Here is a 72,089-nt window from a genome sequence, read left to right as displayed (position 1 = left end):
AATGGTATATACTGTGTGTGAGACAGTGGAATACACCATGGTATATCATGTGTGTGGGACAGTAGAATACACCATGTTGTATCATGTGTGTGGGACAGTAGAATACACAATGGTATATACTTTGTGTGGGGCTGTAGAATACACCATGGTATATCATGTGTGCGGGACAGTGGAATATACCATGGTATATCATGTGTGTGGGACAGTAGAATACACAATGGTATATACTGTGTGTGGGGCTGTAGAATACACCATGGTATATCATGTGTGTGGGACAGTGGATACACCATGGTATATCATGTGTGTGGGACAGTGGAATACACCATGGTATATCATGTGTGTGGGACAGTGGAATACACAATGGTATATCATGTGTGTGGGACAGTGGAATACACAATGGTATATACTGTGTGTGGGGCTGTAGAATACACCATGGTATATCATGTGTGCGGGACAGTGGAAAATGCAATGGTATATATTGTGTGTGAGACCGTGGGAAATACAATGGTATATACTGTGTGTGAGACAGTGGGAAATACAATGGTATATACTGTGTGTGAGACAGTGGAATACACCATGGTATATCATGTGTGTGGGACAGTGGAATACACCATGGTATATCATGTGTGCGGGACAGTGGAATACACCATGGTATATCATGTGTGTGGGACAGTGGAATACACCATGGTATATCATGTGTGTGGGACAGTGGAATACACAATGGTATATCATGTGTGTGGGACAGTGGAATACGCAATGGTATATACTGTGTGTGGGGCTGTAGAATACACCATGGTATATCATGTGTGTGGGACAGTGGAATACACCATGGTATATCATGTGTGTGGGACAGTGGAATACACAATGGTATATACTGTATGTGGGGCTGTAGAATACACCATGGTATATCATGTGTGTGAGACAGTGGGAAATACAATGGTATATACTGTGTGTGAGACAGTGGGAAATACAATGGTATATACTGTGTGTGGGTCAGTACAATATACAATGGTATATACTGTGTATGGGACCGTAGAATACACCATCAATCAATACTGACCTGCATTTTGGGCAGTCGCCCAGGTGGCAGATTCCCTATCTGCTTTTCCCTAGCCTTTTCTTAAATGATTTCAAAGAAATTGGAAATGTTTGAAGATCTCCCTTGGTAAGTTATTCCAATCCCTAACTCCCCTTCCTATAAATGAATATTTGCCGCAATTTGTTCTCTTGAATTCCAACTTTATCTTCATATTGTGATCTTTCCTACTTTTGATGACGCCACTCAAACTTATTCTTCTACTAATGTCATTCCACGCCATCTCTCCGCTGACAGCCTCAAACATACCACTTAGTCGAGCATATCGTCTCCTTTCTCACAATTATTCCCAGCCAAAACTTTGCAACATTTTTGTAACGATACTAATTTTTTGGAAATCACCCAGATCAAATCAATCTGCTTTACTTTGGTATATTCTTTACCTGGGAAGGCAGAATACACCATGGTATATCCTTTGTGTGTGTCAGTAGAATACACCATGTCATATACTGTGTGAGAGGACAGTATATTAGATATCAACTTCTTCTTCTTCCTTTTCTTTCTTTTTCTTTCTCTCTTTGAGTGCCATTTTGTCCGGTCTCGTGCGTTGGCAGGTTTTAGGCCAATAATGTTTAGGTCACCATTGATTGTGTCTTGGCAACGCTGCTTCAGTTGTTATTTGTGGAATACACGTTACACGTCAAAATGGACGAAAGGTTTGGCAACAGTAGCAGGCATTGAACACAGAGTATGGAGATACCATCGGAGCCGGTGATTTTACTTCATTTCTTCTACTATTGGAGCGACACCCGTTTTATCCTGAATTGTGTCATTCGAGAGGTTACTACAGTTATATTTCTTGGAAGTACCAGCTCTCTTCAATATGACAGTTGATACCTGAAGGAGACTAATATATCCCTACACTTCTGTCACTGAGAGGAAGTTACGACAGTTATATCTCTTGAGAGTACCAACTCTCTTTAATGTGACAGTGGATACCTGAAGTTGGCTAAAATATCAATACATTTGTGTAACTCGAGAGGAAGTTACGACAGTTATATCATTTGAGAGTACCAGCTCTCTTTAATGTGACAGTGGATACCTGAAGTTGGCTAAAATATCCCTAAACTTGTATCACTCGAGAGGAAGTTACGACAGTTATATCATTTGAGAGTACCAGCTCTCTTTAATGTGACAGTGGATACCTGAAGTTGGCTAAAATATCAATACATTTGTGTAACTCGAGAGGAAGTTACGACAGTTATATCATTTGAGAGTACCAGCTCTCTTTAATGTGACAGTGGATACCTGAAGTTGGCTAAAATATCCCTAAACTTGTATCACTCGAGAGGAAGTTACGACAGTTATATCATTTGAGAGTACCAGCTCTCTTAAATATGACAATGGATACCTGAAGGAGGCTAATATATCAATACATTTGTGTAACTGGAGAGGAAGTTACTACAGTTATAACCCCTGAGAGTGCCAGCTCTCTTAAATATGACAGTGGATACCTGAAGTAGGCTAATATATCCCTACACTTGTGTCACTCGCGAGGAAGTTATTACAGTTATATCTCTTGAGAGTACCAGCCACTGGCGTAGCCAAAGGTGGGGGACCAGTGGGGCCGGCCCCCTCCAAAATGTTTCCTGAAACTAGAGTGAGGATCAATCGTTGTTTTACGTACGGTACGAACAACTTAAAAACCTACATCGAAATGTTGAATTGACGTAGCGACAAAGAATCTACTAGCAAGACTCAATAGAGCCATACATAATTCTCCATATTTGTACTGCTTGAATGAAAGGAAAACATTTAGGATTGTAGAGGCCTCAGTATTGGGAATTTAACCGCGTGTTGACAAATGTCAAGATATGAAGAAAGGGGCAATTAGCAAGGGATTACTCAGTAGGGGGTCGTAACGTGACCACCAAGATAATGGGAGCCACGGCCAGAAACAGTTGCATGCTTACAACATCGTGTCAGCTTTTGCACATCGGTTCCAGGAAACAACAATGTCCTAGGAATCCTCAGGTTGTACCGTGGTTGAGAGATGTGCTGTGTTTAAATTGCAGCGTTGGGAAGACTGTAACAGGATTGTGAGCTGTACGTTAGTTCCTCATTTTGTGCCATATAAGTAACTTCTTTGAAGAGGGAATATTTTGTCACTGCACAACTATGTGTATCCTCGGTAAGTTACGAAAAAGTTGTTTTTAAATTTTAACAGTAGCAAGACAATTGCGGATGCATGCCTAAGTTCTAAAGGTAGGACTATATATTTTGTCAAATGCCCGGGAACTGATTGGAACCACAAATGGCACCATCAAAACTATTTTTTTTAATTGGTGGGCGTGATAACTCAGTTCTAATGGTTATATCAGGATGGCCCAGTATTTATAGCATGAAACATTAAAAAAAAGGGGAAATCACGTTCTATTGATACGGATTCTACTTAAAACACTAGATCCCGTTCCTTACCTTTTTTTAGTACTTTTGAGCCATAAACGCATCATTTTTGGTGGTGTATTTTGAGTATCCAACCATTCTTCGGGCTTACCTTATACCTTAAATGGTGAGTGGATGCAGTGAGCACCTACAAAATAATTTCACGCTAAGTCCATGCCAGTAACGTGGATACAAATTTTCATTGGAAGGGGTTGTGAAAAAATATTTACATTTTTGTTTAGAATTTGCTTTACGTCGCACCGTAGGTCTTATGGCGACGATGAGAAAGGAAAGGGCTAAGAGTGGGAAGGAAGCGGCCGTGGCCTTAATTAAGGTACAACCCGAGTATTTGCCTGGTGTGAAAATGGGAAACAACGGAAAACCATCTTTAGGGCTGCCGACAGTGGGGTTTGAACCCACTATCTCCCGGATGCAAGCATACAGCTGTGTGCCCCTAAACGCACGGCCACTTCGCCCGGTGGCTATGAAAAGAAAGCCGGTCCTACTGAGTGCGGTGACGGATCTTTAGTAGATATTGATGGTTTTGATTGTTACCATGTACAATCATAGCTTCTCTACTCTTAACATGAACCGGCTGCTTTATTGAAACTGTTCGTAAAATTTGAAAATATCATTCTTCGTTTGTGAGAAAGTAGAATCTTCATTTAATTTGTCTTCTTAAAAAAAGGAAGCACTTTGGTACTACACCCCGTGAAGGTGACTACCTTTCAGGTCGTAGATATTTCGATTACGGGAGATTCAAGGCCAACTCTACTGCACCCAAAAACAAGGCTGTATCTTCCCCATCCCATGACTTTCTTAACTCTGTCAGTGCCGGGAATCGAATGCAGGATGCTTTAAGTCACATTCTAAAATAAGGAGAACTAAAAGTAACCACCCGGCCCCGCGGTGTAGGGGTAGCACGCCTGCCTCTTACAGGAGGCCCCGGGTTCGATTCCCGGCCAGGTCAGGGCTTTTTACCTGGATCTGAGAGCTGGTTCGAGGTACAGTCAGCCCACGTGTTTATAATTGAGGAACTATCTGATGGTGAGATGGCGGCCCCGGTCTAGAAACCAAGAACAACGGCGGAGAGGATTCGTCGTGCTGACTACACGACACCTCGTAATCTGCACGCCTCCGGACTGAACAGCAGTCGCTTGGTAGTCGATGGCCCTTCGGGGCAGTTACACCATGGAGTTTGGTTTGGAAGAGTGAACAGGGAAGGAAGCGACACCCCTGCAAGGCTCTTTATCTTCCAGCTAGTCCTTCTGACCGGCCTCGTGCATTTAGACCAGTTGGAAAACGTACGCCTTAATAAATGCTCCTCATAAAACATTTGTAAAAGTACTAACTGCATCTATTTATAACAATAATGACAAACGCCTCCTTTTCATGTGGTTCAGTTGGTTGAGTCGCTGTCCTGAGTCCGAGTTCGCAGGTTCATATCCCGGCTTGTGTCAGTGGCCCTTAAAACGGTGTTGAAATGGCAACAGCTCCGTGTCGTTGGTTTCTGGCACATTAATAAAAATCATACATACGAATATTAGTGTCACAAAACTGTAACTTTATACTACTATATTCTGTATCCCAGGCTTGCGAGCGGAAGGAATTAACAATTTGCTTTACGTCGCACCAACACAGATAGATCTTATGGCGATGGTGGGATAGGAAAGGCGTAGGAGTGGGAAGGAAGCGACCGTGGCCTTCATTAAGGTACAGTCCCAGCATTTGCTTGGTGTGAAAATGGGAAACCACGGGAAACCATTTTCAGGGCTGCCGACAGTGGGGTTTGAATCTACTATCTCCCGGATGCAAGCTCACAGCTGCGTGGCTCTAACCGTGAGGGAAACTAATAGGACAAGGTAAACCCTACCTAGCATATATGGTGGAGTGTTTTTTCTTTACCAACTAACAAAATATCTATACCCATACGCTTTACACTATATTTATTTATTTATTTATTTATTTATTTATTTATTTATTTATTTATTTATTTATTTATTTATTTTAGTGCCTTCTGTACATTGGCGAAGTTAGGGCTGCAGGCCCTCTCGGACACTTAACCACATAATAATCAGAATCTTAAATAAAATACTGAGATAATATAGTTAAAACTGCATAAATTAATAGAATTGAAAATAAATTTAAGCAAATTACTAACTAAATTAATATTTAAACACATTAATATTAAAAACCCTTAAAAATGACTAATCCTAAGGCACGCACACATTCATACTTCAACAATTCAGTCAGCTGACCTCAGCCGGTAGTCTTGGCAGGTGACCTTAAATCGTGACCTGAGCTGGCAGGAAATTCCATAATCTGGCGACAGTCACCACAAGTGATCTATTAATTTTATTTGTGCGGTGCAGTGGAATAGAAAGAATGAATCTAGAACGAGTATTTAAGTTGTGAAATGATGTTAAAAAGATTAAATTAGAAGAAATATACAGTGGCTGACTTTCAGCTACCACTCTAAACACCATCATTAAAGTGTGTATCTGCCGACGTTTATCAGACATTAGCCTTGAGACAGCCTGATAGTATGGAGTGATATGAACATCGTACCCGATATTGTAAATAAATCACAGGCAGGAATTCAGTGCTCATTGACGTTTAAATGTTTCTTCTCTCGTCATGTCTACTAAAACAACATCACAATAATCAAGAATAGGGAGAATGAGTGTCTGTATTAGTTTGCCCTGTAGCTCAAATGTAAATACATCCCTCTGCCGTAAGAGGGTGAAGTACTCCAAAAATCTTGTTACGTATTTCTTTCGTGTGATCAGACCAATCAAGTGCTTCATTCATCTTACGCCAAGATTTTAAACCGTTTTACTGTAGGGAATAATGTTACCATTCAGTAGGATAGGCGGGATTGCAACATTGTTTGTGCAGCTCAGTAATTTTCGTGTTCCAATTATGACTGCCTGGAATTTTGTGCAGTTTAGTATAAGAGAGTTTCGTTGTGCATATATATTGAGTCGTCTGAGGTCACTGTTAATATCCTGTCTTTCAGTGTCGATATATTTGAAGATCGTCAGCATAGAGGTGGTGCGTGTTATTTCCTGTCACAGATGGTATGTCATTGATATAGATACAGAAAATTAGGGGCCATGGAATACTGCCCTGTGGGGCAACACTAAGTTTCATTTTCCATTTGGAGGCCTTGTCGTTTACTGTTACATACTGTTGGCGGTTACCCAAATAAGAACTAAAAACCTTAAGCGCAGCCAGGTCAGAATTTATCAGTTCCATTTTCTTTATCATAGTCGGAATTACTATAGTGTCAAAGGCGCTACTCACGTCAAGAAGGAAAAGTATAGTGAGCAGAAGGGGCGGCCGTACCTTATGTGCTGAAGTGCTGCAGCACATTGTCTATTTGAAAAATGAATTGCTTTAATAATATTATCTACAATCAAATACAGTGAATTGAAAAAGACGTCAGCGAAAGAATAGGAAATCATTTAACTCTCCTCACAACCAGGCAACTATTTGCCGGGTGCTGTGCAGCTCACAGCTCAGCGAGATTTTCTAAGCTTTTTTCCAGAAAGCAGGAAGTCTGCCTTTCGCGCATGCGTGCCTAATTTTTCCGTTGTGCTGTTGAAACAACAGCCAAGACATCACTTCACAGCGATTCGTTCGACCAGAGAGAGAGTCCCACTTGCAGAACGTGGCAGGTAGCACCCTCTTGACTCAGCGGTAGTATTTAAGAGGGGATCGCTCAAAGCAAACGGGGGAACAGAATACTGTAGAGCTGTTCCCGCCAGGTCCTTTAATATTTCCCAACTTGCCTATTCCTATGTACATCGATGAACTATACAAATTGTACTTTTTACGTTTGTCAAAATAAGGACATGATTATAGTGATTTCCTTTAATTACAAAATGTCTAGTTTATAAATTCACACGTGATTTTTCATTAAGATGTTGCTGGTTTTATCTCAATGATTTTGGTAACATTGGGAAGTTCTATTTTTGCGCGCTCACACCAAATGTTTCTGAGTTCGTGAATGTTTTGTCATTGCAGGTGTTATTGTGTGTTTAATTAGTTTTGCATGAGAAATGTGTATATGTGTTGGGGTTGTTTGTGTGTTTGTTCAGCATGGAAAACTCAGTGGAGAGCCTCTTGAAAACCGCATATGATTCTAAATATTTTTATTATTTTGAGGGGGAATGGGTTACAGCACACAACTGATATTCTGCACTAGCCACTACTGGTGAGCAGTCGTTTGTCCATAGCGTTTCTAATGACTTCAGTAACCTTCAAAAGTGCTGTCGCGGTACTGTGACCCTTCTTAAATCCAGATTGCAAAGGGTCCAAACGAACATTTTGATTTAGGTATTTCAGAACTTGCCCGTATACTAAACGTTCAAATGTTTTAGAAACCGCATGGAGTATGGACACAGTACGATAGTCAGATGGTGGTTGTGGGTCTAAACTCTTACGTGCCGGTATAATAGTGGCTGTTTTCCAGACAGTAGGGAAAGTTCCGTTTAGTAAACAATAGTTCAGTATGTGCGTCAGTAAAGGCAGGGCAGCACCTATAATGTTATGTATAAAAGTAATAGGAATATCATCTATACATGCAGCCTTTGATTTAATCGAGTACAAAACCTTTTTAACCTGATTTCCTGTGACACTGTGAAATGTGAATGGTGAAATGGCTGGAGGGGAGGGCGGTGAGTCAGTGCAGTTAATTGGGGTAGGTTGAATATTTATTCTACTAAAGTAATCGTTCAGTTCGTCAAGTGGAATGTCGGGAGTTGTCTGTCTCTGTTGATGTTTTCCTATTCCCAGAGCTCTAAGTTGGTCCCATGCGCGATTAGAATTTAAGTTGTTAGCTGAATTCCAGAAATATATACATTTTTAACTTCTGATTAACTGCTTTGTGCGATTTCTTAAGATGCGGTAAGATTCGAAGTCTGTGTCATCTAGGGTTTGTTTATAATGTCGAAATAACGAGTCACGGTGGGCCATAATTCTCTTGTCTTCATCATGTAGCCATGGACAAGAAGGGTGAGAAACCTGTATTCGGCGCGCGCGTGTGTGTGCGCGGGTGTGTGTGTGCGTGTGTGTATTTCTTTGCACATTATTTCTATAAAATGTCACTTCTTTATAGCTTATCACATGACCATTTTATAATAACATTACCATATTTTTTCTAAACCACAATATTGCATCTTTACTCAAACTGTTTATTCTATTCCACTTGTACTCGGAATATATGGAATGCTGCAGTTATGTTGGGATGGGATTATCAGAGGTAGCCCGCGGGGGAGTGGGGGGTGGGGGGCGGGGGTGTGTTGTCGTCCATGGAGTCCAGACACCCCAGGAGTTTTAAAGAATGTACTTTTATTAAGCATTTTATATATGATGTATATTAATATTAGCTTCCGGAGTCCGATTCATTGGCTGAATGATCAGTGTTGAGGCCTTCGGTTCAGATGGTCCCGGGTTCCATTCCCGGCCGGGTCGGAGATTTTAATCGCGTCTGATTAATTCTTCTGGCCTGGCGACTGGGTGTTTGTCCCACCACCTTCCCCTTCATATTCAGACAACATACTACACTAGCAACCAACAAAGAAACATACAACAGTGATAATATCCTTCCATATAGGGTTGGCGTCGTGAAGGACATTACGGCCGTAAAACAGGGCCAAATCCACATATGTGTGACACAGTTTGTACCTGCAACCCCACAGATGTGGGGGAAGCGGGGAAGAAGAAGAAGATTGCTATTAGCTTCCGGAATCCGCACGAATCCACCACTCTTATCTGGATCCAAGGACACTCATTTCTTTTTTTAGGTATTCTACACCACCTAAACTCTGGGAGTTTGGACACCTATCAAAATAAAATTCTGGATGAATGGGCCCCCCAAACTGAAATCCTGGCTACGCTACTGGTATCAGCTCTCTTAAATATGACAGTGGATACCTGAAGGAGGCTAATATATCCCTACACTTGTGTCACTGGAGAGGAAGTTACTACAGTTATATCTCTCGAGAGTACCAGCTCTCTTAAATATGACAGTGGATACCTGAAGTAGGCTAATATATCCATACACTTGTGTCACTGGAGAGGAAGTTACTACAGTTATATCTCTCGAGAGTACCAGCTCTCTTAAATATGACAGTGGATACCTGAAGTAGGCTAATATATCCATACACTTGTGTCACTGGAGAGGAAGTTACTATAGTTATATCTCTCGAGAGTACCAGCTCTCTTAAATATGACAGTGGATACCTGAAGTAGGCTAATATATCCATACACTTGTGTCATTGGAGAGAAAGTTACTACAGTTATATCTCTCGAGAGTACCAGCTCTCTTAAATATGACAGTGGATACCTGAAGTAAGTTAAAATATCCCTAAACTTGTATCACTCGAGAGCAAGTTATTACAGTTATATATCTTGAGAGTACCAGCTCTCTTAAATATGACAGTGGAGACCTGAAGGAGGCTAAAATATCACTACACCAGTGTTACTCTCTGTTAAATATGAGACAATTACCCAATGACTGTGTGAAATCCATTTCAGCTGATTTACGTGATTGAATTTCGGTGGAAGATTTTTCCTTTTCCATGAAGCAGGTTATAACTTATATTTAGTTTCATCCTCCCCAGAATGTTATTATTGGGCATTGGCTGTCGTTGTTGGAGAATAGCTGGATTTATTCTCAAATCCCTACAAGTGCGGTGACCTGAAATTTAGCTCTGTAGAGCAGTTAATACAAATAAAACTCTGTTTAACACTAAGTCCATCTCATTTAGATATTGCACCTCTCTAATCTCCACATTCCAGCTGTTGCATCAAGAAGGGTGCACCTGACAGCCCTCCAGTAGGGGAAATGTGTAGAACAGAGTGACTAAGTGTTCAGTACGGTGGCACGGCGCATGTGCAAGTGATGACACTGATTTAAGTGAAGGTTTTAGAGATGCTGTGAGGCAGTGCTTTGTTTGTGCTTGCTGCGCTGTGGAACATGGTGCCAATACAAATAATATTCTACCCTTGACCATGAGAGAACCGTGGCCTGTTGGGATTGTGGACTGTCCTTCCATGAAATTGATTCTTGCATCGCAAGAAACGCAACCGCAGTGAATCGGATATTTTATCCATGCTCCAAAGAGCGACTGACTGAGCAACATCTGGTTCGTACAGGCCATACACCCACGTTGAAGATTTCAGTCATGTGGCAGCAGGACGTCCTGTCTACTGTGTGCTCACAACAGGCGCCTGCAGCAAGACTTCATCCCCTCCCACAAATCTCCTTTCTGCTGGCAGAACCGTCTGTCTGCACCATGGCACATTCCTGGCCAAGTCCAGCACTTGGGGTCATGCTTTTGGATGTATTGGAGGCATGACTGATGTGGAGCAGAAAGTCTGATGATTGCCATGTTAGGCTGCTCTCTTGAGGTGTGTGTTCGCTGGACTTTTAGCCCATTGTAATCATGTGGTCAGTCACTGGAACACTGGTCGGCTGCAGGACACCAGGCACTCTGGGTTCACAACGAAGAAGCATGCGCCAAGACACACAGTTGAATAATCAAATCCTCTTCTTGTCAGTTTCACATGCTCTGTACAATGTGCCGAGCTGCAAAACTAATCATACCACATGTGCATGATGGGCATTCGTTGCACTAAATCTTGTAGGGATACCTCATGTCCTTCTTGGACTTGCAATTCGTTAAAGGAGCAAGGTCTTTCTCATTCCGTACCTCTCCATGTTATACTGCCATTGTGCACGTCGTAGAATATGATGTTCACAATTCGCAAGGGACATAATACACCTTAGTGAGATCTTGTTCATTATCTTGCTTATGTCTTTGTCATTCAAATGATGAAGTGCTATGTTAGGTAATGAAGTAATGAAACCTTTGTTGAATTATGAAATCATTCTTGATTATTTTTATATGTTTGTTGCAGGGTATCATCAGGTCACATTGGGAAGACCCAGTGTGTAAGTACCTACCAATTTTCCTGAGTATAGTTGAGCTGTTCCTCTTCATCTGGGTATTCATTCTTCTTTCACAGTTTTTAAATTGTCTCATAGGAAATTTCTTGTAGATTTGAAATGTATCTGGTTTATGTATGTAGCATAAATACGTTATTTACTGCTTGGGGGTGTGACCATTCTGACTGACAGCTGTCTTCACAGAGGTGCAAGCTTTTCCAAAACATATGTGATGTATACTCAGTTTTAACTTGTATGAAAGTAATAAGTTCTGTTTCCACCAGATAGTGCCAACCTCTACAGAGTTTCAGAAAGCAAAACGAGTGTCATTTTTCACATGTGGTAGGCGTACTGAATAAATTTGTGTCCTTCCTGTGAAAACAAAAATGGGTTTCAGTTCTATAAACAATAAAAAAAGGAAAAGACTATTCCATGGAAATACGTTTTGAACGTATACACGGACAGCAATTCTAAATCCATAACCTAGGTGTGTCTTAAAGAAAATTAACAGGAAAGAAATTGGGAAAATAGTAGTGACAATAATAGTTATTATTTATTATTTTATGTTCACTGGCTCTTAGAGCTTGCCCTGAATGTATCGTGTGTGCAAAGTATGTGTTGTAGGTTTTCTGGATATCGAACAGCACATTCCAGTTTACGTTCTCGATATCAATGAACGCAATTCCAGTAGAATTCCATTAATTCGGCATCCAACAGTCCGGAACGCCCGATGGTCCGGCACCATTCCAGGATTTATTAATGTTATTATCTCTTGATAATGATCTCTCGTGAACAGTTTGATGCATTATTTGTCGAAACCATTGGAAGTGCAGTTTTTATTATAGTGCAAATGTATCTGATACATTGCATTGGTGTACTTAAATATCTCTATCTCTGGAAATATTCAATCTAGAAGGCTACACTGAATACTGGAGAGCCAACCATATGATAAAAAACAGATTTCAAAAATTGAATGTATGGGCCACGTTCAAAAAACGGATGGGAACATGCCTTAAAAAATTGAAGCGGACAGAAGAAAAAGAGAAGTTGTAGGTGGAAAGACTCTAAATGGTAAAGGAAGACTTACAGATAAACTCCGGCATTATTACGGAATGGCAATAAGAAACAACACGTTTGAAAAGAATAGTGTGTTATTAACCTAATGATTCTGCTGATCGACGTTTTACTGCAAAACGCCGTGTTACAGCTGTTTTCGCTGTACGCCTTATCCCATATCGTAGTAAGAGCTACCACCCGATAGTCCGGCATTTTCGGTAATCCGGCACCGGGCCGGTACCGAGCGTGCCGGACTATATCTGGTGGTAGATTATGAGTTAAGAGGCTCAACATTCTATGATCTTCACACATGCCCTCTATGGGGATAGGCATTTTTTGGTATTTCTTTTAACTCATATAGAATGTCTCCTAGGGCCTGTAGGATCTCTGCAGTGATTTCTTCTGATCCTGAAGCGCCGTATCAAATTCTTTTCCGAGTAACGGTTGTCCTACCACTTGGTCCAGGACATCTGCATCACTAATTCTTTGGTAGAGTTCTTCTGTACACTCTCTCCAACGTAGCGCTACTTTTTTTCTTCAGTTAGGTTTTCGCAATTCTTACTCCATATGATGATCGACACTTTCTTTCTTACAATATTTGAAATTGAGAGGGTTCCTCCTATTCAATACAAAGATGTTTATTAATGTGAAAGAATCACATAACGTTCACATGAGGTACTAGTTTCGGCACCAGATATGTGCCATCATCAGTCACAAAGTCAAATTGGGCAAACACAATAAAACCTAAAAACAACTTTAAACACACTATAACACCTGCATGGATGAATGTGAAATATGACTTTAAAAACACACTATAACATTTGCACAGATGAATATAAAATAAAATATGGTAGATGATGAAGTTGCATTCCATTTTAAAATCCGTTAAAATGATGAATCCGTTGTTATATACCCATGGCGGTTTGTCCAGTTTGCATACATCTTTAGTTTTCTAAAACTGTTAAATTATGCTGTGGGGTTTAATGTCATATGAAGTTGACACGATGTGTGTTCTGTAGTTTGGTTCCGGAAAATAAACGTAAAACTTGAACTTGGTTAGATCCAAATAATTAATTCCCACTTCAATATGGGTTGAGGAACCTGGGGAAGAAATTAGAAGTCGAATTAGGCAAAAGATCGGAAGGAAAGATCAAAAAGAAAAGTCTAGAAAAACCGAGAGGATAGTAGAAACGAACTCACCTTGAGCGCCCTGAGTGATCAGCGGACGGATGGATGCGATTGTAAGGTTAAGGAGCGTGGCGGAAGGGAGGGGTAGAGGTGGAGCAACTGTCACGGAGCTAAGGTGGAGCGGAAGGATGTGGTAGTGGGGGTAAATGATGTGGGTATGTGCTGCGTATGGTTTGAAAGATCGAATTGTTTTTAGGTGGTCTAATATTTCTTAGCCATTTAATTAAGAGATCATAAAGAATATTAGATTTCTCGGAAATTTCATTTAAATTATAGTTAGGGTTGAAATATTGATCGCAATGAATGGAACAATTTTCGACAATGTTCACAATTGGCCCTTTGTTTGCTATTTGAAGTATTTTAAAATCATGTTCTATATCAGTAAACTTATGATTAGAGTCGTGAATGTGTTAGCTTATAGCAGAAAACTTGTTATATCTTACCGCGTTGATGTGCTCTGAATATCTGGTTATGAAGTTGCGTCCTGTTTCTCCCACGTAGGAGGCGCTGCAGTCGATACACTTGAATCTATAGATTCCAGATTTGGAAAATCTGTTAGAGGTGTTGACTGATGTCGAATTATGTATAATTTCTGAGGTCCTATTATTAGTTCTAAAGAAGATTTTTACGTTATGTTTTCGAAAAACATTGGTAATTTGATGGATACCGTCGTTGAATGTAAAAGTAGATGAAACATTAGTTATAGGGTTTTCTTTTGTGAGAGTAGTCTTGGGCCGGTGTCTAAATTTATTGATTATCTGTTCTATAAGTGATCTGCTGTAACCGTTCAATTTGGCGATTGCTCTTATAGTGTTGAGTTCGCTATAGCCCCCTTCATGCCGGGCTCAGCTCGGCCGGTGAGCGAGAGTCTCAGTTGCAGACTGTTCGCTTACTGGCTGTGCAGAAAACTTTTAAGGGCAGGGATAGCTTAAGGACTAGCAGCAAATGAAGGAACGCTAAAATAGGTTTTTCATATTTATTATAACTAACACTCTCCAAAACAACATTTAAATTACAAAATCTAGGAAATTCTGTATTCTTTTCTTCTCTTCAGGCTACTACTGGTAAGAAATCTTCATCATTTTAAAGAACGACAGATGTTCGAATCTGCAATTATAATAATAAATATCAGTCTACATTTAACTTAGTAACAAAATCAAATTGATTTCCGATAACACTTTCTCAAATAATAATTAATTTATTTCGAAAATTAAAATATTTCCTCTGGATCTCATGTAATTTTAATGAAAAAGTGATCACTTTCTCCCTCTTATTAAAAAAATAAAATTATTCCTTCATGAAATTATTATTAACTTGTATTTCTTAGACTTTAACTTTACCAATCAAATTATTTTATAATTATTCTGTAAATAATTCTCTCATAATCAGTTTAAATCTGACGTCATGTCAATCCACATTTTACTCATTTACGTATAATTAATGGTTATATAATATCTATAAATTCGAGTTCGTGAATTCGATCCACTGACATGGCCTTTACTTATTCATTTTTCTTTAGTAGATAAGACCCTATTCTATCTTAAAATTCAATAAAATCTACTAAAGATTCATATCCAATCAAATTATGAGCACACGAAAATGACATAAAATCGACCCAAATTTACTCGCACAACGGAGAATATCACCACAAATATTGACAAGAAAAATCACAGTACACAAAATATGGGTAAATTACACACAACACATTCACACAAAGGCACACGGTAACATTATAAAACTATTTACACGAATACTAACCCTTGATTATTATTTTTGAGTTTAATCTATGTCAAGGAAAATATTCTTAAGATGACGATATCATGTAAAATTCCTTGCGTCGACTTGGGATGTGATAGAGTCAAGATTATCACTTCAGTGAAGAAATTAATCATACAACGATGAACAAGGGAATATTATGGATAGAAATCATCAGGAAATTATCGATTAAAAATACCTATAACACAGGTCAAAAATAAAAAATACGCGCTTACGGTTCATGAGTTGCGGTATTAATTTTATTCTCCTAATAACTGTGGCTCTCAATTAATCTGCGCTCAAACTGAAGAAATTATATTGAATAACATATTTTCTTCCCAAAATGACTCTATAATGGATGCACAAATTATCCCACAAATTACAGTGTCCATCTACAAGTCAAAAATAATATCGTAGCACAGTAAAATATACAAATGATCCGTCAGTATACTGCCATGTTCCAGGCCTACATTTACACAAAATGAGCACACATTAATCTCATTCAAGAATAAATAATATTATACTCATGACCTTATTCATGTTTTTAGCCCGTAATTAAGTTGATTTAATTTTTATTATTATTATTATTATTATTATTATTATTATTATTATTATTATTATTATTATTACTAACCGCGCATGATCACACTCGCAAAGGCTACTGTACGATAACATCTCAGATGACTCTAACGTATGTCAAATCCATTGAAACATCGTATAATCATAGAATGAAATCTAACATAATGAAAGGTACTGAAATACTGTCCCATCTGGTTTCAATTAAATTATAAAATCATTTTAAACTCAACCAAGATTAACGTAGAGGTCAAATTAATTTTAGTTCTCCTGCCATACTGAACTTGGGACAATCGAAATTCCTCTCGAATACACTCACTCAAGTGACTAGCTAATAGAGTCCAATACACATCCATTCAGTAACACAAACTACCTTTCACCAAGGAAAGAAGGAATGAAAATCTAACTATAACAAATAGAAGTTACTCTAAATGAATAAGAAAAAGCTATGTTTACACAAATTATACATAGATAGACATTAAGAAAAAAAATGGTACTCACGTGACTGTTGACTGCTGGATTCTGGCTGATGACCTAGAGTATGATCACCTCACCCACCATCGAACCGTGTCCCGTCCATATCTGAGGTGCCTCACATAATTAGAAGCTCATTGAGGACGTGAGGGCATACAGGAAACAGCAGCAGAATTCAGTTTGCGGAAGGACAGGCATCTTGAAATGTACTCGAACCAGTAGTCTTCCTCTCGTGAATTTCTTCGTGAAAAAGCTGAAACTGACAAACAGGTCTTAGAAGAAGTCCAGGACACACGCCCGATGCTTGTTGAGATGGATAAAAACACTTATCTTTTGTAAATCTCAAATTATTCGTAGACAGAATTTAGGGAATGTCTGAAATGCTGTATGTTCAAATTTCAAAGCCTTCCACGAGGTAAAGTTCCCCAGCGAAGTAAAAGACCTCTAAACTCGACAGTAGTTGCAGTCAGAATAACTATCAGACGCAGAGTTCAGAAGCAGAACCCAGAATAAAATTTTCCTTTGGAAATACCATTATTTCATCGTCTTGAGACGGAGGTGTGTCTCTTAATTAATCTTGATTGGTCGATCCATTACATTCAGGTGAAGATTGTCGTTTTATTGGATGACATTGTCCTACGTCAATCGTCCTTGACTTTATCGATCGAGCGGCTCACATACTATTCACCTTGTCACGTGGCACACACAGCTGACTGAAAGACACCTAACTAGCAGAGTTCCCGGCTCGCCCTTGCTCGCTGCTAAACGGGGAAATCCAGTCTCCAAATAAATTTTTCTCGCCGGCTCGGAAGTGTTGAAATTCCCCTTCCTGGCTGTCGAAATAATGTCCCAACTCACTGCTGTAATAAAATGTTCTCTCTTAATAAAATATTACCACTTTTGAAGGGCACACTATTGAGGTCTTTTTTAGACATAGGTATCGTGAATGCACGATGAACCATGCTATTATACGCTGCACGTTTGTGTGTTTGAGGGTGTATGGAATCTTGACGAATAGTATTGGCAGTTTGTGTCTGTTTTCTGAAAATTCTATATGAAAGAGCAGATGGATTTCTGAGTGTTTGTGGGTTACTGTAGTCACGTCCTAGTTCGTGAACCATGGGCAACGGCTGAGTGGCCTAGTAAGTGCTCCTGAGAGTCGGGATACCAGTTGCTATGGAATGGGAGTGGGCATCTCGGACATATTCTGAGTCGTGGCCCTCCTTGTGCTCAGGCGGCTGGGACTACACAATTCACCGGTGGTCCATAACCCGTTAGAGGAGAGATCCTCACTTGGACTATGTGCAAGTAGGGCAGCATCCTGCTTCATGAATTCACCGAGCTCAGAACACTTTAAGCAAGCCTCGGACCTATGGGAGTAATGGAGTCCCACTCCCATTTGACAGGCGAGGGACTCCTTGGAAACAACTTGGCGAACGAAATGGAATTCGATGGGGAGCTATCAATATTAATGGGGCTTATGGAAGAAAGAAGGTAGAACTTGCTGAGTCAGCAAAGAGGATGAATCTGGATGTGCTAGGAGTAAGTGACATTCGGGTAAGGGGAGATAAGGAGGAAGAGATAGGAGATTATAAAGTGTACTTGACGGGTGTTAGAAAGGGAAGGGCAGAGTCTGGGGTAGGGCTCTTTATCAGGAATACCATTGCACGCAACATAGTTTCTGTTAGGCACGTAAGTGAGCGAATGATGTGGGTGGATTTGTCAGTGGGAGGAATTAGGACAAGAATTGTGTCCGTGTATCACCATGTGAGGGTGCAGATGAGGATGAAGTTGACAAGTTTTATGAAGCATTGAGTGACATCGTGGTCAGGGTCAACAGCAAGGCTAGAATAGTGCTAATGGGCGATTTCAATGCGAGAGTTGGGAATAGAACTGAAGGATACGAAAGGGTGATTGGTAAATGTGGGGAAGATATGGAAGCTAATGGAAATGGGAAGCGTTTGCTGGACTTCTGTGCTAGTATGGGTTTAGCTGTTACGAATACATTCTTCAAGCATAAGGCTATTCACCGCTACACATGGGAGGCTAGGGGTACCAGATCCATAATAGACTATATCTTAACAGACTTTGAATTCAGGAAATCTTTTAGGAATGTACGAGTTTTTCGGGGATTTTTCGATGATACAGACCATTATCTGATCTGTAGTGAACTAAGTATCTCTAGGCCTAGGGTAGAGAAAGTGAAATCTGTCTGCAAACGAATAAGGGTAGAAAATCTCCAGGACGAGGAAATTAGACAGAAGTACACGGATATGATTAGTGAGAAGTTTCGAACAGTAGACAGTAAGCAGGTTCAGGATATAGAAAGTGAATGGGTGGCATACAGGGATGCTGTAGTAGAAACAGCAAGGGAATGCCTAGGAACAACTGTGTGTAAAGATGGGAAAAGGCGAACTTCTTGGTGGAATGATGAAGTGAGAGCAGCCTGTAAACGTAAAAAGAAGGCTTATCAGAAATGGCTCCAAACAAGGGCCGAGGCAGACAGGGATTTGTACGTAGATGAAAGAAACAGAGCGAAACAAATAGTTGTTGAATCCAAAAAGAAGTCATGGGAAGATTTTGGTAATAACGTGGAAAGGCTAGGTCAAGCAGCAGGGAAACCTTTCTGGACAGTAATAAAGAATCTTAGGAAGGGAGGGAAAAAGGAAATGAACAGTGTTTTGAGTAATTCAGGTGAACTCATAACAGATCCCAGGGAATCACTGGAGAGGTGGAGGGAATATTTTGAACATCGCCTCAATGTAAAAGGAAATCATCATGGTGGTGTTGCAAACAGTCAAGCTCATGGGGAGGAGGAAAATGATGTTGGTGCAATTATGCTTGAGGGAGTGGAAAGGATAGTAAATAAACTCCATTGTCATAAGGCAGCAGGAATAGATGAAATTAGACCTGAAATGGTGAAGTATAGTGGGAAGGCAGGGATGAAATGGCTTCATAGAGTAGTCAAATTAGCGTGGAGTGTTGGTAAGGTACCTTCAGATTGGACAAAAGCAGTAATTGCACCTATCTATAAACAAGGGAACAGGAAGGATTGCAACAACTATCGAGATATCTCATTGATTAGTATACCAGGCAAAGTATTCACAGGCATCTTGGAAGGGAGGGTGCGATCAGTCGTTGAGAGGAAGTTGGATGAAAACCAGTGTGGTTTCAGACCACAGAGAGGCTGTCAGGATCAGATTTTCAGTATGCGCCAGGTAATTGAAAAATGCTACGAGATTAATCGGCAGTTGTGTTTATGTTTCATAGATCTAGAGAAATCATATGACAGGGTACCGAGGGAAAAGATGTTCGCTATACTGGGGGACTATGGAATTAAAGGTAGATTATTAAAATCAATCAAAGGCATTTATGTCGACAATTGGGCTTCAGTGATAATTGATGGTAGAATGAGTTCTTGGTTCAGGGTACTTACAGGAGTTAGACAAGGCTGTAATCTTTCACCTTTGCTGTTTGTAGTTTACATGGATCATATGCTGAAAGGTATAAAATGGCAGGGTGGGATTCAGTTAGGTGGAAATGTAGTAAGCAGCCTGGCCTATGCTGACGACTTGGTCTTAATGGCAGACTGTGCCGAAAGCCTGCAGTCTAACATCTTGGAACTTGAAAATAGGTGCAATGAGTATGGTATGAAAATTAGCCTCTCGAAGACTAAATTGATGTCAGTAGGTAAGAAATCCAACAGAATTGAATGTCAGATTAGTGATACAAAGCTAGAACAGGTCGATAATTTCAAGTATTTAGGTTGTGTGTTTTCCCAGGATGGTAATATAGTAAGTGAGATTGAATCAAGGTGTAGTAAAGCTAATGCAGTGAGCTCACAGTTGCGATCAGCAGTATTCTGTAAGAAGAAAGTCAGCTCCCAGACGAAACTATCTTTACATCGGTCTGTTTTCAGACCAACTTTGCTTTATGGGAGCGAAAGCTGGGTGTACTCAGGATATCTTATTCATAAGTTAGAAGTAACAGACATGAAAGTAGCAAGAATGATTGCTGGTACAAACAGGTGGGAACAATGGCAGGAGGGAACTCGGAATGAGGAGATAAAGGCTCATTTAGGAATGAACTCGATGGATGAAGCTGTACGCATAAACCGGCTTCGGTGGTGGGGTCATGTGAGGCGAATGGAGGAGGATAGGTTACCTAAGAGAATAATGGACTCTGTTATGTAGGGTAAGAGAAGTAGAGGGAGACCAAGACGACGATGGTTAGACTCTGTTTCTAACGATTTAAAGATAAGTGGTATAGAACTAAATGAAGCCACAACACTAGTTGCAAATCGAGGATTGTGGCGACGTTTAGTAAATTCTCAGAGGCATGCAGACTGAACGCTGAAAGGCATAACAGTCTATAATGATAATGTATGTATGTATGTATTATTTTCGGACTCAAGCGTTAATTTGATGTGGGGGTCAATGTTATTTAGTTCTTGCATTTTTGATTTCTTCATCCATTATAACAAATATGTCGTCAACATATCTGGCCCACATGAGGATGTTTGGAAAAGTATTGCTATTTATTTTTGTATATTCCAGAAAATCTAAATAAATGTCCGCTAGAATTCCCGATGCGGGTGATCCCATGGCCAGTCCATTTTGTTGATAGATGGTTTTATCAAATTTAAAGAAGTTATTGTTGATGGCCAGTTTCAGAAGAGAAATAAAATCTTGTATTTATAATTTGCTGAGAGAGCTCTGTTTGTTTAAGTTATCTTCAATAATGGAGAAAAGTTTGGTTGTGGGTATGCTTGGGTACATATTTACTATTTCGAAAGAATGAAGGGTATGGTTGGGTTGTACATTAAATGACTTCATTTTTTCAATTAGTTCAGTGGTGTTCTTGATGTATTTTTAGAGAGAAATTGATAGTTCTTAGTTAACAATCGTTGAACATATTGCGCAATTTTATATAGAGGGCTGGGTTTATAGTTAATAATAGGCCGGATAGGGACGTCAATTTTATGTATTTTAGGGAGGGCTTTAACTGTGGGTAGACCTGGATTCATATTTAATAGTTTTGATTTTTCTTGATCTGTAAAAAGAAAAGATATATTCTTTAATGTTTGTTTTAACTGTCGCTGTATTTTCTGTGTAGGATCTTCTATTGTAAACGTGCTGTTGTTAAAAAATTATTTGGTTTTAGATATGTAATTAGTTTTGTCCATGATAACTGTAGTATTTCCTTTATCCGCTTTTGTGACAATTAGATCGTTATTTTTAATTTTCTTTTTGAGTTCCGCGATTTGTTTATGTTCGGAAGTAAAATTATTGGCATTAGAATTGATAGGGGGATTTCTTTTATTTAAGTTATTAGAACTGAACATCTTATCTAATTTTCTTTTTACTTCAAATCTAATTTCGTCTTGATCTTCTTGCGTCATTTTATTGATTGCAGCTTCCGACTCAATCATTAAGTTAGTGACTGCGTTTATTTCGTTCATATTAGGCCAATTAAGCTTCGGACCCTTCGCTAAAATGGCGGTTTCTTCCGTCGTTAAAATTACGTTCGAAAGATTGACAACAGGTGGATGGAAATTCTCGATTAAGTTTCTTTGCAAACTAGTTTCTTTGGGCTGAGTTTTTGATGCATTTCTGTTCATTTTTAATGCAGCTAATTTCTTCTCTAACGTAAACTGTTTTTGAGAGTATGTCAAACATTTTATTATTAACCTGATTTAGAAATAAATTCCATTGAATGCCAGGAAGCAGACTGGCTGCTTCAAGGTGATTCTCGTAAAGTTTACTGTTTAAAAACGATTTTTTTCTTATATAAAAACAAAGTTCGTGTTTTAACCAAATTTTGTTCGTTTTTTGTTGGGCTTGGACGGAATGTAGTGCGGAACGATGTTTTTTGAGCGTTCCTTTCCGAAAGTTCGGTGTTAAATTGTGTATAATACATTGCTCAAGAAGCCAATATATTTGCCCAATTTGGCGACTTTAATTTTTAAACCCATATATTGATAGGCTTTTCTTTTTGCCTGGTAGGCATTTTCATTAATATTTAGAAATTTCATGATCCGTATTGAAGTGGGATTCAGGATGGTCTTCTAATTCCAATTATGCGATATTATTTCTATTATTTCTAAATATTACCTTCCTTTTTTGCTCCAAATTGTTTTTGGATCTTAGCGTATGCTCTCTCATATTCACGTTTTCATATTTTTGTCTATTCTTTTTGTACCATTCCCCTTACTTCCCTGTTTATCTTCTTCCATACTCTTCCTCGCATATCCTAAGTTCTTCCATTATCTCCATCGATCGAATGTTTGTACATAGCCTTTCAAAGCATGCATCAGCCATTTTGAGTTATTTTCCCATTTCTCCTGTACGTTACCTCCTAACATCTTCTTGGGGTCAGTTTTTACCAGATTGTTTCTGAACTCGTTTAAACCTTGCTCATCCCTTTCTACCCTACTGATGTTCCATCTTTTCTAAAACCGTTCTTCTAAAACGCAGTTGGCTCTTCATTAATGTCATATTGTGGTCCATGTGCATATCTGGACCTGGATAGCTCTTACACGATTTAGCTTGGTTACGATAGCGGGCTTTTATCATTTTATAATCTATCTGGTATCTGTCACCTGGCGTCATCTAACACAGCATTCCATTCCCCCATGATGACTGGGCTTTCATCATCTTTAACTTTCATTAATACCTCCTCCAGCTGTTCCACTTTATCATCACAGTGTCCATGTAAGCCTGGATTAATACTGTATCCTTAGTCTCTTTCTTTCGCTAAATCCCCATATGCTTTGGACTTGATATGCTTGTTTTTGTTTTAATACGAAAGCAACACCTCCCATTCCTTTTACATCCCCTGAATAAATAATTATCTAGTCACAACTACAGAAATCTCCAGTCGTTGGCTATCTCACGTCAATCTTATGTCTATCCATTTTCTTCCTCACATTTTCCAGTTTACCAGTCTTTTAAGTATCAAGCATTCCATGTTCCTATTCTAAATACTTCATTATTATTTGCATTTTCTTACAAGATCCAGGTTGAGGACTAGTTTACCTCCGGATACTAATTGAGGCTATTGGTATCTCCACCTTCCTGCATTTTACAGTAGGAGTAATTTTTTATCTTATGCATTTCTCTTCTCTCTTCCTGAATGGTTTTTGTCTTACATATACAGTAAATGGGTCGTATGCAAATACCGTATTTACTCGCATATTAGACCCATTTTATCCCCACTTTTACAGCCAAAACTAGTAAAGGGGGGTCCATCGTGCGATAATCACAAATTTTGTGCAGCGAACACATGACTTTTAGGCTATAAATAGCTATAAATTATACATGTAAACAGTCTACACTATTCTTTAACAAACTTATGGGTGTCTTTGAATTATACTGGCTATTTTCGTTGGAAGGCAGTATTTATAAATCTAAAAAAAGACAACAAATGGTCAACAAGACTTTTAGGCCTACATTTAAAGTAAATATAGTCAGTTTTAGTTACTCATATCACGTCATTCGTTTCATCTCATTAATTACTCCGATGAGGTTGACGTCTGGAAGTACATACGGTCGTAAAAACTCGCTACAAAGATTCATCTCACTTTATACTCGACCCCGTAGAGGAAAGGTATAAGGGTATCGTATTATCATATTATGCAATATTGATACAAAATAACTTAATGACCAGTCATTTGTCTCTGTCAGTTGAGCAGTAGACCTTACCACACAGTAAACCTGATCACTGCCTTAATTTGAATTATCGTATTTGGCCGCCAACTTCCCTGCTACCGGCATGTCGTTTGCCAAGTGACGTCATCATCACTGCTATCTCGTCAGCCACGCACTGCAAACAAGAGGATTCAAGGTCCCATCCGTTTAAACCCTTTAAAAACAGTTTCGTTCCCAACTATAGCGTTCAAGCGGTGTGAATCTGTTCCGAAATCGTTCCTGAAGATGGTCTCTGATATGCCCAGTTGGTGTATGTATGGCAGAAGCCACTCCTTCCGAATGAAGCCGTGCTGTAGAAGGCGAGCCAAACCACCAGCTGATAACTAGCGTGTGTTACGAGTTGTACACCCGAGTGTAATACATAGTGACACCTAGTGACTGGAAGTATTCTTTTGATAACTGTTGAAAGCCAGACGCTTATTTTTAAGTATATGTCATGCTTGTTCTCTACATTTATCTCATCAGGATTTACCTAAACAGCTGTGAATGAGATAAGAGAGACCACATTGTTTATGTTAGGTATGGTATCGCCCGGATTGTGCCAGAAGTTCCACGACGGGAAGAATAAACATAAATAACAGGAATGTTTGCCACATTTATGGATATCTACAGGTGTGGCAGTAATGCGTTTTACTATCATATTTTGTATGTTCGTGGTCTCCATTTTGTACTAATGTATACCCTGGTATGTTTTGTTTGGCTTCTACGAAAATCCTTAAAAGTGAGTGGGGACAAAATCAACGTTATTATTATTATTATTATTATTATTATTATTATTATTATTATTATTATTATTATTATTATTATTTGTTAGGTATGTTGGCGAGTAAAACAATCGTTGTGACTGGACAGTTCTATTACGTTTTAAACTTACTTCTCTCAAAAATACCTATGTTGGCCCGAGTTACAAGATATTAAACAACCGCTTTAATGATCTCGCCTGCTATATTAATAGCAACAACCGTGAATATTTCTCAACTAAAGTAAACTCGTTTCCTCATCCCGAGCTGGTGAAGCTGATTTTAGATACGCCCCCAATGGAGGGGAGTTACATGTACCATTTTTACTGCACATCAACCTTCAGCCATTCGCAAATCTCTGGCAATACGGTACCGGGAATCGAACTAAGACTCCCGAGAATGGCAGCTAATTGTGCCATGTCATCACAGCTGCTGTAGGCCTTCGATATGGAGACGGACATTTCTTAACTAGGAAACACAGATGTATCGCATGATTTCGACGCGTGTTTTCATTGCGTGGGTCTTACGGACGAAACTGTTCACAAATATGTGCGATGTCATCAGAGCTTCAATAAGACTTACACCCGCTTCGAAGCGGAATAGTTGTTCTTCTCTGACGAATTATGCTGGGGGTCTTGTATGCGAGAATTTTTTATTTTCTTCGTCTCGAAGAGTCAAGGGTAGGTCTAATACACGAGGAGGTCTAATATACGAGTAAATACTGTAATCAAGGAAATCAAGCACGTGATTGATAGTTAATTAGATATTTTGAATTTTGTTTTGGAGATTGTCCCTGAACGATTTTGTGGATTTGCTCTTTTTGAAATCGACATGCATGCAGATTGCTCTTTAACGTAGATAATTGTGATACCTGCATTATACGATTAATTACCTTCTAAACTGAAAGGACAAGAATGGCATTAAGGGGTACGTTTAAGTGGCGGATAATATTATGTAGACGGAAGAAACAGAAGACATGAAACACATTGTTTTTAAGATTTTCAAACATTCTGATTACCAATGCATACATTACATGGTACAATAAAATTTAAAAAAATAGTGTACTCGGAAATTAACTAAATAATTCATCCTTCATAAAGTCGGTTAAAATAAAGCAAGGAGGAGAAATTTGTAAACTGAGGATAGCAGTTGTAATACCAGGTGTGTGAATAAGATGGCGCCAGCGAACAGTACGCACATACGTCAGCTTGTTCGTCTGACATTAACCTAACAACACACACAAGTTGATCACTACCGTCTGTGTTGTTTTGTTCAGTGATCATGTCGACGTTTGTGCCTGTGCCGCATGCTTTGCTTTTACTTTTTTTAATCAAAGAAATATAACAGTGGGAAGTCATCATTCGCTGGTAGAAATATATGGTAAACACGATCCATCGATTAGAACATGTGAGACATGGTTTTGGCAATTTAAACATGGCAATTTTAATGTGAAGACAGTGTGATGACCCAACTCAAACTCAACAGCAGTTGGCACAAGAAACAATCAGCAGACGTTTATGAGCAATGGAGAAGATCAAGAAACTCGGTAAATGGGTCCCACACGATCTGAATGAACGGCAAATGAAAAATCGGAAAGTCACTTCTGAAATGCTGCATCAGTGCCACGAAAGAAAATCATTTCTCTACCGAGTTGTGACGGGTGACGAAAAATGAATTTAGTTTGAAAGCCCGAAGGTGAGAAAACCGTGGCTGTCACCTGGCGAAGTCGGTCCTTCAACACCAAGGCAAAATCGCTTCGTGTCTGTTGGGACCAATGAACTCTTGAAACACGGCGAAACCGTTAATGCACAACGCAATCGCCAACAAATGATTAATTTAAATCATGCATGGATCAAAAGACGACCGGAATTGGCAAAGTAACTTTGTTACACGACAATGCGCCATCTCACACAGCAAAACCAACCTTGATATCGATTGGAAGGGACATCCTTCCGCGCCTGCCGTACTCCTCGACCTGGCGCCATATGACTATCACCACTTCGCATGAATGGAACACGCGCTCGCAGAGCAGCACTTCAGGAATTTCGAGGAAGTTGGAAAAAAACTGTACGAATGGTTTGTCGCAAAAGACGAGCAGTTTCTCTGGCATGGTATTCATAAATTACATGAAATATGGGCTGATGGCCAATAGCTTGAATAAAAAACATGAATTTCCCTAGAAAATTATGTGTTTTCTTTGCCGCAAAACCGGGAAAAACATATGCATACACCTGGTAATGTGCCCTCTAATTTTGGACATACCTACTTCAACAAAAATAAGACATCCTTCCGCGCCCGCTGCCCCCTCTAGGGACACCATGACCTTGACATCGGTGTGGGGGCTTGTGTGCTTGATGATCTCGAGGGCTGTGCCAGCTTAGGGTTACCCATTCTGTATTGGCCTCGGTGTAGGGCCAGACTAACAAGGTGTCCCCCGAGTTGCCGGAGAGGTGTCTGCGCTCTTTAAATTTCATAACTATTTCTACCCTTCTATTATCACCTTCTTAAATTTCATTCCTCTTTCTGTCTAGCCAACCTCTCTGCCTCGTGTAGATTAGGTTAGTACGTAAGTTTTATCGTCCCCCAATCACAAGATTCGGGTCGTGCCGAGGGGATGCATGGCTACTGGGAGAGTAGTTCCAAGCGACCCCCTCCAGAAACCGGGCGCCCTCTGGAGTAAATAGCCTTGCCTTCGGCATTACTCCTGGGATCTGCCGAAGGTCGACCTCATATTTCCTGAGTACTCGTGGGACCAAAAACGGAACCTCTTTCACTTTCTTCTTTATCAATGGGTATCACCCTTCAAGAAAACTGCGTCCAAGATTGGCAAGAAACGCAAGCGGTATACTCCAGTTCCTGTAGAATACATGAGTGACGAACGTCTTCCTCGATTCCTGGTTGCTTCCAGGGTCGATGGTAAGAGTTTTCTTGATGAATGTCCTTTCATGCTCAGCAATTCCATCGGAGAAATTGTTGCTGGTGAAGTCGACGAGATGCGCAAGCTCCGCGATGGATCCGTACTTATCAAGACATCTACGGCTGAACAGTCCAGACGGCTACTTAAAGCCAAGTTATTCAGAAAGGTAGAGGTCAAAATCGGGAAGCACCAAACCCTTAACTCCTGCAAGGGAGTTATATTCCACAGGGATTTGGTTAAGTCTTCCGATGATACGATGATCCGGTACCTAGCACGTCGGGGTGTAACCGACGTGAAGATGTTGAAGAGGCGTGTGGGTGATAAGCTACTCGATACGGGTGCTTTCATCCTTACCTTCGACACCGAGACCTTACCTGAACGGATAGAAGTGGCGATGTATCGTCTGACTGTTCGTCCATATATTCCGGCACCAATGAGGTGCTATAACTGTCGAACGTTTGGCCACACCTCATTGCGATGTACAGGTTCGACGACCTGCAAAATGTGTGGGAAGTGCGAGCATGCTGTGGTTGAATGCACACCACCACATATGTGCGTCAACTGCCCGGGTACACATGCGCCAATCTCCAAGGAGTGCCCCACATTCAAGAGGGAGAAAAAGATCCAGGAGATAAAAACGCTGGACAAGCTATCTTATCCAGACGCCCGGAGGAAGCTCCGGAGTTCTCCATCTCCTTCGCTGAAAAGGTCGTAAACGTGCGGATCACTCCACAGAGTTTTGTACAGAACACCAGTACTGAAAATGCATCGAAAAGTCAAAGCCAGCAACAAAATTCAATAAGTAAAGGAACTGGAGATTCAGATCATGAAGCACCGAAAAGAGCGTTACTGTTGACGTTGCCTGAGAAGGGCCCTTCCCAGGAACGTTCGGCTGGGAAGTCCTCCCCCAAAAGGGCGGGGGGAAGGACTTCCACAAATAGGGCTGGAAAGTCCAGCCCTCCTTCCAATGCCCGGATCATAAAGATGGAGAAGGTGAAGCCACAGAGCTCCCTTAAAAAATTGGAGAGGAAGCCTTCTCCAACTCAATCGGGGTCCACTGGATCCCCGAAGAAATCCCGCAAGCCATCTGCCGACTCTCCTCCAAAAAGAGAGAAACGGTGGGCAAGAGCGGGAGGCCCCGACGTCCTCTTGTTCGATCACTTTCTGGAGAACCTAGTTCTCCTAGGAAGAAGGCCCACTGTTCCCGAACAATAAGATCACCGTCCGCGGAGGGTCCAGTCACCGCACCTCCTTCTTCTGAGGAGACGATGGAGACTGAACCACTCATTATCGTGGATGATGAAGACAATACTGACAAGAACGGTGGAAAATGGCAGGTAGTTGACAAAAAGAAGGGCAAGGAATTGTCCTAATTTTGAAACACTACCAATCCACACAATGGCATTATTGCAGTGGAACTGCAGTAGTTACCACTGTCGCCTAGCTGAGTTACGTCAATTGATATCCGTCTATGCGGCCTCCATAATCTGTCTACAGGAATCTCGTTTGAGACCTAGACACGACACGACTATGAGAAGATACCGTCTTTTTTCCAAAGGCAGAGAAGCTATGGATGGTGCGGCAACTGGGGGCGTTTGTACCCTAATTCGCTACGACATCTTCAGCGAAGAAGTACCGCTCCGTACTCAGCTAGATGCAGTTGCAGTTCGCACTCCGTTGCCATTAATGACAACGGTTTGCAACGTGTACATTCCACCGGATTATAACCTTGACATTCGTGCACTACAAGATTTGATCAGTCAGCTGCCTCCTCCTTTCCTCATGTTGGGAGACGTGAACTCCCGCAACATACCATGGGGTTCTCCGTCCTCCTGTTCTAGAGGGAGGATGCTCGAGCGAATGATCAACCTATTCGATCTTTGCGTGCTTAATACAGGGGAGCCAACATATTTCAGCAGCGCACATGGCACATTCTCACACCTGGATGTCACTCTGTGCAGCCGTGCGCTAGTTCCCCTGCTACGGTGGCAAGTTCACGACGACCCCTGTGATAGTGACCACTTCCCGATAATTCTGTCTCTCTTGAATCAAAGACAGTCCGAAGTACCCAAGCGCTGGTTACTACGGCGGATAAACTGGCCAGAATTTACAAAATGCGCAGTGATGGCTGATAATATGCTGGAGTCTGTTGACGACCACTTTTCTTCCATTACTACTGGAATTTTTGCTGCTGCAGAGGAAACAATTCCTTCCTCGTCCGGTATTCGTCGTCGGAAACAGGTCCCATGGTGGACGGACGAAATTGCAGCAGCCATACGTGATCGCCGACGGGTTTTTAAGCATTATCGTCGGAATCCTACTATGGCTAATCATATCACATTTAAGCGCTTGCGTGCGAAGGCCCGTTTTTTTATTTGAGAAAGTAAGAAATCTACGTGGGAAAAGTATGTGTCATGCATGACGGCCCATACTCCGTCATCACAAGTGTGGACAAAACTCCGCCGTATTGTCGGAGTACAGAATGTGCCCTCAGTACCCGGAATCTCCATTAATGGAGATATAGTTACGATTCCTTCAGTCATTGCCGACCACATCGCGTCACATTTCGCAGATACGTCCAGCTCTAGGAGATACGACCCTGCATTTCTTCCAATTAAGCCCGAAGCAGAGGCACACCATCTCTCTTTTGCATCTAGTGCTTCGCATCCCTACAACGTGCCCTTCACGGAGTGGGAGTTGCGGATTGCACTCGTGCTATGCAGTGATACGGATCCTGGTCCGGACAAAATCCATGTGGCAGATGTGTCAAGGATATCCTCGCCCTATTCAACAGAATATGGAGTGAGGGAGTGTTTCCATCTCAATGGCGTGAAGGAATTGTGATACAAATTCCCAAGACAGGTAAAGATCCAAAACTTCTGGATAGTTATAGGCCAATATGCCTTAAAAATGGCCTCTGTAAGCTATTTGAAAGGATGGTTAACCGGCGTCTTGTGTGGGCCATGGAAAAGGAGGGTCTCTTGTCTAACTACCGGTGTGGTTTTCGCTCTCATCGGTCTGCCACTGATCATCTGGTCAGACTGGAGAGCGCCATTCAGGAGGCCTTTCTCCGGAAGGAACACCTAGTCGACGTGTTTTTTGAACTGGAGAAAGCTTACGGTTAAAATAAAGCAAGGAGGAGAAATTTGTAAACTGAGGATAGCAGTTGTAATACCAGGTGTGTGAATAAGATGGCGCCAGCGAACAGTACGCACATACGTCAGCTTGTTCGTCTGACATTACCCGGCGATATGGGATTCTCTCCACACTACACCAGTGTGGATTTCGGGGAAATTTACCAACGTTAACTGAGAACTTCATGTCCCTCCGACGCTTTCGAGTCCGTGTAGGGAATGCATTTTCTCAATATTACGTTTAGGAAAATGGAGTACCTCAGGGATCGGTACTGAGTGTCACGCTGTTCGTAATCGCCATCAACGGCATAGTTGCCGCTGCTGGGCCCGCAGTCGTTCCATCGCAGTATGTAGACGACTTAGCTCTACATTGCAGCTCCGGATGGGTGGCGTTTGCTGAGAGACAGCTACAGCAAGCTATTAACCGAGTCGATAGATGGGCCCTGCAACACGGTTTTCGATTTTCAGCAGCGAAAACATCTGTTGCACACTTCTGTCGACGTCGGCCTGTGCATCCCGAACCAGAGCTCCGCTTGCGAAACAGTGTCTTACCAGTGGTTGACACCTGCATATTCATGGGTCTCCATTTTGATAAGAGACTTACGTGGCAGCCCCACATCCGTCAGTTGAAGGTTGCCTGCATGAAGAGACTTAACATGCTTAAGTTTCTCAGTGGCACTTCGTGGGGGGCTGGCCATGCGGTACTGCTGCGATATTACACGGCTACGGTCCTCTCCCGGATTGGCTATGGAAGTGCGGCTTATGGCTCAGCATCAAAATGTACGCTGAGCCTTTTAGACAGTATTCACCATAGTGGAGTAAGTCTGACAACGGGTGATTTCCGTCTTAGCCCCATTCCCAGCCTACTCGCTGAAGTGGGAGTTCCACCTTTACGGATAAGGAGGCAGCAGTTACTCCTCACGTACGCTGCCAAAATTCGTGAAATGCCGCTACATCCATGCTATCAGTGCATCTATCGTACTCAATACCACCAGCGGTACCAAGACCGGCCGAATGCCACACGGCCGGTTGGGTTTCGGATTGATAGCTTGTGTCATGATTTGAATATTCATATCGGTGGTTGTCTTGAAAGAACTCTTATCGAGGTACCTCCGTGATTGGTTCCGCGACCGGATATACGTCTAGATCTGCTGCGTGGGCCCAAGGTGAACACGGATTCCTCCGTTTATCGGAGGTATTTGCAGGACGTTCACCAATATCCGGCTGCGAGACTTATCTTCATGGATTGTCCAAAAATCGGAGATAATATTGGTTGCTTTTTCGTCATTGATGATATCAGCACGAAGATCTCGCTCCCTAAAGTATGTAGCGTGTATACTGCAGAGCTTTACGCCATCTTAGATGCTCTGCAGTTTGCACTGCGTGACGAAAGAAGCCACTTTTTGTTGTGTACCAATTCGTTAAGCTCTCTGCAGTCTATTGAAACCTGTTTCTCGCAACACCCACTGGTGCAGCAGATACATGACCTTCTAGCCAGGTTATGGGATGCTGGCACCAGAATTACTTTCGCATGGCTTCCAAGCCACGTTGGGATTGCGGGAAACAAACTTGCGGATGAAGCTGCAAAGGAAGCTGAACTGTTACCTCCAAGACCCGTCAATGTACCTGCTAAGGATATTTGTTCTCAGCTACGTCGAACCATCTTGGCGTCCTGGGAATCGGAGTGGCTAGATATCCGAACTCCCAACAAGCTGAGGGCAATTAAGAAGACAACTACCGTGTGTTGGTCCTCTTTTCGACCTTCACGGTGGGAGGCCATTGTACTATGCTGGCTGAGGATAGGTCATTTACGATCCACGCACTCTTATCTCCTAAAGAGGAAAGCACCCCCCAGTGTGTTCTTGTGGTGCCGACTTCACCGTGGCCCACATCCTCATAGACGGAGCCTCGGCCTGCAGGAAACCCTCGAACGCATACTAGCCGATGACGCGACTACTGCTGATCTCGTCATCCGCTTTATGTGCGACAGTGGACTTATCAAGGGTATAGAAATTACAAGTGTACTGTTACTCAGGGAACGTACGTTCCCTTTTGATACATTAGTAATCCTTTCGGCATAATCCTATAATTGTTTTTTGTTTTATTTTGTACTGCGTTCCAAATTACTTTGTTGAATAAATAATTTCGCTTTTATATTTCAAAATTCTCTTCCACCTATTTGTTCAGAGAGGATGATTACCTCGTTGTACTTCCTCTTAAAACAAAAATCACCACCAACACCACCAACGCGCCCGCAGTACTCCCCGACCTGGCGCCATATGACTATCACCACTTCGCATGAATGGAACACCGCGCAAAACTCAAACAGTCAGAAATGAGTCATTATCGTAAATATATTCACACCTTCATCCTCTCTCTCTGTCCACACAGTGTCGAAGCTCGGGTAGCGTTTTCCAATCATTTCTGAGTTTCTTGTTTGCACATGTTTACTTCAGATATGGAACAGTTTTCCTTTGTAATGAACATGGACATGTTACTATGCTGCCACTCCTCGCACGTTTTGACACCCGCTATGGTCCGGTAGGGATTTTGTTCTTTTTTCGCAAAAAATTAAAAAATACTTTAGTAGAGGGCTAGTAGAAAACCCCAATGGTGTCTGTAACTCAGTTTTGTTGAAAATTGGAGACTGTTCCTTTTAATAGCGGAATTCTCAATTTAACTCTATAAAAATGGTTAAAACCTCGGAATATTTTTGAACGGAAAAATAATTAAATATCTACACTCTTCAGCTAATCTAAGTTTTTCTGGGGTCACTGGAGCCCCTGACTTTTTTTTTTGGCCAGAAAATTAAAGCCCTATGCCCTTCCTCATGCCATCCATTGACTGGTAAGCCACTGAGATGTGAGGCAGCCACTGAGATGTGAGGCAGTAGGCTGTACAAATGTAGCTGTTGCACTTCCTCAAGCCAGCCATTGACTGGTAAGCCACTGAGATGTGAGGCAGTGGGCTGTATATGTGTAGCTGTTGCACTTCCTCAAGCCAGCCATTGGCCGGGAAGCCACTGAGATGTTAGGCAGTAGGTTCTACAAGTGTAGGTGTTGCCCTTCCTGACCAGGAAGCCACTGAGATGCTAGGCAGTAGGTGGTACAAGTGTAAGCAGAACATTAATTTTCACTGTCATTTCAAATAATGAATTATTGACATCAAATCATAGACATGGTAATGGTGTCAAGAAAACTAGGTGAATCTCCTTATGTTTCACAGAGAAGGACAGACAAGGTTATCTTCTGAAAATGCAGAGTAACTTCCTGCAAAATGTAAATAATTTCATCTTGGTTTATCACACACAAAAGGCCTAAAATATATATCGTCACTTCTGTAATTACGGGCCTTGAAGGCTTCAAACCAGATATCGAACTGTGTCAGTAATTGACTGATTAGTAAGGGATTGTGTGTAATTATACTTTGTTTTCTCTCCACAGGCCCAGGCGCCCAGAACACCAGAGGGTAAGTAGAATCAATAAAATGATTTTATTCATCATTATTTTATGTGTTCATAAGTAAAACTGACTTGCCAGTTTTTGAGTTTTGACATTTTTATACCCCGTATGGAATTTTTTTCTGCTTGGTTTACTGGTGATCTCTTCAATGTCATTTAGGATACTGAAGATTTTAGCTTTAATTTTCTTGTGCTAAGTCTCAAGAAATGTAAAGTACAGTAACACAGTGCTATTCTAGATATTCTAAAGAACCTGTTTGCTGAGCCTTAATCCCCTCGGCTAGCAAGAACAGGGAACAGGAAGAGGTATCCACAGATAACACATATTAACAACCATAAAAGTAAGACATTCAGAAAAATACATGAGAGCGCAGAGAAAGTAACTGGGGTACTATACATTGGGCCAAGGAGTTTGACCGAGGCCAGTCTGAGAACCAGCTGGAATTGTACACACTATTTCCTAAAATGAGATACTCTACCTGTCGTAAGATCAATCTATCAAGTGACCAAAGACCGTTACAATAAATGGGATTTATTTAAAACCAAAACATAAAAAGTAATTGGGCCACTAAAAACGCATCGAAATTAAACCAAAGAAAAATAGCCACGGACAATTGAGACAAAGTTGTAATATTAACTTTACCAGTTATCACAAAAGCAGTCCACAGACTGCCGACACGACATGTTGTTCACAACTGCGTATCCGTATAATATGCCCACTCAAAACGTACCAGAGAACAGCAGTATTCCACATTACTACCTCCACAAACTAGACCAGAATTCTCCGACGCACATCATTCCGAGAGGCTCACAGTAATGGTGTCAACTTTTGTCTAGCGCCTGACACTCAGGAGCCAACATCGGTTATATTCGGTGTCACTCGGCTCGTAGTGCCGAACGCATCGTGTCGTCACAAGTCCCGCTCACCATTCATAATTTGAGAATGCTTGAGTGAAATAATTTAGCTAGTATATTCTTTAATTCTATCGTGTCGTCACAAGTAATTGATTAAGGTAGTGTATTAAATTTAATTCTAAAATAGTGATGAATAACTTCGTGTGTGACACAAATCTTTCTTTCTGTCTTTCTTTCTTTTCTTGTAGTGTATGCATTCCCGAAGATCCCGCGCGGAAAGATGCTCGCTCCCAATCTGTAGCGTGCGGTAGTAGGATGAAGTGGATTGAAGTTTTTCTTTGAGAATTTTGGAGTGAAATTATTAAGCTAGTGTATTATTTAATTATAAGGTAGTCATGAATAACTTTATGTGCACAGTCTGTTCTACATCCTTTAATTATAGAAAAAACCTTGAAACGTCATTTTAAGACGAAACATTCAGGTGATGCAGTGATATTTACATGTGACTTATTCAGTTTCAGCATTCATAACAAGTATAATTTAAAGTGTCATCTAAGTGCAAAGAACGTAAATCCGCGCACAGACAATGCATTAGTGAAAGTGAGATGTCCAATATGTTCAGAGTTACTGGACTCAAGAATGGATGCAGTGCAACATTATACGAACAATCATGACATTTCTATTTCACACGAGACTCTGGAATTCTCCAGTAGTGAGGAGTTTTACAGCTGGAAGGCGAACACTGAGAAAGACCATGTCTGTGAGTACGTCACATGGAGCTCTAAATATGTAAGTAAAATTGATGGTTCTACAAAAATGTCTTTTGTTTGTCATCGCGGTGGTTATTTTAAGACTAAGGGGCAGAACTTACGCCATGATAAAATTTTAGGAACAAATAAAATAAACAGCCATTGTCCATCGAAAATAGATGTTGCATTCAGCTCATCAGGAAAAACAGTTGCTAATTTCTTCAAAACCCATGTCGGTCACCAACCAGAAACTGGGTCGTCTGAGGCTGACAAAATTAGAGAGGAAAGATATAGCAAGTAAAATAGCCATGAAAATTCAATTTGATAAAATTCTTGATGATGTTAGATTTTCTATAGGCTGTTCAGATATAGATCGCACTATCTCACCATGGAAGATCTGTTTTACATCATCGAACAACAGTATAATTTAAAATCTGAGGCAGTACGGCATCGAAATGATTGCACGAGTATCGAAGCCTGGATCCGTGAGGTGGATACACTAGGAGATGTAGTGCGTTTCTACAAGGCTCGAAACATTCCTTCCTCGAATCCTCAGTTAAACACAGGGGACTTCGTGTTGATTCTTATGAACGAATCACAAAGGGAAATGCTTGAAAAATATGGTTCTAACTGCATTTGCCTTGATAGCACACACGAGATGAATTCATATGGATTTGAACTGACTACACTGCTAGTTATCGACGAAACATGCCAAGTTTTCCTGTGTGCTTTCATGCTGAGTAACAGTACTGACACGACAGTCATGGAAATATTCATGTCGGTTTTGAGAGAGGCTATGTCTCAAAAACTTGAGCCTAAAGTTTTCATGTCGGACATGGAGGAATCATTCCACAATGCATGGATGAAAGTAATGCTTCCTTCCAAATTTCGACTTTTCTCTTCCTGGCATGTTGGACGCGCATGGAGAAAATATCTTAGTAAAATTAAAGGAAGGGAAAAGCAGGCTTAAACTTACAAGATATTAAGAATTCTGCTAGAAGAGGAAGGTTCGGATGCATTTTCGAGGATGTTAAATATGCATTAACATTTAAAAAGTGATCCGGACACTCTGGAATTTGCCCTATATTTCGATCTGCATTACAAACACTGTGCTTCTAGTTGGGCGTACTGCCATCGCCTCCATGCAGGTCTCAATACCAACATGCATTTGGAGCGAATGTATGGAGTTATCAAGCCCATTTATATGGGCGGGAAGAACCCGAAAAGATTGGACATAACCATCGATATCCAGAGGCGAAGAGATAAACTTTTTGAGCGTCTCATTTACTTACACAGAGGTAAAGTAACAAGTACACTGTCTGAGATAAGACGCGGACATACCAAAGCACTGTCTCTTTCGTCAGAAAATGTTATCTGCGATGGTGACTTGTGGAGAGTACCATCTGCCAATAGACATGATATATATGAAATTAGGAAAACGGATGAAAGAGACTGCAAGTGTAATTTAACATACAGTGAATGTAAAGTTTGCATTCATGCCTATATGTAGCTGTCACGAATCAGCCATCAAATTCAATATGTGTAAGCATATCCATCTGATAGCAATGTTGTCTGCTGAATAAAAAAATACAGACAATTCCGGCACAGAAAATGACCTTGTTATTCAAGAACGCCCACCTAAAGAGGAAGAAGAAAGACTCATAAATGAGATTCGCAATCCCCTGAAGAAAACTTCGGATAACGATGTACAACAAAGAAAAAGAAAACTTAGAGATATGTTCGAACAAATTTTTGCAGAAGTTGAGGATATTGAAGATTCTGAAATTGCTGCTACTATCTTTTCTATTTGCTTTACGTCGCACCGACACAGATAGGTCTTACAGCGACGATGGGATATGAATGGACTATTATTTGGAACGAAGCGGCCGTGGCCTTAATTAAGGTACAGCCCCAGCATTTTTCCTGATGTGAAAATAGGAAACCACGGAAAACCAGGGCTGCCGATAGTGGGATTCGAACCCACTATATCCCGGATGCAAGCTCACAGCCGCGTGCCTCTCACCGCACGGCCAACTCACCCGGTCTGAAATTGCTGAGAAACACCTTCAACCTATAAAACCTACATAATGGGCTCGGAAGTCAATGGCAACACACAACACATCCTCTACATACATGCCATCTTCTTCTAAAAGAATAAATTTTGAACCGCAAAGAAGACTATTCTCCACTAAAAAATACTTTATCAAAGAACAGCCTTATCCTTGTCAAGACCTACTGTAGACGAGCAAGAAGTAATCTCTGCAAATTTATTACTCCGCTAAACTGCATACCACAGCCACGTAATAAATGTATGTAGTAGTGTCTTCCTTAGTTTGTTCCACAATGATATGTTTCTCATGTTTCAAATAATAAAAATTGAAATATCTTTGTTTATTTTTAGTTAACATTTTGAGTGTGAACAATAAGTTATTTACATAATCTGTGCAAAATATGTCAGGTGACATTAAAAACTAAACTATAAGTGTTGAAACTGTGGTCATAAGTCGTTTGACAGGACTGAGCGTGAATAATAAGTTATTTACAGAATCTGTGCAAAATATGTTAAGTGATAATAGGAAATAAACTATAAGTGCTGAAACTGTGGTAAAGATCGTTCGACAGGAACAATAAAATGAGTTTCAACAATCCTATTCCCGGCGCTTCTGGAGATGTAGAACGAATTTGGTAAGCCTACGTTCATGATAAATAATTTTCCAGTATATATATATATATATATATATATATATATATATATATATATATATATATATGTAAACAGTATATATAAACAGTTGTAAGAGGGAGACGTCTCATCCTAGCAAAGGAAAGTTAAAAGTTTTATCAGCTCGCTCCCCTTACAATATTATATGGGCCTCCATAGTAACGATATGGTATGAATATTTGTAACTAGGTATGCATTTCATAATAATATTTTCTTTTAATATGTTAGAAATAACATGTAGCATTAGAACCGGTTATAAACTGGGCACGCAATAGCATTGTGAGCGTTCCCAAGCAGAGGGAGGATGTGACTAAGTATCGGGCCACGACGACCATTCACGAACTTAGCCGATGATGGCTCCTGAGTGTCAGGCGCTAGACAAAAGTATGGGGTCACGAGATAAAGATGAAAGTGACGCAACTACTGGATCAATCAGCTGGGGTTGCGACAATACATTATAGGAAGGGCCTATGGCATCTGCCGTAATAAATCTGAAAGTAAATAAAAAATACAGAGCCTGAAGGCAAACTCACACATAGATTAAGTAATAATAATAATAATAATAATAATAATAATAATAATAATAATAATAATAATAATAATAATAATAATAATAATAATAATAATAATTGAAAGCAACCAAAACCTTCCTGGAAGTGGAGACATTCATGATAAAATCCCATTCATAACATGAGTCAGCAATCAAACAAAGGAAACTGAAAAATTCATTCGTACATTTCAGGGATTTGAGATTACCACAGCACAAAAACACACCACATATAGACCATGTGTCCTTTTAGCAAGGTCATGAGCACAATCAACTCTTGCCAATGGAGAAAGATGCCGTTATACAGCTCAATTTATAAATATTATCTCGACCAAATTCACCTCGAGAAGATGTGGAGCAGTTCTCACTCGAGGCAGGCCACAGAGATGATCGCAGAACCCTCCGCGACTAAAACTGTGACTCATAACCAAATATGTAGCGGCATGACCGGGAAGGTATTCTTAACAAAACATTAAGAAATTAAACGGGCAAGCATTGACGTATAAAGCTCAAACACATACACATGGATGGAAATGCAAACAAAAATATTACATGCGCTCAATCGAAACATGCAAAATGCCACAAAAAGTCAGATGGATGAAAAATAGAGAATGAGATAGAACCATGGAGGAAAAGGAAGTTGTGTCGCCCAGTACGTCACAGTTTAAAACTACAAAATAAATTGTAATATCCCACAAAAACAGTGAGACAAACAACATCTGCATGGTTACCATTCTCACTGTTACCTTATAGCACGTAGTTTCTCGTCCATAGTGAACACAACCCTTTTTCGTTTATCACCCATTTTGCAATATTTAATTAAAACACAAAGGAGCGCATGAAACAACAATTTACTTTGAACATCTGATGAGCAACTGATAAAACAAACAACACGGAGTTGCCAGCAGAACTGCTTTCTACGTGTGAAAGAGAGATTCTATATCTCGTTTGTTCAAGAGTTTTTTCCGATAATTTTTTCAGTACATATGTATTTAACAATGCTGTATTGTACCTTATACTTATTACTCCACATGTGTCAGAAACACAAGACATGCGTAGGAAAAACTGGAAAAATTCATAGGTTCCTAGCAGGAGCCTGCTTGCTAAGTCTTTGGCAAAGTATTGTGCTAAGTAGGACGGATAGTACTGAGGGCGGATAGCCGAGAGTCTACTGTAGCCTCATACAAAACATTCCTAAGGACTTTGCCAATTCAAAGCTTGTTCTTGGATCTCTGTACTCCGGAATTATGATGTAATTCACAGTACTAAGGTCCATTTTCTATTAGTTATCAGCTCAATATAATATACTTGCTCCATCGGTGTGAACTGAATCAAGATTTCTATTCTTCCCACACCTAGTGATCTTATCACACTTTCTCCTCTGATTTGATCATGTTTTTGGAATCTTCTGGCACCTCTAGAAGTAAGTATTAATATTTTTTATCATATTTTATTACCACATTCATAGCCTCTCAGTTTGTTGGTCGCTTCTTGCTTTCTTGACACTGTCCACCGTCTTATCCATTCTCTTCCACTCTTTGCATTTATTAGTCCTTCTAAAGAGTCCTTCTCTTCACACTCAATGCTCAATCAAGTTCTTTTCCCTTGTGTGTATGGTATTTAACAGTTTATTCCTCCATTTCCTTCCGGTACCTGCTTTCTTACTCTTTTCATTTGTTCTATCCTTCTCCATAATCACTTCTGGTCTCCTTTCTAGCATCTGACACCTACCTGTTCTATCTCTTTCCTTCTTGTTCGTATTAATTCTCATGCCATATTGCTCATCCCTGCCACTCTAGTCTTTCGCCACCAATCCGTAGTCATCTTCTTCCATTTCCCAGATTTTCTTCTAGGTAAACGTTGAGAGAGCCACCCAACTTTCTTCCTCATTCCCTATCTGTCTGTAGTCCCTGATCAATCATCCACTCCTTTCCTCATTAGCGCATCCACTGCATTCTATTCCTTATTATATATGGCAGTATAGTATTAAATAGTTTCTTTTTTCTCATTTTCCTTCCAGCACCTGCACATTCCTTGATGGCAAAGAGGAAGACTATACCTCTAAATCTATAAAAATACGATAAACTTCCGTTCATTTCTCAATTTATCTCTCACACTAGTTCAATCTCTTATCCCTTTACCTCTTCAAAAACCATACTGTTCTTCTAATTCTAGAGTCTTCTAACCAACATTTGAAGTAATCTTTGGCTGCACTGGATTTCAGGCTATCATTCTCGTATTGTTTTTGAATTTTTCTTTGTTGAAATTGGTGTCAAGATTTGAAAGGAAGCCATCTGGCCATTCACCTTTGTTGTATATCTCGTTACAAAAGTATATTATCTGTTTCCAAGGCATTTTAACACCTCTGCCGGACCTCCATCAATCCTAATTGCCTTGTGAGCCTTGATGTCTTTCACACCTCGCTTTGCTAAATACAATATCCTTTTTCGTCTTCTATTATTCTTACTTCATCATCAATCTCAGTGTTATTTTGTCAGGCTTGTACAGATCCTCTACATATTCTTGTCATCTTTTCAGAACATCATGAGGTTCACTGAGTAATGTAACATCATTTCCTTCTTCTCCTCTTACCATTGAACACATCATACTTGTATCTTCACACTTCTCTCTCAGTCACGATCCTCTTGACAGTTCTGTTTCTCATCTCAGTTCATTATTCACTCTTCCGTACATCTGGTTTCCTTCCTCTATACCACCAATAGTCTTCCACTTCCTTCTTTATTCCATCGCACTTAAAATGACTTCGTTACCCATTCTTTTCTTATAAATCTTTTCATATCTATTTCCAGTTTTCATTTATCCACCCTTCGTTATCTCCTCATAAAACTGTCTTCCACACACTCATCCTTTCCTTTTTATTTTAGAGCTTCTAGATTATATTTCTCTATTAGTTTACACTCTTCGTCTTGGCACGTATGTCTCCCACCACTAAGTTATATGGACAGGTTTTTATGATGTAGTCAGTTTGGTATCTCTTATTGGCTCTAGATACCCGTATGTAATATAATCTTTTGCGGTGTTCACACAAGGTGTTGCCTTCTTTACAAAACTAGTCTTTCACCCCTACCAAATATTCTCTCTCTCTCTCTCTCCACTGTAGAATTCCAGTCTACCATTACAGCAACACATCGCAGTAGCGAAGCGTGCTAGCATCCTCTGTTACCACTGGTAACAGTTTGAAAATATAAAAATCGAATATTCTTTAATACTAATATTATTGTTTCTTCGCCTGGACGTGCCGCGAGAACACTACTGCAGTAAATCGTCACCGTCAAAGCTGAGCGAGAGGCTGTTACCACTCCATGCAGTGGTTACGCTTTCAGTCTCTTCTAAAAACTAGGCGAGTATTACTGTGTCTGCACCAAGCAAGGCCCTTCTCCCCTCCACACTGAGATGTTCTCTTGTCGTGTTACCACAATAGAAGGTGGAAACGTTGCTGTAGTTTAAAACATCGGTTCTGAACTGTACTGTCCGTTGTTTCCGCCGCGCTCAACAGTGCTTTATTATATTACTCTTAACGTTTTCTATTATGGTACGATCGTACTTTTCTTGTTAAAGTGTCAATTTTAGTATTACACGTTAAAAAGAGTGTTGTCACTTCCACCTCATACCGACACCATCCACAAAGTCCCAGTAACAACCACCGGATGATGGGTTTATAACCTCAAACCTCCTTTAAGCAGTTTGGAGAAGAAACAGAATTTAACCTGGACACTAAACTTTCCAGGAGAGGAGCTGTCACACAGCATGAACTTGGCTCTGGGAAGAGGACAAAAATTGGTTAGAAGGAATATTAGAGGTAGGTACAACGGGATTATGACCAGCTGAGATAGAGCAATCCTCCATATCTCTACTGACTAACAACAAATCCAGATCGGCAGTAATACCTGAAACGACCGTTAACAACCTTGCACATTCAGATATACATTCAGCATCGGGCTTGATGGACAACAAGTCCCGGATACGACCCGAGTAGTGGCTCGCTCTGGCCCTCAGCCGGTTTACTTGGGACTTCTATGGAGGCAACTCAATAAATTCCTCCCTAATAATATTAATTTCATTGAGGTTCTCGCAAATTCAATTCAGGTACTCACCAACTCGGCTCCTGTTAATTACCGATAGGTTAATGGGAACCTGGGAGACCTGGGAGTTAGCTGATAGCAATGCAGCACATTCAGCAACAGTACGGGCAGGTTCAAGATTACGGATTGATAACTCCTACTCCAACTCAGCCCGCCGCAGGAAGGAGGGGTGCATAACAGCGCGCGCCATAATAGTAGACATGGAACAATATCAAGAACCGAATTACACGAGATCCTTGCACTTCCTTTCACAATGATTCACTATCACTATCACTATCAGCCATATTCAATCGTTTTTACGATGTGGCCTCTTTAAGTCCGAAGCAAGGTAGGTTTTCATGAGGTCTCTCCATCTGGGTCGGTCTTGAGCGATGTTCTGCCAATTGATCCCAGTAATCTTCCGGGTGTCTTTATCCCATCTGTCCGGTGGTCTTCCCCTTGGTCTGAGATGATCTTTCGGACACCACTCAAGCACAAGTTTTGTCCACCTACCATCAGTTCTCCGAGCAACATGGCCTGCCCACTGCCATTTTAGGGTAAATACCCTTTCTAAAATATCACTGACATTTGTGACTGACCTGATGTAATCTGCTCTCTTCCTGTCTTTCTTCGTCAAGCCTAGCATGAACCGTTCCATAGCTCTTTGGGTTGTTCTGAGTTTTTGCTTAACAAACTCGCTCAATGTCCAGGTTTCACAACCGTAAGTCAGTACGGGGAGAACACTCTGGTCAAAGACTATCTTCTTTAGGTGGGGTGGCATGTTGGATTTGAAGACTGAAGAATTTCTTCCGTAGGCTTGCCATCCTAGTTTGATACGTCGGAAGATTTCCGGTCTTAAGTCCCCTTTCATGTTTACAAGTTGCCCAAGATAGACAAATTCATTGACCTGTTGTAATGTGGTATTTCCCACATGCAGCTTTCCTCCTGGGGCCCATTTGTTAAGCATTACTTTGGTTTTAGAAAGGTTCATGGATAGTCCCACTTTTTGACAGGCTGAGACAAGATGATTGTTTACAATAAATTTTGACTCACTTTGCTTCTGAATTTCATTCAGCACCAAATCAACACAGCACTGTAATGTATCAAACAGGGAAAATGGGGGTGGGGGGAAGTACGCTGCACACAGCAGAAACAACTCAAATCAGGTGCAGAACAACAGTGAAACAAAACAATCACTGCTCTGCTACCACTCATACCGACACCATCCACAAGGTCCCAGAAACAACCACCGGATGATGGGTTTATAACCTCACACCCCTGAGAGGGCCCCCAGGTGAGAAGTTTAGTAGCGTGTCTGCCCCAGAAAGGGAGATTATGCGAACACATAGAGCGGGCAGAAAGATCAAGCAAAACAACAACACACAAGAAACACAAAACAAGAGGGAAAAGAACACTTACCTTGGAAACAGGAGGGAAGCAGAAAAGGCCGCGGTCAGAAATTAAATAACAAACAGTAACGGTGCTTCATCGATTTAGCGAAGTGGAAATCCACCATTAGTAAGAAAATAAATGACTTTAATTCACCGTATTTCAAAAAATAAATATATTGCAAAATAAAAGGAGAAAATGGGGTTCAACTTGAACTTAAAGATCTCGAAATATAGTTTAAACTCTCTGGATAACTCTAATAAACAACGAAAAGTCTTCTAGTTGTGGAATGCTAACACCAACAAATGAAAACCAATTAACTTAATTAAATAAATATAGTAATTATTTAAGGTGACATTATTTTACAAGGATAACCAAATATGGAATCATTTAATAAATTTTAAACAGAAAATAAAACGCTGACCTCGATAAGAAAACTAATGAAACCCAAGTTTACCTACCCGACCGGTCGCCTACACTAAAATTGTTAAACTTAAAATCTAGAAAAGTTAGGTCTAGGTTGTAGTAAAATTCACCACAAGATAACTCTTTGTGCACGGCGAGCCTTCGCAAGGTATAGTATATAACACCCCCAAAACACGCGAAGCCACATTTCAAAATTACCGAACCGGGAAAAATAAATGGCGAAATAAATATAAGATGACTTTACACTCAGAACACACGAAAATTAATCACATCCACATTAATGAATGTACCGCTAAGACACCACGCCCCAATACAAATCCAAGTTAGCCCAACAATACATTCAACAAACCCGTTGCTAAGGCAACAACAACAACAAAGCGTGTCCGCAAAGACACAAACTGACACAGAAAAGCCCCAAAAGGAAAAATAAAAAAATAAGAGCCAGAAAGGCAGAAACAATAATTAATCCAAAAACCAAACCCCAAAGAAGAAAATTTAGGAATGTTAACCCAATTTCAAACAGAACCTTGCAGTGGATTTCCATTTACATAAATTTCCAGAAAAAAATTTCAGTTAAAATCATAGTTATACTTAAAATAAATTTTGATATTAGTCCGCACTGTGCCTTTCTACTGTGAAGCTTCTTTGTGAACACATGGTAACGTAACGAACATGCAGTCATTACATCAGTCGGAGATTATTTTTATTATTATTATCCCGGGTCGAGATCATTTTTATCACTTCTGACCAAAGTTTTCCACGGAATTTTTCAGTTTCATTGAAGGTAGAATTCCCCTAATCAGGTAACTTAGTTTTCGATCCAAGAACAGAGAAGAGACGCCGAGAGCTGCATCCTGTTACCTTACACAACCAGGCTTCAAGTAAGATGAAATGCAGTTTAAATACTCGTGCACCAATCTGAAACTAATCGAGGCCAGCTACCAGGTTAATAGGGCACAAAATGCCCACCGGGGCCTGGTTCTATCCATTATCGAAGCTACTGCCGGTCCAACACACATGTCAACTCCAACTCGCCGCGTGCAGAACCACTCAGGCAGACTCGAAAGTTTAAAGCCTAGTCCCCAGAGCGTAGCGCGACAAGATATGGCAATCGAAATGAACAAGAACGGCGAGAAATTTCACATTAAATGTGAAACAATAATGTTCTTTCACAAGGTTCATTGACACACATTTCTAGGGATGTAGAACCCAGTCCAAAGGGTTTACTTGGGAGGTTAGGTTCCCTAAATACCGTCACTCACCTCGAAAATAAGAGAGTTGGCGGGCCCAAAATATTCATGTAGGCATATAATAGAAAGCTCAATGAACACACCATTTTCGTTAAGAAGATTTGAAGAAAAGAAAATCATAATTTAAGAAAAAGAAGTAGACCCAAGCCTTCTTTTAAAAATTTATTCAAGGAATCGAAAAGAACAGTACGATATTTTCATGACTCGTGGTACATAGATCTATATCGGTAATGCGGTTGTTGGCCATGTATTCTATTTCCTTCAGAAAAGAATACTCGGAACAAAGACGGTGTGGACAATATATATACTATCAGAACGTCACGCGTTGCTACTGAACACACACATGCAGCTTGCTCTTCCTTCTCCATAATACTCCTCCACTTCATCATCTCCGAACACTTGTAGGGAAGCAAACTCTTATCAATTCACCTTTAAACTTTTCAGCCAATCCACTCTTCTCACTCCTGCGTAACATATTGTATTATCTCCACTTCCTACCCAACTCACTTCGATCATTCATTCTTTTTCACCTCCTGCTTCACATTTAGCCGACAGAGGTGTGAGGACATTCAACCTTTCTAATCTTCAGCTGCTCTACTCTCTTCTTATCTACATCCGCTCCCAGAATTATGATGCATTCTGTGTGTTTCCAGATGAATGTTTTAGTATCCCGTTACTTTCCAAACAGAAACGTTGCGGCTGGTTGTCAACCTCGCCAGTGCTCCTCCTTTCTCATCCTGGAGTTGAGATCACAGTTCCCATTTGTCACGCAGATATCGTCTTGCGTTCGGGAGATACTGGGTTCGAACCTCATTTTGGGTTGCTCCGAAGATGGTTTTCCGTTGTTTCTGGGAAGCTCGGGGGTGTTGATAAATCCAGAGTTAGGGTGAGATTGGTTAATGCACAGGTGGTGCAGAAGCGTGGGCTCTACTGTTTCACTTGCTGTTGGGTCACTTGAAAGAATTTTGTGATGATTTTTTTTCTGATACTGTTTTTTTTCTTCTTTTTCTTTAACCTCCCCCCCCCCACCCCATCCCTATCCGCTCTTCTCATCTACATCTGATCTTAATGAAGTCCACTCCCAGAATTACGTAATTTTGAAAAGAGAACCATTCTGTGTGTTTCCAGAAAGAATATTTTGTCAGTATCCCGTTACTTCCGTAGCAATTTTGCAATTTTCCTACCCCTCCGTCATAGTTAAAATTTAAATTGTTACGAAAGTGTTATAGGCGAGTAAATGTGGTATTTTTTGTGTCTGCTTCAAATAGTTGTAGTAGAGTAATATTATGTATTCATATAAGTACACGTGATTGTACCTTCGTGTAGATATATATCAATTTGAATTTGTAGTTTCTCTGTTTAGATAATAATGATCACTTCTCTTCTTTTAGCTCCAAGATGAACTCGGACCTTATTGGAGAGGTATGTAACAAATAAATATGTGTGAATGAGAGTTTAGTGTGGTCACTTCCGGCTTCCACTGCGATATGCCAGGGATATTCGCTTCATGACCGAAAATTAGCTCGTAAGGTGTAAATCAAAATCAAATCAAAATCTCTTTATTTGCAAACGAGGTGTCTACCTCGGTGGAAAATGGTACACTAAAATACATTGTTGTCAAGCACTAAATTTTAAATTAACAAGAGACGAAGAAAATTTTCCTAGAATACAATATTATACAATTTACGCTAATAATTTGTTCTATTAAACACATACATCATCCTTAATAAATTTATATTGTTTACAAAATTCTACTTATAATATCTTACAAACATAGTCAACTCATATACAGTATGTGAAATTACTTCTAATAATAATATACAACTGGTATAAGATTAAAATTACAATTGAATTTATTTACATATTTATATTTTACCCATTTTGGAACCTAAGTAGCATAACGACCTGCTGCGTCTTAACCAGAGCCCCTTTTGCCACCACTTTTCAGAATTCCTGAAGGGCCTTCACAGCTACCGTAGCGGTCTCAGGACCCTCGAAGTCCCCACTGTACTTCACCCCTACAGGCAGTCCCCTACTTGGGCTGTCCAAACTCCATAGACCAGGGGATGAAATTAATTTAATCACACACATTTTTTATTTACAATATCCTGCACCGGTCGAATGCCCTCTAACATTTCATTTATTTTCTCTGTTGTTGTTTATTCTCTTCTTGAATATCTGTACAGATTTTGGAAAAGAATCAAACACTACCCCTGGTAAACTGTTCCACTCCTTCACGCCTTTCCCAATGAATGAAAATTTACCCCAATCGCTTCTGCTAAAATTCCTTCTAATTTTGTACTTATGGTAAGTTCTACCAATATAATTATTTTCCAACTGAAGCCTCTCACGGATATCTATCCATGCTTCTTCTCCTGTATAGGCTCTATATAATCCTATAAGTCTAGTTTTCTCCCTTCTCTTACTTAAAGGTTCCCAAACAAGTTCCTTTAACATTTCTGATACACTACTCTTTCTCCTGAAATCCCCTGTTACAAACCTTGCTGCTTTCCTCTGCACACCATCTAGTTCTTTTATTAGGTATTCTTGGTGAGGATCCCAAACACTGTTTGCATATTCCAATAATGGACGAACCATACTTAAGTAACTTTTTTCTTTTAATTCTTTGTTGCATCCTTTAAGTAGCCTCATTATGACATGTAACGATCTGTATGCTTTCCCAACAATGTCATCAACATGACCCTTCCAGTGCAAATTACTTTCAAATCTCACACCTAAGTATTTGCACTTGCCATCTTTAGGGATAACTACGTCATCCAAAGTATATTCAAATTCAGTTTTAAAGCTCCTGTTTGTAAATGTTGTAACAGTTGATTTGCCTCCATTAATCTTCATATTATTTTCTTCAACCCATTCTTGGATACTCTCAAGGTCCCTTTGTAATTCTGAGCAATCCTCAATGTTATTTATTTCCCTATAAACAATTATGTCATCTGCATACAATCTTATTTTCGATGTTATATTGTTCCCTAAATCATTTGCGTATATTAAGAAAAGTAACGGACCGATTATACTACCCTGTGCAATTCCCTTCCAAACTTTCTCTTCCTGTGATATATAATTTCCTACTTTGACTTTCTGAACCCTTGAATTTAGAAATGTTCTTATCTAACGTATAACCCTTACGTCCAATCCTATTCCCTCCAATTTCTTTAATAATATTCCATGTTCCACTCTATCAAAGGCTTTGGAAAGATCTATGGCTATGCAATTTAACTGGCCTCCTGAATCCAACTGATCTGATATGTCCTGCTAAAATCCCACCAGTTGTGCCTCGCAAGAAAATTTCGTTCTAAATCCATACTGGCTCCTCATGAACCAATTTTATCATCACATATTCCTCTGATGTACTTTGCTATTAAACTCTCCAGTATTTTACAAACTATACTGGTCAGGCTGATTGGTCTGTAGTTCTCTGGTTTCCTGTGTTACGATTCTGAGTCATGTTGTACTTGTCCCAATTATTTTGGTCTGTACATATATAATCTTGGAGGTACTCTACTAGTGTACGGTGTGCCTGCTTTATACTTACATTAGACCGTAGGCGGAAGGCTGTCGTATGCATCTTTTCTCTCTTTAATTCTACATAGTTCCTTGAAAGTTTGACTCATAAAATTACTACCCATATCAGTTAGTATAGTATTGGAAAAATTAACACTCTTATGAGAACTGGGAGGTAAAAAGCACTTCAGTAGTGAGTGTGTCATGTAAGAACCACATGGATAGAAATATATGTATCAGAGGAATGTTAATGCAGATTAAATACATTCTCCTTATTCTAATGATCAGAGGATCTCATCTGGTTGCAGATACAATACATTCTCTTCCTCTAAGGATCAGTGGATTTCACCTGGTTGAAGTTACAATTTATCCTCCCTCTTCTCAGGATCTGACCTGGTTGCAGTTACAATATACCCTCCTTCTGAGGTTCAGAGGATCTCACCTGGTTACAGTTGCAATATACCCTCCAACTCCTGAGGATCTAAACTGGTTGCAGTTAAAATACACCTCCTCTCCTGAGGATCAGACCTGGCTGTAGTTACAATACACCCTCCTTCCTCTGAAGATCAGAAGATCTCACCTGTTTGCAGTTAAAATACACTCTACCTCTTCTGAGGATCAGATGATCTCACCTGGTTGCAGTTACAATCCACCCTCCCTCTTCTAAGGATCAGAGGATCTCACTTGCTTGCAGTTATGATATACCCTCCCTCTTCTAAGGATCAGAGGATCTCACCTGCTTGCAGTTATGATATACTCTCCCTCTTCTAAGGATCAGAGGATCTCACTTGGTTGCCGTTACAATACACCCTCCCTCTTCTGAGGATTAGAGAATCTCACCTGGTTGTAGTTACAATGTACCCTCCGTCTTCTGAGGATCAGAGAATCTCACCTGGTTGTAGTTACAATGTACCCTCCCTCTTCTGAGGATCTCACCAGGTTGTAGTTACAATGTACCCTCCCTCTTCTGAGAATCAGAGAATCTCACCTGGTTGTAGTTACAATACACCCTCCCTCTTCTGAGGATCAGAGAATCTCACCTGGTTGTAGTCACAATGTACCCTCCCCCTTCCGAGGATCTCACCAGGTTGTAGTTAAAATATACCCTCCTTCTTCTGAGGATCAGAGGATCTCACCTGGTTGTAGTTACAATGTACCATCCTGCTTCTGAGGATGAGAGAATCTCACCTGACTGCAGTTACAATATACCCTCCCTCTTCTGAGGATCTCAGCTGGTTGTAGTTAAAATATACCCTACTTCTTCTGATCATCAGAGAATCTCACCTGGTTTCAGTTACAATTACTCTTCCATAGTTTCACTTGAAGTGCTTATAGTTTTAGTTTTTGAGTCTAGGATATTTTTCCTTTTTACCACCTCTACGAATGGCTTATGTGTGTTTTTTTGCATAATATTTGAACTATCTACTCTAAGTCTCTCACTAATAAAAGCACAAAGCTGGTGAATGCTTTATTCATGTCAGTACATGTATTTTTTATGAAAAAGTCATTTGCTTAGTGCAATATATTTTTATCTTTGTACATTTGCGTTACGACTGAATGGAGTCCTCTCTTTAACTTGTAGAATTATTAGAATATTATGATCACTAAGGTCACTTATTACATTATATAAATAGTAGTCATCAGTGGCAAAGTTAGAGTGTATAAGTGTTTAGCCTTGTAGGCCTATTGTAGGGTAAAATTGGTAATAATTCATTAAAGACGTACCTTTTAAAACTCTACTTTATCGTCTCCTATAAGCAATGAGTTTGTTGTCTTGTATTGCATAAAATAGGTTTGAGTTTTATCACAAATTTAGTAGTACACTGACTTACCAAATGTCATGGGATAGCCACCTAATAGCGTGTGGGGCCTCCTCTGGCCCTGCGAACTGCAGTGAGACGCCGTGGAAATGAGTCGACAAGTCCCTGGTAGTCCTCTGGACGCAGCTGACACCAAATCGTTTGCAGAGCGGCCGCCAATGCTGATCTGTTCGTGGGTGCAGGATCCATGGCACGGAGCCTGCGTTGCAGGACATCCCAGATATGCTCGATAGGGTTCATATCGGGGCTCCTGGGTGGCCATGGCAGTCGTTGGACCTCCACTGCATGTTCCTGGAACCATTCCCGAGCGACGTGGGAGTGATGTGGCGGCGCGTTATCATCTTGAAACATCGCAGAACCGTCTGGGCGCTGGAAGGCCAAAAATGGGTGGAGATGGTCTCTGAGCAGCTCAACATACCGCGTACCGTTGAACGTCTTTTCCAGAACAACTAGGGGGCCCATTCCATACCTGGAAAATGCACCCCAGACCATAAGAGAGACACCAGCGCACTGGACCACACCTTCGAGGCAGGCGGGATCCATCGCTTCATGTGGTCTGCACCATACACGGTGCCTCCCATCGGCATGGTGCAGTTGAAATCTTGATTCGTTCGACCATATCACGTTACGCCATTGTTCCAGTGTCCATCCCTGGTGATTGGGGACAAATGCGCGTCGTCGTGCTCAATGACGTTGGGTTAACAGTGGCACCCGTGTGCGGAGCCGGCTCCCATACCGCATAGAACCCATGTTGCAACGGATTGTCCACTGGGAGAAGTGTCTAGCACGGCCTATGTTGAATTTAGCCGTGATTTGTTGCACGGTTGTCCGTCTGTCACTATTGACAGTCCGTCTCAGATGTCGCCGATCACGGTCATCGAGGGTGGCTGGACGGCCGATTGTGGACGGTGACACCTGCATTCAACCATCCACGATACAGCCTGGACTCGGTTGATCGTGTGAAGCCGAATTCCCGCACACCACTTCCGAAATCGCACTTCCCGTCCGTCGGGCACCGACCACCACACCCCGTTCGAACGGTGTCAGCTCACGACGACGTTCCATGTTACACCTGTCATATGCACAGCCACTGCTCACAAGGTTTCCTACACAACTGCCGCTGGAACAGGGGGCGTGTGGTGCGCAGACAACACACCTGCGCAGCAATGCTCCGCTATTCCATGACATTTGCTCAGTCAGTGTATTACTCTCCTTTGGATTGTAGTGTGAATTTACTTCATATCTCCGGTTCTTGCTAAAGACTTCCAATTGGAGAATACTGTGACTTTAGTTGCCCATTTTCTTGACACATACATTCACTGCCCTCTTCCATTATCATCTCTTGCTAGATGGCAAGTTTCAAAGCTAGGGATGTTATGTAGGAAGTTTCTTCCTCGGATAGCCAAGTTTCTGTTATAACTATAATGTTAAGTAACACCGGTAGGCATAATATCCTCAAACAGATTCCTAATACCTCGCGCATTGATACAGATACATGTAAATTTAGAATTTAGAGCCTGATTTTTAGTTTTAAATTCATAGTTTTCCATAGTATCACACCGGATCTCAACAGAGCTTATTATTTCCTTATTCCTATAAATGTCCTCTACCATTTAAAATAAGTGTGAATTCGTGTGAGTGTAGCGCCTGAGTATTTACTGTCCGTGTTTTTCATCTCGAGGTGTGCGATCTTTGCTTCGCTGCTGATGATCATGCTTGATCCGTCCCTAGCTTCGCAGACGTAGTTCTTGCAATCCCGTGTCCAGGTGGTGAATATTTTTCCATTCTGCTTTAGTAACCTGCATCATCTTGCAATGTTCTCATTCCTGGGTGAAACGTGATCATTACTGAATGCTTTGTTCAGTCCAATGTCCTGGGTATTCAGAACTCTTTTCTGAATTCTCGCATTCCCTATTTCGTCTTTATTGCACCTGTTAGTGAATTTAACCACAGTTCTTCCAGCATCCCCACCTCTTGATGGCAGACGATGAGCAACGTCAATCTCATGATTTCCCAAATCAACCCCCAATGCCCTGGTGGTTTGTACCACCAAATCTTAAACATTTTCTTTTATCAATTCTGATATTCCACTAATTAACAAATTGTTCCTACGGCTATACTGTTTAAGGTCCTCTGACACATCTAAAGCCACTTTGGTATCATTGTTTATATTCACCAGAGATTTTTCCAACTCAGATGTCCTTTTCTCCACGTCATTTGCGAGGGTTCTGAATTTCACAAACAGATCATTTATGAATTAAGTTCAACCACGAATGAAGTTATGAGTTCTGTATCTTCTCGGTAAGCACATTAACTGCTTAACTCCGCCACATTCGCTCAGGAATTCTGTGCAATAAATCTGGTTCGGATACCTAATATCCTCTTTGGGCTTGCAATTTGTTAAAAGAGCGAGGTTTTCTATTTATCCCATCTCATTCTTTACCTCTCCATGTTATACTGCCATTGTGCATGTCGTACGATATGATGTTCACAAGTCGCAATGGATATTATACAACTTAGTAAGATCTTGTTCATTTTCTTGCTTATGCCCTTGTCATCCAAATGATGAAGTGCCATGTTAGGTACCTGTAATGAAATAATGAAACGTTTGTTGACTTATGAAATAATTTTTGATTATTTTTATATGTTTGTTGCAGCCTACAGCCAAGTGAGGCCGAGCGTGTAAGTACCTACCAATTATCCTGAGTATAACTAAAATGTTTAATTCTTTCTTTCTGTTTCTCTTTAGCTGGGTATTCCTTCATGTTTCACAGTTTTTAAATTGTCTGATAGGAAATTCCTTGAAATGTATTTGGTTTATGTGTGTAGCATAAATAAGTTCATAAATACGTTATTTACGGCTTGGGGGTGTGACCGTTCTGCCTGACAGCTCTCGTACCTCGTGTCTTTACGGAGGTGCTAACTTTTTCCCACCCATATGTGATGTATTTTTGAATTGTCTACTCAGTTTCAACTTTTTTGAAAGTAGTACTTTCTATTTCAAGCAGATAGCGCCAAGCTTGACACAATTTCAAAAAAGCAAAACGTGTGTCATTTTTCATATGTGAGTAGGCGTACTGAATAAATTTGTGTCCTTCCGGTGAAAACAAAAAAAGGTTTAAGTTCTAGAAATAATAAAAAGGAAAAAGACAATTCCATGGAAATAATTTATTTGAACGTGTACAGGGATAACAAGCTAGGTGTCTCTTAAGGAAAATTAACTGGAAAAATAATTGGGAGAATAGTAATGACAATGGTAGTTCACTGGCACTTAGAGATTGCTCTGAATGTATCATGTATGCAAAGTGTGTGTTGTAGGTTTTCTGGATATCAAACAGCACATTCCAGTTTACGTTCTCGATATCAGTGAACGTAATTATCGTTGGTCTGCCATTTCTAGAATAAGAATGGCTTCGCGTCTGCCTCTTCCCTTCTAAAATCCAACTGTTCTTCTGTAACATCTCCCTCTCTACTTGGATATAGATTATGAGTTTAGAGGCACAGGAGAGGAGGCTCAACATTCTATGATCTTCACAACTGTCATCTATGGGGATAGGAAAAAAGGATTGTTTGACTCAAAATTTATTGGAATTTCTAATGTTATGTACATTACATTTATTAGCTCATACAGAATGTCTCCTAGGGCCAGTGAGATCTCTGCATAGATTTCACCGAGCTCGATAGCTGCAGTCGCTAAAGTGCGGCCAGTATCCAGTATTCGGGAGATAGTAGGTTCGAACCCCACTGTCGGCAGCCCCGAAGATGGTTTTCCGTGGTTTCGCATTTTCACACCAGGCAAATGCTGGGGCTGTACCTTAATTAAGACCACGGCTGATTCCTTCCCAGTCCTAGCCCTTTCCTGTCCCATCGTTGCCATATCATTGTCGGTGCGACGTAAAGCCAATAGCAATAGCATACATTTCATCTGGTCCTGAAGCCTTTGTGTATTGGTGGTCCTGCCACTTGGTCCAGGACATCTGTAGAGTTCTTCCTTCCAACGGAGCCCTACTTCATTTTCTTCAGTTAAGGCTTCGCAATTCTTACTCCATACGATGATCGACACTTTCTTTCTTGCTCCAAATTGTTTTCGGGCCTTGGTGTATGCTCTCTAATTATTAAATTTTATAATTTTTTATATATTCTTTTTGCACCATTCCTCTTGCTTCTCTGTTTACCTTGTTCCATATTCTTCCTCGCATTTCCTATGTTCTTCCATTATCTTCAGCGATCGAATGTTTGTACAAAGTCTTCCAAAGCATGCTTCAGCCTTTTGAGTTATTTTCCCTTTTATCCTGTACGTTACTTTCTAACATCTTCTTGATGCCAGTTGTTTTACCTGATTTTCTCTGAACTCGTTTAAACCTTGCTCATCACTTTCTACCCTACTGATTTTCCATCTTTTCTAAAACGCAGTTAGCTCTTCATTAATGTCATATTGTGGTCGATGTGCACATCTGGACCTGGAGAGCTCTTACACGATTTAGCTTGGTTACAATAGAGGGCTTTTATCATTTTATAATCTATCTGGTACCTGTCATCCAACACAGCACTCCAGTCCCCCAGGATGTTTAGCCTATTATCATCTTTAACTTTCATTAATATCTCCTCCAGCTGTTCCACTTCATCATCACAGTGTCCAGATGTAGGCATGTAAGCCTGTCTTTAGTGTGAACATGATAATTCTTTCGCTAAATCCCCATACGCTTTGGAACTGATATACTAGTTTTCATTTTAATACAAAAAAACACCTCCCGTTCCTTTTACATCCCCTGAATTATCTAGTCACCACTACAGAAATCTCCACTCGTTTGCCGTCTCACGTCAGTCTTGAGCCTATCTTCACATTTTCCACTTTTCCAGTCTTTTAATTATCAAACATTCCATGTTCCTATTCTGAAAACTCCATTGCTTTTTGCATCTTCTTACCATACACAAGTTGGGGACTAGTTTACCTCCGGATACTAATTGAGGCTATTGGTATCTCCACCTCCCTGCATTTTACAGTAGGAGTAATTTTTTATCTCATGCATTTCTATATTCTCTTCATGAATGTTTATTTTGTATTACATATACAGTGAATGATTTGGATGGGAATACCGCATTTACTCGCATATTAGATCTCTTTTTTTCAACTTTTACAGGCAGAAATTGTAAAGGGGGGTCCAATGTCCAATAATCTCAAACCTTGTGCAGTGAACAGATGACTTTTAGACTATAAATAGCTATACATTATACCTGCAAATATTCTGCACTATTCTTTGAGTTATACTGGCTACTTTCGTTGGAAGGCAGTATTTCTAAATGTAAGAAAAAGGCAATAAATGATCAATACGACTTTTAGGCCTACATATAAAGTAAATTTAGTTAGTTTTAGTTACTCATATCACATCATTCGTTTCATCTCATTTTCCTCCGATGGGGTTGACGTCTGGAAGGGCATACGGTCGTAAAAATTCGCTACGAAGATTCAACTCACTTTATACTCTACCCCGCAGGGGAAAGGTATAAGGGTATCGTGTTATCATATCATGCAATATTGATACAAAATAACTTAATGACCAGTCATTTGTCTCTGTCAGTTGAGCACTAGGCCTTACCACGCAGTAAACCTGATTACTGCTTTAATTTGAATTATCGTATTGTGCCGCCAACTTCCCTGCTACCGTCATGTCGTCATTCCAGGTGACGTCATCTTCACTGCCACGCACTACAATCGAGAACATTCGAGGCCCCGTCTTTTTGGACCTTTAAAAACTGTTTCGTTCCCAACTATAGAGTCCGAACAGTGTGAATCTGTTCCCAAATCGTTTCTGGAGATGGACTCTGATATGTCCAGTTGGTGTATGTGTAGCAGAAGCCACTCTTTCCGAATGAAGCCATGCTGTAGAAGGCGTGTCAAACCACCAGCTGATAACTAGCGTGTGCTACGAGTTGTACATCCGAGTGTAATACATAGTGCCTGGAAGTATTCTTTTGATAACTGTTGAAAGCCAGACCCTTATTTTTAAGTACATGTCATGCTTGTTCTCTACATTTATCACATCAGGATTTACCTAAACAGCTGTAAATGAGATAAAAGAGACCGCATTGTTTTAGTCGCCCGGATAGTACCAGAAGTTCCACAACAGGAACAATAAAAATAAATAACATTAACGTTTGCTGCATTTATGTACCCTGGTATGTTTTCTTTGGCTTCTTCGAAAATCGTTAAAATTGGGGACATATGAAATCACTAGGCACGTTGACGTGTAAAACAATTGTTGTGACTGGACAGTTCTATTACGTTTTAAACTTACCGAAAGAAGAGTATATGGACGTTAACTTATAGCGGTCTGAGCGTTAGCAAGGCGAGTTGGGAAGATCCAGATGAAACGAGTATAGCCCTCTACGCACACGAGAGCGAACTGGTGACCCAATTTTGACCTTGGAACGGACCCACGTAATCTATGTATAACCTCTACATAGGGCGTGTGGCAGGTGAAGAAGACAGGAAACCAACACGTGTATTCAAATTAGGTTCGCTTATGGCACAAATTTTGCAAGATTTGACTTTTTCACGAAATTCAACAATCATTCTCTTTCAAATGAAATAGGATCGGATTCAATGACGGCTTTTAAATACACCGAGGTGTCCTGCACAAGCATATTCATGGTAATATTTAAAGATAGCAGGAATGAGATCAGGTGGACAACAATTCTGAATTCTTTGTCAATACGTGACTTTCAACACAAAACACTATTGAGAATGGAACAGGGTTTAACGATAGTACCAGCAGAAATTTGTTCTGTAATACTCTTTATTTCAAGATCACTAAGCTAACACTTATTAATGTCCTGATACTATACCGGAAAATCAGTAACAATGATGTTATTAGGACAGTTGCGCTTGAACAAGATTGAGGCAAATTTAGGGAACTTGGAGTCGAATCAGGGTTTCCTGATGAATGTAAAACATGCGGCTTAAACTACCGGCCACAACGTTTTCTGATCCTCTGATGTGCCGAACAGTAAATTTGAAAGAAGAGATCCTAATAGCCCATCGAGTCAATCTACCGGATCTACGTGGTCGACTGAGAACTCATGACAATGCCATATTGCGGTTTCAAGCTCAAAGTGGACATCCTCACATGCAGGCGGAACGTATCGAGGGCAAAAAGGACTGCTAACCCCTCCAGTTCATAGATGTAATATTTACTTTCCAACGGTGACAAGCATCAAGAAACATAGGCGATTACTCTACTACCAATATCAGACTCCTGCAATAGTACAGTGGCAACGGCTTTAGCTGAAGAATTAGTTTGAATAATGAAGGTTTCGGAAAAGTCAGGAATAGCCAAAATTGGAGCGTTAGACAGAGCCACTTTCAACTGATCAAAAACGTTTTGTTGCGGTTCCTCTCAGATTAATTTCTGGTTCTTTTTACGGAGTAAATTTAGGGATGCAGCAAACTCTGCAAATTTAGGGATGAGGCTCCGAAAAAATACAGCCATTCCAATAAATCTGCTTACACTTTTTGCGTCTTTAGGAAGCTTGAAATCCTGAGTAGCCTTTATAATAGAATGATCGATTGAGACACCGTTTTGTAATAAAATGTGCCCCAGAAACTAGATTTGATTACGAGCGAAGTTAACCTTGGCAAGTTTGACAGTTAAGTCAGCCTTCCTGAGGCGCTTTAACACTTCCTTGATGTTTACGAGATGATCTTCAAAGGTTTCACTGTATACAATTACATCATCCATGAGTGGTATACATGGTTGCTGTAAATTTAATGTCTCCGAAGATAGAACCCAGCAGCCTGGTAAGGAGAGCAGCCCCGTGGACAAACCTGACGGCAAACGATTGAAGTCATAGAGGTTCCAACCCGTACTGAATGCTGTGAGATGTTTGCTTTCCTTATCTAGGAGAATTTGATGATAGGCTTTATTCAAATCAAACGCGCTAAAAAAATTTGCACCATAAAACCACGCGAAATATGATTGTAGGTCAGGAAGTGGTACAGTGGTATAGTGATACAGACTGTTCAACAGTCTATAATCCATGACCGGACGGAGACCGCCAGAGGATTTCGGTACCAAGAAAATTGGACAAGCATATGGTTAAGTGGAGGGTCGAATAATTCCACGCGGTGCATGTCATCAATGACACCTTTAAGAATTTTCATTTTTGGAGGAGCCAAACGATATGGCGCAGATCTAAACGGGATATTATCAGAAACATCAATTTTCTAAGTAAGTACATTGGTACAACCTAAGCGATCAGTGAATACATCATTTAATTGATCACATATTTAACGAATTTTATTAGCCTGGTTATCATTCAGATGACTTAAATCTAGATCCACCTCATCAAGATCATCGACACCCATGATAGACATAGCAGTACATGAATAGGTGACACGCATCGAAAACCTAAGAGGTGAAAAATATTTGAAACTGAGACACTTGTCTCGTAAATTCAACAACATCCCTACATTGGATATAAAGTTCGCACCAATGGTAAATGGACAAGATAGATTCCGAAGTACTAAACTTTTAATTTTCATAGAGAAATTGATTAAGCGAATTTTAATTAAAATAGACCCCGGCCTTTCTATCTGTCTACCATTAGCACTGACACAATTGAGGACCTCGCATTTAATGGAAGGAAGTTTGCACGGACTAGACATTCTTTTATACATTTCAGCATTCATCAGATTGACAATGCTACCCGTGTCAATAAAAGCACCAACAGGTTCGTTATTGATTTCGATATCTACCATGAAGTTCATATCTTTAAATCTACCATGGGGACACACATAGAGATACCAGCAAAGATAGATAACAATTCGGAGGGATGTTGGTTTCCAGAGGTTTACGAGAATCATTAGCAATACTCGAACCCTTACTCGGAGTTACAGAGTTGGAGTCTTCCTGCGCGAGCAAGGGGATTACAATAGTTGACCCTTTTCACAAACATAACAACCAAGATTAGGGTCGGTAGGAAATGACACACTAGTACGTCGAACATAAAGGCAATTATTGCTCAAGTGTTCCTGCGCACCACATGAATAATACTTCCTAACAGGTTTAGGCTTGGATGAAATCACAAGAGGGTGAAGGCCAGGTTGGGCAAGCGTCTTTGATCTCAACGGTTCTTAAATCGACGCATTATCGGACGTCTGTTAAAGGAAAAGATGTAAAAGCAACTGCTTACCTATCTTACATACATAACACGACGGATCGTATTGCTAAAATCTTACGTAGGTACCATGCAAGAACTGTTTTTGGAACATCAATTAAGATTAGGCAACTCCTGCGACCAACTAAGGAAAGTTTGCCTAAATATTGCAACAACCTGGTACTTACAGAGTTCCCTGTACTTGTGGCAAAGTTTATATTGGGCAGACTTCGAGAACGGTATGTACTTGCATCAAAGAACATATCAGATGTATCAGACTCAACCAACCTGATAAAGCAGTTGTTGCTGATCATGCCTTAACACCTGGTCATGATGTCTTGTTCCAAGAAGGGGATGTTCTTGTCCGTATAAAGCAATAACACCAAAGAATTATCAGGGAGTCGGTTAAAATATGTGAACACCCAGATAATTTCAACCGCGATACAGGCTACAACCTCAGTGAATCATGGCTACCTATTATCAGAACCATTAGAGAATGATGCTTTACTGTCGCCATTCGTTTTCTCTGGCATGGGGCTAAAATGGCGTCCCTTTTACATCTTAGGGCTCCATTTTAAGTTCCTACCAACATCTAGTGCGTCGTTAAATTGCTCTGTTTGTCTCGTGATGAAGAAAGGAAAGGTTCCTTTTGAAACGCGTAGGGTGTATTTATAATTAATTACGCGGCATAAGCACAACATATACCTCACGGACAGTGAAAGTCTAAACGATAATATTCAAAAATAATAAATTCACAAAATCACATCACCAATCAAACCGAAGAAATATCGTAGAGATCACGTTCCTTAAATCATATCGACAATATTACTTAATGTGACGTACAGTAAACCACAATCGTCATCAATCGAGATTTGACCTCTACACCACAGAAGCGTCTTATCCACAACGCTTCCCGAAAAACAATGAATTGGTAACGGTGACGCAATGCATATCTAATCATATCTTATCAATACCCATCATCTTGACACAACAATGAAATATCCGTTGTAAGATGATGCAACGTCAACAATAGCAAGAATGAAAGTTGCAAGAAACAGAATTAAACAAAAACGTTAAAGCAAGTGTTGGTGGTGGTGATTATTGTTTTAAGAGGAAGTACAACTAGGCAACCATCCTCGATATAACGCTAATCAGAGGGAAAAATGGAAGGGGTTTGACACTTCGAAGATGAAGGTATCGGTCAAAGGCAGACAAGGGTCACGAATGGCGTGAAAATGAAAGACTCCCTGGGCCTCCATACGTAATACCGTCGGGGTTGGAAAAGAACAAGAATTGGCCAAGTGAGGTCGGATAGGATAGATAAAAGTTAGAAACCTGGCAAAAGTAAGTGGAAGCAATGCCAGGACTCAGCTGAGGTTCCTGTGGTCGCCACTCACGCTCCAACGTTTAGAGCAACTTTACATTGCCTCTTACGACAGGCAGGAGGTACCGTGGGTGTTATTCTACAGCCCTCACCCACAGGGGAACGTTCAAGCAAGAAAGATCCAAAAGGATAATAGCTACTTCAATATTCTATAGAATATAAATGAGTTAACTAGCAAGGAAACCTATTAATAATAATAAAACAAGAAATTTTAATTAAGTAGAACACATCTGAGAAGGACAATTTTAAATTTTAACAACGATAATAATATACTATTAGGCCTTATCTGTGCCCAGAATAGTCTTTTAATATAATACTAGAAAATAACACTTAATTGCGGAGACTTGAGGTTTGTTTTTGTTTTAAACGTCCAAGAACATACCAAATATCACCTTGAAATTTAGAGGGGAACACTTTTAAACTGCTTCATATATCATTTCAACCGATGAAATTAAAATTTGAGACATTTTCATTCAATACCACAAGAACTAACAACGCATTCCATTTGCGTTGTGTAGCAAATATTTCAGTCAGGCATGCTTTAATTCGAGGAAGCTCCTTGTGCCAAACAGTGATAATAGACGAGCTTGTCCAAAGTATGAAATTTACAAAACTTACCGACAAAGAGGTCCATAAATAAGCATTTCAAGCTCCTTTTTTATAAACTAGTATTACAACATACTGTTAGTTTATAGAAAGAATTTAAATTACACTGTACTAATCAGCCATCTTAAGAGTAAATTAAAGTAATAAATGATCACCGTAGCTTCTGATAAGTTAGAGGCTCCACAGCAACATCAGTTCCTTAACTAGGGTGGACGATAATCATTTCCCTTAGCCATATCACGGTTACTAGACTAGACGGGAGGGGTCACGCGCAGGCTCGCTTTGGCTGGTGACGTCATTTGATCCCCACTGTCGAGCTTGCAGTGAACACGACCCATTGTAATTGTGCGTTTCTATTAATGATTTGCTTGTTTTTATTTAACCACTTGCTAAATATTTTTCAGTTTTGTCAAATATAATTGCCAGTTGTTATGTGTAGGTAATTATGTTGTAATTTCAGTATTTTTCAGATCATTACAAGTAACACTGTGCTTAACACGAACTATTCCAGTAGCTTTCTCACTAATAAATTATCTTTCGCCTCGCAAATATTTATGGTTCGGTTTTCGTATTTTCTATCCATTCAGTGGTTTTAGAACGATTTTATACGTAGTTTTATTTCTAAAATTAGTTACAAAAATTAAAGAAACGTGACCAATTGCGCGGGATGCTTTTTACCGTTGTTTTGGTGGATTGTTAGTGTTAAGTAGTATTAAAAACATCTAATATTATATTTATGTATAAGTTATTATTTATAAATGTGTAGGTATTGGCCGGTGGAATGCTGGTGAAAATCCCCTGAAGAAACGTCAACCTCTTCCACCATATTAGGGGTCACAATTTTTTGGTGGGGAAAGAGCTTTCCACAGGCTTAGGCCATATAGAAATGTGGTGCGGAGAAAACCCTCAGTCAGAAAATGCGATCAAATGTTCAATATTTAAAAACACCTAATGAATACTAATTATTATTATGGTAGTAAAACTGTATACATATTTACATTATATAGGTTCCACACAAAATATTTACACCAGATTTTTACTTGGTTGTTTTACAGTACTTCAAAATCAATCTATCAAACAACTCTTAATTTTTTCACACTACTTCTTTTTTCATTCGGAGTTCGTTTACACCTCTTGCAAGAATTCATGTGCCTATGTTTGTTTATGTTTTTCATCCTTATGAACGTTCTGGTTCTAACGAAACTTAAAACAACGATATCTTCAAGATCAGGTTGTTTTCTTTTATTTTTTCATTTAAAAACCTAAAATCTCCTGGACATTTCTTAATGTAGTTTCCATGGAAGACACTAAATTCATTTTCCATTTTCTTCTTCTTAATCTGTTTACCCTCCAGGGTTGGTTTTTCCTCGGACTCAGCGGGGGATCCCACTTTTACCACCTAAAGGGCAGTGTCCTGGAACGTGAGACATTGGGTCGGGGTATACAACTGGGGAGAATGACCAGATTGAAGATTGAAAGGGATAGATAAGGAAGAGGGAAGGAATTGGCCGTGGCCTTAAGTTAGGTACCATCCCGGCATTTGCCTGGAGAAGAAGCTGGAAACCACGGAAAACCACTTCGAGGATAACTCAGGTGGGAATACAGCACACCTCTACTCATTTGACGTACGGAGGCTGAGTGGACCCCGTTCCATCCCTCGTACCACTATTCAAATTTCGTGGCAGAGCCGGGAATCAAACCCGGGCCTCCGGGGGTGGCAGCTAATAACACTAACAACTACACCACCGAGGCGGACTGGTGTTTACTTTTGTTATCTAATTCCTTCCTCAAGATTGCATTATTAACATTTTCTGCTTCAATTGGCGCCTGCGATTGTAAAATTTACCATACCTCCTTACGATGATTTCGCTTTTGTTCCCTTATTTCACGATCTTTACAGAACTGACTCGCTAAATCATTACTATCAGTGGCAAATTTAAATGTCAGGCCGTAAATCACGTCAAATTTTAACGTTTCACTATTCTTTGGAAAACGATGCAATTTAATGTCTAAGTCCTTCTGATGTCTATCGAGGTTAGAGCAACCAGCGGCAGCACAACACACCATGGCACAGCACAGCACAGAAAAATTAAACTCTTACACTGTTGAGAAGGTAAACACTATCACTAGACTAATGGTGTTCTGCTTCGTTTAGCGAACATGGGGAACGCGTGACGTCAGGAGGCGTGGCTTGCTACTGCGCACCCAACTGATGACCCCTACCGTCTAGTCTAGTAACCGTGAGCCATATTAGCTAGACAGAGTGCCGCTTCAAATACAGAGCTGCCGACTCCCAGTTCACAGAGTAGGTCAATGTACGTTGACGATTGACGAACGCACAGCGGAGTCAAGGAATAACCGCGGTAGAAATTACTCTACGTCGTCCAATCTAGATATTAGATGTGCCGCAATTAACAAATTACAGCCAGCTTCTTCTTCTTCTTCTTCATGTGCCATGTCCTCGCAGAACGTTGGCGATCAGTAGCATGATCTGTTGTTTGTTCATAGCTGTTCTGAACAGAGTAAGCTTTGTCACCCCAAACCACTGGCTCAAGTTGCCGAGCCATGATGTCCTACTTCTCCCCGGACCACGTTTTCCATTAATTTTCCCTTGGAGTATTACTTGCAGAAGGTGGTATTTAGAGTTCCGCATCATATGACCAAAGTATTCTAGTTTCCTTCTCTTGATGGTAGTGAGAATTTCTGGTTCTTTGTTCATACGGTGCAAAACGTCTATATTGGTCATTTTAGCTGTCCAAGGTATCTTAAGCATCCTTCGGTACGTCCACATTTCAAATGCTTGCAATCTCTTGCACATGGTCTCAGTTAGTGTCCATGCCTCAACGCCGTACAACAGAATGCTGAAAACGTAGCACCGGAGTAGTCGTGTCCGTAGTGAAATGGAAAGGTCACGGCTTGTCAAAAGTTTCCTAAGTCTCTGAAAAGAAGTTCTGGCCTGCTCAATTCTGCATCGGATCTCGTGAGTAAGGTCCCAGTCATCATTGATGTGACATCCCAGGTATTTAAATGTTGCCACTCTCGCGATCTGTTCCTTCGCTGTTGTGAGATTACCTCGAATGCCATCTTCATTCCTACTTATAACCATCCACTTGGTCTTCTTTACATTAAGCTTCAAGCCCATTGCGCTGCTGGCTTCAGTGACAGCATTAAGTAGTTCCTGTAGATCCTGGAGATTGGTTGCAAGTAGCACAGTGTCATCGGCGTACCTGATGTTATTTATGATGAAACCATTAACCACAATTCCTTGAGTCTTTCCGTAAAGAGCATCTCGAAAAATCTTTTCTGAATAGATGTTGAAAAGCATGGGGGAAAGAATACAGCCTTGGCGAACTCCTTTCATAATTGAGACTTCTTCCGAGACACGACCATCAACTCTTATGCCAGCACACTGGTTCCAGTAGAGATTACCAATAATACGAATGTCCCGTCCATCAAGTCCTAATTCCCGAAGAATGTTCATAAGTTCATCATGGCGGACTGTATCGAAACCTTCTCGTAATCGATGAAACAAGCAAAAACATCGACATTGACATCTCGGCACCGTTGGACTAATATCTGCAGACTGAATAATGCCTCTCTAGTACCAAAACCATGCCTGAAGCCAAACTGCGAGGTTCCGATATTCTCCTCACATTTGTGATAAATTCTCGCATGCAAGACTTTTAGGAATACTTTCAGAACGTGGCTCATCAAACTAATTGTTCTATATTCATTGCAGAATTTTGCATTGGCTCTCTTAGGCAATATTACGAAAGTCGATTTGAGCCAGTCTCGAGGAATGGTTCCACTGCGGTGGATACTGTTGAATAGGTCAACTAATAATGAAAGGGATTTTTCTTTCTCAAGGAGTTTCAGTATCTCGGCATACATCTCATCAGGGCCAGGAGCCTTCCCATTCTTCGCTGTTCTTATGGCATATTCTACTTCTGCACGTGTGATTTCCACACCATCGTCTGCCCAAACACCATGATCCACATTTCTGCGGTCCAAGAAGAGATTTTGTACATATTCCATGCATTCCTTAAGTTTCTCTTCTGTGCTCGCTAAGATGTCACCATTCTTATTAAGGAGGACTCCACTACCCTTCCTGTTATATGCACCAGTTACTTGTTTCACTTTCTTGTACATGTTAAAAAAATCATGTTTGGAATTCATTAATTCTATTTCGTTGCATTCCTCAGAGAGTTGTTGTTCTTTTGCGTTCCTTATTCTTTGTCGTATTAAATTCTGCAAACTTTTGTACTTTACAGGATCTTTGTTTTTAAAAGACCTTCTCTGGTCCATCAGTTTCAGGATTTCTTCTGTCATCCATGGCTTGTTTTTCCTTCTTCCAGCATTCATTAATTTTACTTGACTTACGTCGTTAATTGCACATTTGATGTGATTCCAAGTGCCTTCAACATCATTTATATTAACGCTGTTTTGAACTTCCGCAAGTTTTACACGTAGAGCTGACTGAACTTCATCCTTCAGTGCTTGATCTTGAAGCTTCTGAATCTCAATCCGACTAAAACTCCCCTTTAAATGACATTTCTTCAGCCTGAGATTCATGGAAGCAAACAGTAGGCTATGGTCTGAGTTGATATCAGCACCTGGATATGTTTTCACACATTTGATGGAATTTCTGAACCGCTTGTTAATTGTGATGTAATCAATCTGGTTCCTAATACTGTTGTCAGCATTAGAGGTCCACGTATAGAGGCGACGTGGAGGTAGCTGAAAATACGTGTTTGCTATAATAAGGCTCTGCTCTTGGCACATCTGGACCAGTCGATCACCTCGAGTATTGCTTGTTCCTAATCCGTAATCACCGACTACATCAGCCCGTCGACCATGGCCGACTTTAGCATTGAAATCGCCCATCACAATGTTTATCTCAGATGGTTTGGTATATGACAGGGCTGCTTCGATTTTCGTGTAAAAATCTTCGACATCAACGTCTGACGCATCACATGTTGGAGCATATACTTGGATGATATTCACTAAAATTGGTCGTGCATTAAGCTGTATTAAACATACCCTATCTGATACTGGAATAAAATTTTTCACAGACTTACTGATATCTCGATGTACAATGAAACCCACGCCATTAAGATGGCGAGGATCGTCATTACCAGAATAGTATACTTGATAACCACTGACCACACACTTTCCTGAATGAGGCCAACGCATTTCGCTAATGCCAAGAACGTCGATCTTGAGTCTCTCCATCTCTCTGATGGCGTTATGAGTCTTTCCACTTTGAAACAAGCTGCGAACATTCCACGTTGCTATCCTTCTCATGACTGGCCCGGAGATTCTTAGCACCCCCTGCCCACTGAAGGGCTGCCGGGGACTGGGGGCCTTGGTTTCATGTTTTCCAGTCATGCTAAAGGTTTTCCTGGGGATTAAATACGAGGTGGTTTCCCGTTGCCTTCCTCGCGCAGTTTTGAGACCGCTTACACCACTATGGTTACGCTCCCAAATGTGTGTCACATCACCGTATCAGCCGGTACCTTGGCTGACGCCAACGTGCACTAATGGCGAAGCTGCTGCCCTCCGTCATTATGGATTCCAGTGGCATTTCCTCCACTGAGGGCCATATCCCTCCCTAAAGGTCGGGTTATTTCCCGCCGCCCAACATTCGGCGTTGAGACACTAGCTGTACGGTCTACTCCATATATCATAACAGATTCTGTGGTCTAGGTAACACCGGATGTGTAGTGTGAAGTTCCTATGTGAATCGTGGTTTCTATGGCAATTATGCTGAATCGGACAAGATGGCTGACACTTAGGGCAAGAGACTATAGATAGATTTAATAAATTGCCGTTCTATCTAGTGTTATCTATGGAATGATTGTGGGAAATCCAATATGGCTGTCACTTAGGGCGTAAAACTTTCACAAATATAACCCTAATAACAGCAAATAGAGATCGTAAAACTACTAAATAACACCAACACTAGGTCAGCACATCAAAATAAGCCATAAACATCCAACAGAAATCACAACAGAAGCATACTTCTTGCATTTAGTTCGATATATTATGCAGCACAACTTCACTACAACCTTTGCCACAGATGGCAGAAGTTCATGGGGCATTGCTAAATGATACATTTTAAATACCGGTACCATGCATACAAAAAGTCATAGATGGCAGTTGTTGTACAAATCGCCTTTCAATTTTAACGCTTAAGTTTGAATAAACAAAACACGAATTACTTGCTTTCTTTACCACGAAAACCGGGAAACACTTATGCATACACCTGGCAAAGTGCCCCGTAATTTTGGACAAACCTACCTCAACAAAAATTTAAATATTTAACACAATTGACATAGGCCTATAATTTTAGAACTACACATTTTCATTGCAGTAACAAAGCTAATGATGAAAACCGGGCAAAACTCAAATATGTTCTGTACCATCTTTGCACAGTTTTCCATGGGGTTTATTTCAGACATGGAGCAGTTTTCCATGGGCATGTTAGTATGCTGGCTCGTTCCTTACTTTTATATCGCACGTTTTGACACCCTGCGTATTTCAAGTGCCATGCTCCAGTAGGCTTCAGTACAGCATCTGTGTACGAACCATAGAATTTTGAATGTTCCGCTTTGATATTGCTTTACGATATGTTTGTCATTTTCTGGCCTCCTCCTTTCTACAGGTTACTATTATCTCCATTTCCTTTTACCCCAGGTCAATTTGCTCACTGTTGTGGTTGACACAGGTCCCAAGTTTCGTGCTATCGTAGAACATTATGAAGAAAGTTACTGCACCTGCATATGGTTTCAAAATACCTCCAATATAAGTACAATGGAGAGTCTCACTTTAGAACTCCACTCATATGACTGGAACGGAAAGAGCTGATTGGTGGAGATTGTTCTGTTTGAAAGCCACGTTATAATTCCATGCGCTGAAACGAAGGGGTTTTGTTCTTTTTTCAAAAAGCAACAACATATTTTAGTAGAGGGCTAGTAGAAAAGTCCAATGGTATCAGTAACTCAGTTTGGTTGAAAATTGCAGATTGCTCCTTTTGATAGCAAAGGTTTCAATTTAACTCTATAAAAATGTCTAAAACCTCGGGATAGAATTATTTTGAATGTAAAATAATTATATATCTACATTCTTCAGCTTATCCCAGTTTTTCTGGGGTCACTGCAGGCCCCGACTTGTTTCTATTTTGGCCAGGTGTTTAAAGCCGGATGCCCTTTCTGATGTCAGCCATTGGCCGGGAAGCCACCGAGCTAATGAAATGTGTTGTTGCCCTTCATGTAAGCAGAACATACATTGTCACTGTGATATGAAACTGTAATGAAATAATGAAGTATTGACATCAAATCATAGATATGATAATGTAGTTTCTCGGCTTTTGCCGTATCAAGAAAGCAAGATGGAACTCCATATGTTTCACAGGGAAGTCTTTTTCATGAACACACAAGATTATCTTCTGAGGATGCTGAGTACTTCCTGCAAAATGTAAATAATTTCATCTTGGTTTTTTCACATACAAAAAGCCTAAAATCTATATCGTCATTTCTGTAATTACGGGCCTTGAAGGCTTCAATTTAATTATCGAACTGTGTCAATAATTAAGCGATTGTTAAGGATTGTGTTTAATTAAACTTTTTTCTCTCCACCAGCCTCCGGCGCACTCAGGATCGTCGCGTAAGTAGAATCAATAATATTAAATGTATTGATCCATATTTTATGTGTTTATAAGTAAAGGTGACAAGTCAGTTTTGAGTTTTTTTACATTGTTATACCCCGACATGTGATTATTTTCTGCTGTGCTTGCTGATGATCTCTTCAAGATCATTTAGGTCACTGAAACTTTTAGTTTTAATTTTCTTGCTAAGTCTCAAGAAAGGCAAAATGCAGTGCTGTTATAGATATTCTAAAGAACTCATTTCCTGAGCCCTTAATCCCTCGGATAGTAAGAACAAGGAACAGGAAGATCAATCTCCAGGTACCACATGTTAACAACCCCAAAATTAAAACAGTAGTAGGGTGGAAATGGGGTTTCTGGGCCAGGGGATCGTGGGCAAGGGTAATTGAGTATGCAGCCTGCAGCACACAGCGCAAGGTACCCGGAGTACAAGCATGGGTGTGTGATGACGTCACTCTTCGTGGCGAGATATTTCGTTGTACCTAATCCAGTGTGTGATGTTACAGTTTTATTTTAGTGGAAGCGAAATTCATGGTCATCAACCCCGTATGCTTTCTGTTTTTACAGGAGTTCAGCAGCCTATACAATGTGCAGGTGATTTTTAACTTATGATCTATTAGTTTGATCAGCCTGACATTCGAGAACTGAGGCAAGGGCTACCATGCAAAATAACTGCTATACTACATTCGTATAGACCATAACTAGAGGGCTGCCTCAGAGCTCACAACTTGTAATTTATAACCTATTAGATTGATCAGCCTGATATTCGAGAACTGAGGCAAGGGCTACCATGCAAAATAACTGCTATACTACATTCATATAGACCTTAACTAGAGGGCTGCCTCAGGGGCTAACAGCTTGTAACAAATGACCTATTAGTTTGATCAGCCTGACATTCGAAAACTGAGGCAAGGGCTACCATGCAAAATAACTGCTGTACTGTATTCTCATGGACTGAACTCTAGAGAGCTACCTCAGGGGCTTACAGCTTGTAATTTATACCCTAAGAGTTTTATCGCCTAACTGTTAGGAATTGAGGCAGGGGCTACTAAGCATGCTAGCTGCAGTACATTGGTTATATCAGACTAACTTTAAGGAGTTGGGCTATCACTCATCCTTCTAACCAGCTACCCTTTATAACTTTAGTCTAGCCCAGGAGCTGGTGGTGATACTTGAACTTTATGGCACTAACTTGGGGAGAGTTTTACTAGGGCTTTTCATGTATTGGGTTAATGCGTGCGTCTATTCTCCTAACCGGATGCCCTTCCTAACTTCAGTCTAGCGCAGGGGCTCCTGCGTATTCACAGGCTCTTGTGGGACTAACCGTGGGGGAAAGCTTCACTGCGGCTCTCGAGGAAGGATAGTCGCTCAAAGCTAAAAGCATAATAAGAATGACGTGATGTAGATAAACATAGAATGTTGTTATAACCTAACTTTGTTATCCTGTTAGAGGTGATAAAGTTCATCC

This window comes from Anabrus simplex, chromosome 12, assembly GCF_040414725.1.
Source record: "Anabrus simplex isolate iqAnaSimp1 chromosome 12, ASM4041472v1, whole genome shotgun sequence".
In the NCBI taxonomy this organism is placed as follows: domain Eukaryota; kingdom Metazoa; phylum Arthropoda; class Insecta; order Orthoptera; family Tettigoniidae; genus Anabrus; species Anabrus simplex.
This window is presented reverse-complemented; position numbering follows the sequence as displayed.